The sequence below is a fragment of the Hemitrygon akajei genome, unplaced genomic scaffold (genome assembly GCF_048418815.1).
Source record: "Hemitrygon akajei unplaced genomic scaffold, sHemAka1.3 Scf000122, whole genome shotgun sequence".
Classification (NCBI taxonomy): domain Eukaryota; kingdom Metazoa; phylum Chordata; class Chondrichthyes; order Myliobatiformes; family Dasyatidae; genus Hemitrygon; species Hemitrygon akajei.
This window is the reverse complement of record NW_027332008.1, coordinates 619,499-691,361: the sequence shown is the minus strand read 5'-3', so window position 1 is coordinate 691,361 and position 71,863 is coordinate 619,499. Positions and strand designations below refer to the sequence as shown.

Genomic DNA, 71,863 nt, shown 5'->3' with positions numbered 1-71,863 from the left:
TCCCAATCCCCCTTGTTCCTGTAGGATTTCACCCCACATCCCCCTTCCTCCAGTGGTATCTCTCACTCCCATCCCGCTTCTTCCTTTGGGATCTAAGTCATGCATCACACTACCTCCTGTGGGATCTCTCTTCCCCATCCCCCTTCCTCCTGAGGGTTCTCTGTTCCCAATCCCCCTTCCTCCTGAGGGATCTACCTTCCCCATCCCCCCTCCTCCAGTGGGATCGTTCTCCCCCATCCGCCTACTCCATTGGGATCTCTCTTTCCCATCCCCCCTTCCACCTGTGGGATCTCTCTTCCCCATCCCTCTTCCTCCTGTGCGATCTCTGTTCCCCAACCCCCTTCTTCCTGTGGGATCTCTCTTTCCCATCCCGCTTCCTACTTTGGGATCTCTCTTTCCCAACCCCCTTCTTCCTGTGGGATCTCTGTTCCCAAACCCCCTTCCGCCTGTAGGATCTCATCCCCATCCCCCTTTCTCATGTGGGATCTCTGTTCCCCAACCCCCTTCCTCCATTGGGATCTCTCTTCCCCATCCCCTTCCCTCCTGTGGGATCTCTCTTCCCCATCCCCCTTCCTCCTGAGGGTTCTCTGTTCCCAATCCCCCTTCCTCCTGAGGGATCTACCTTCCCCACCCCCCCTCCTCCAGTGGGATCGTTCTCCCCCATCCCCCTACTCCATTGGGATCTCTCTTCCCCATCCCTCTTCCTCCTGTGAGATCTCTGTTCCCCATCCCCCCTCCTCAAGTGGGATCGTTCTCCCCCATCCCCCTTACTCCATCGGGATCTCTCTTTCCCATCCCCCTTTCTCCTGTGGGATCTCTCTTCCCCATCCCCCTTCCTCCTGTGGGATCTGTCTTCCCCATCCCCCTTCCTCCTGTGGGATCTGTATTCCCCTTCTCCCTTCCTCCTGTGGGATTACTCTTCCCCATCCCCCTTCCTCCTGTGAGATCTCTCCCCCCCCCCCCATCCCCCTACCTCCTGTGGGATCTCTCTTCCACATCTCCCGTCCTCATGTGGGATCCCTCTTCTCCATACCCTTTCCTCCTGTGGGATCTCTCTTCCCCATCCCCCTTCCTCCGGTGGGAGCTCTCTTTCCCATCCCCCTTCCTCCTTTGGGATCTCTCTTTCCCAACCCCCTTCTTCCTGTGGGATCTCTGTTCCCAATCCCCCTTCCTCCTGTAGGATCTCTTCCCCATCCCCCTTGCTCCTGTGGTATCGCACTTCTGCATCCCCCATCCTCCAGTGGTATCTCTCTCTCCCATCCCCCTTCTTCCTTTGGGATCTTTGTCACGCATCACCCTTCCTCCTGTGGGATCTATCTTCCCCATCCCCCTTCTTCCTGTGCCTTCTCTTTTCCCAATCCCCATTCCTACTGTGGGATCGCTCTTCCCCATCCCCCTTCCTCCTGTGGTATCTCTATCTCCCATCCTCCTTCTTCCATTGGGATCTCTCTTCCCTATCCCCTTTCCTTCTGTGGCATCTCTCTTCCGCATCCCCCTTCCTCCTGTGGGATCCCTCTTTCCCATCCTCCTTCGTCCTGTGGTATCTCTCTGCCCCATCCCCCTTCGTCCTGTGGGATCCCTCTTCCCCATTCCTCCTCCTCCTGTGGTATCTCTCTTCCCCATTCCCCCTCCTCCTGTGGTATCTCTCTTCCCCATCCCCCCCTCCTGTGGTATCTCTCTGCCCCATCCCCCATCCTCGTGTGGGATCTCTTTTCCCCATCCCCCTTCCTCCTGCGGGATCCCTCTTCCCCATCCCCCTTCCTCCTGTCGGATCCCTCTTCCCCATTCCCCTTCCTCCTGTGGGATCTCCCTTCCCCATCCCAATACCTCCAGTGGGATCTCTGTTCCCCATCCCCCTTCCTTCGTTGGTATATCTCTTTCCCATCCTCCTTACTCCATTGCGATCTCTCTTTCCCAACGCCCTTCCTCCTGTGGTACCTCGCTTTCCCATCCCGCTTCCTCCTGTGGGATCTCAGTTTCGCATCCCCCTTCCTCCTTTGGAATCTCTCTATCCCATCCCCCTTTTTCCTGTGGGATCTCTGTTCCCCATCCCCCTTGTTCCTGTGGGATCTCTGTTCCCAATCCCCCTTGTTCCTGTAGGAACTCTCCCCCATCCCCTTTCCTCCTGTGGTATCTCTCTCTCCCATCCCCCTTCTTACTTTGGCATCTAAGTCACGCATCACCCTTCCTCCTGTCGGATCTCTCTTCCCCATCCCTCTTCCTCCTGTGAGATCTCTGTTCCCAAACCTCCTTCTTCCTGTGGGATCTCTGTTCCCAATCCCCCTTCCTCCTGTAGGATCTCTTCCCCATCCCCCTTCCTCCTGTGGGATCTCACTTTCCCATCCCCCTTCCTCGTGTGGGATCTCTCTTCCCTATCCCCCTCTCCTGTGGGCTCGTTTTTTTCATATCCCCCTTCCTCCTGTGGGATCTCTTTTCCCCATCCCTCTTCCTCCTGTGATATCTCTGTTCCCCAACCCCCATCTTCATGTGGGATCTCTGTTCCCAATCCGCCTTTTTCCTGTGGGATGTCTGTACCGATTCCCCCTTCCTCCTATAGGATCTCTTCCTCATCCCTCTTCCTCCTGTGGGATCTCTCTTCCCCATCCCGCTTGCTCCTGTGGTATCGCTCTTCTGCATCCCCCATCCTCCAGTGGCATCTCTCTCTCCCATCCCCCTTCTTCCTTTGGGATCTCTGTCACGCATCACCCTTCCTCCTGTAGGATCTATCTTCCCCATCCCTATTTCTTCCTGTGCCTTCTCTTTTCCCAATCCCCATTCCTCCTGTGGGATCGCTCTTCCCCGTCCCCCTTCCTCCTGTGGTATCTCTATCTCCCATCTTCCTTCTTCCATTGGGATCTCTCTTCCCTATCCCCCTTCCTTCTTTGGAATCTCTCTATCCCATCCCCCTTCTTCCTTTGGGATCTAAGTCACGCATCACCTTTCCTACTGTGGGATCTCTCTTCCACATCCCTCTTCCTCATGTGAGATCTCTGTTCCCCATCCCCCTTCCTCCAGTGGGATCTCTCTTCCCCATCCCCCTTCCTCCAGTGGGATCTCCCTTCCCCATCCCCCTTCCTCCTGTGGGATCTCTCTTCCCCATCCCCCTTCCTCCTGTGGGATCTCCCTTCCCCATCCCCCTTACTCCTGTGGGATCTCTCTTCCCCATTCCCTTTCCTCCTGTGGGATCTCTTCCACATCCCCCTACCTCCTGTGGGATCTCACTTTCCCATCCCCCTTCCTCCTTTGGGATCTCTCTTTCCCATCCCGCTTCCTCCAGTGGGATCTCTCTTCCCCATCCCCCTTCCTCCTGTGGGATCACTCTTCCCCTTCCCCCTTGCTCCTGTGGCATGTCTCTTCCCCATCCCCCTTCCTCCTTTGGGATCTCTCTTTCCCATCCCGCTTCCTCCAGTGGGATCTCTCTTCCCCATCCCACTTCCTCCTGTGGGATCACTCTTCCCCTTCCCCCTTGCTCCTGTGGCATGTCTCTTCCCCATCCCCCTTCCTCCTGTGGGATCTCTCTTCCCCATCTCCCTTCACACCTTTGGGATCTCTCTAGCCCATCCCACATCTTCCTGTGGGATCACTGTTCCCCATCCCACTTGTTCCACTGGGATCTCTGTTCCCAATACCCCTTGTTCCTGTTGGATCTCTCCCCCATCCCCCTTCCTCCTGTGGGTTCTCTCTCCCATCCCCCTTCTTCCTTTGGGATCTAAGACACGCATCACCCTTCCTCCTGTGGGATCTCTCTTCCCGATCCCTCTTACTCCTGTGGGATCCCTCTTCGCCTTCCAGCCTCTTCCTCATGTGGGATCACTCTTCCCCATACCACTTCCTTCTGTGGGGTCTCTTTTCCCGATCCCTCTTACTCCTGTGGGATCCCTCTTAGCCTTCCAGCCTCATCCTGCAGGATCTCTCTTCCCTATCCCTCCTCCACCTGTGGGATCTCTCTTTCCCATCCCACTTCCTCCTGTGGGATCTCTCTTCCCCATCCCACTTCCACCTGTGGGATCACTCATCCTCATCCCCCTTCCTCCTGTGGTATTTCTCTCTCCCATCCCCCTTCTTCCTTTGGGATCTAAGTCACGCATCACCCTTACTCCTGTGGGATCTCTCTTCCACATCTCCCTTCCTCCTGTGTGTTCTCTGTTCCCAATCCCCCTTCCTACTGTGGGATCTCTCTTCCGCATCCCCCCTCCTAAGGTGGGATCGCTCTCCCCCATCCCCCTTCCTCCTGTGATATCTCTGTTCCCCAACCCCCTTCTTCCTGTGGGATCTGTGTTCCCAATCCCCCTTGTTCCTGTAGGATCTCTCCCCCATCCCTTTCCTCCTGTAGTATCTCTCTCACCCATCCCCCTTACTCCATTGGGATCTCTCTTCCCCATCCCCCTGCCTCCTGTGGGATCTCTCTTCCCCATCCCCCTGCCTCCTGTGGGATCTCTCTTCCCCATCCCCCTTCCTCCTGTGGGATCTCTCTTCCCAATCCCCCATCCTCCTGTGGGATCTCTCTTCCCCATCCCCCTTCCTCCAGTGGGATCTCTCTCCCCCATCCCCTTCCTCCTGTGGTATCTCTCTCACCAATCCCACTTACTCCATTGGGATCTCTCTTCCCCATCTCCCTGCCTCCTGTGGGATCTCTATTCCCCATCCCCCTTCCTCCAGTGGGATCTCTCTTCCCATTCCCCACTCCTCCAGTGGGATCTCTCTCCCCCATCCCCTTCCTCCTGTGGTATCTCTCTCACCAATCCCCCTTACTCCATTGGGATCTCTCTTCCCCATCTCCCTGCCTCCTGTGGGATCTCTATTCCCCATCCCCCTTCCTCCAGTGGGATCTCTCTTCCCATTCCCCACTCCTCCAGTGGGATCTCCCTTCCCCATCCCCTTTCCTCCTGTGGGACCTCCCTTCCCAATCCCCTATCCTCCTGTGGGATCTCTCTTCCCCATCCCCCTTCCTCCAGTGGGATCTCCCTTACCCATCCCCCTTCCTCCAGTGGGATCTCCCTTACCCATCCCCCTTCCTCCTGTGGGATCTCCCTTCCCCATCCCCCTTCCTCCTGTCGGATCTCCTTTCCCCATCCCCCTTCCTCCAGTGGGATCTCCCTTACCCATCCCCCTTCCTCCTGTGGGATCTCTCTTCCCCATCCCCCTTACTCCTGTGTGATCTCTTCCACATCCCCCTACCTCCTGTGGGATCTCACTTTCCCATCCCCCTTCCTCCTTTGGGATCTCTCTTTCCCATCCCCCTTCCTCCTGTGGGATCTCTCTTCCCCATCCCCCTTCCTCCTGTGGGATCACTCTTCCCCTTCCCCCTTCCTCCTGTGGCATGTCTCTTCCCCATCCCCCTTCCTCCTGTGGCATGTCTCTTCCCCATCCCCCTACCTCCTGTGGGATCTCTCTTCCCCATCTCCCTTCACACCATTGGGATCTCTCTATCCCATCCCACATCTTCCTGTGGGATCACTGTTCCCCATCCCACTTGTTCCACTGGGACCTCTGTTCCCAATACACCTTGTTCCTGTTGGATCTCTCCCCCATCCGCCTTCCTCCTGTGGGTTCTCTCTCAATCCCCCTTCTTCCTTTGGGATCTAAGACACGCATCACCCTTCCTCCTGTGGGATCTCTCTTCCCGATCCCTCTTACTCCTGTGGGATCCCTCTTCGCCTTCCAGGGTCTTCCTGCGGGATCTCTCTTCCCCATCCCCCCTCCTCCTGTGGGATCTCTCTTCCCCATCCCCCTTCCTCATGTGGGAGCTATCTCTCCCATCCCCATTCCTCCTGTGGGATCTCTCATCCACATCCACCTTCCTCTAGTGGGATCTCTCTTCCACATCCCCCTTCCTCCTGCGGGATCTCTCTTCCCCATCCCCCCTCCTTCTGTGGGGACTCTTTTCCCTATCCCCCTTCCTCCTGTAGGATCTATCTCTCCCATCCCCATTCCTCCTGTGGGATCTCTCATCCACATCCACCTTCCTCTAGTGGGATCTCTCTTCCACATCCCCCTTCCTCCTGTGGGGTCTCTCTTCCACATCCCCCTTCCTCCTGTGGGATCCCTCTTCGCCTTCCAGCCTCTTCCTGCGGGATCTCTCTTCCCCATCCCCCCTCCACCTGTGGGATCACTCATCCTCATCCCCCTTCCTCCTGTGGTATTTCTCTCTCCCATCCCCCTTCTTCCTTTGGGATCTAAGTCATGCATCACCCTTACTCCTGTGGGATCTCTCTTCCACATCTCCCTTCCTCCTGTGTGTTCTCTGTTCGCAATCCCCCTTCCTCCTGTGGGATCTCTCTTCCGCATCCCCCCTCCTAAGGTGGGATCGCTCTCCCCCATCCCCTTCCTCCTGTGGTATCTCTCTCACCCATCCCCCTTACTCCATTGGGATCTATCTTCCCCATCCCCTTTCCTCCTGTGGGATCTCTCTTCCCCATCCCCCTTCCTCCTGTGGGATCTCTCTTCCCCATCCTCCTTCCTCCAGTGGGATCTCTCTTCCCCATCCCCCTTCCTCCAGTGGGATCTCCCTTCCCCATCCCCCTTCCTCCTGTGGGATCTCCCTTCCCAATCCCCCATCCTCCTGTGGGATCTCTCTTCCCCATCCCCCTTCCTCCAGTGGGATCTCTCTCCCCCATCCCCTTCCTCCTGTGGTATCTCTCTCACCCATCCCCCTTACTCTATTGGGATCTCTCTTCCCCATCCCCCTGCCTCCTGTGGGATCTCTCTTCCCCATCCCCCTTCCTCCAGTGGGATCTCTCTTCCCCATCCCACTTCCTCCAGTGGGATCTCCCTTCCCCATCCCCCTTCCTCCTGTGGGATCTCCCTTCCCAATCCCCTATTCTCCTGTGGGATCTCTCTTCCCCATCCCCCTTCCTCCTGTGGGATCTCTCTTCCCCATCCCCCTTCCTCCTGTCGGATCTCCCTTCCCCATCCCCCTTACTCCTGTGGGATCTCTCTTCCCCATCCCCCTTCCTCCTGTGTGATCTCTTCCACATCCCCCTACCTCCTGTGGGATCTCACTTTCCCATCCCCCTTCCTCCTTTGGGATCTCTCTTTCCCATCCCCCTTCCTCCTGTGGGATCTCTCTTCCCCATCCCCCTTCCTCCTGTGGGATCACTCTTCCCCTTCCCCCTTCCTCCTGTGGCATGTCTCTTCCCCATCCCCCTACCTCCTGTGGGATCTCTCTTCCCCATCTCCCTTCACACCTTTGGGATCTCTCTATCCCATCCCACATCTTCCTGTGGGATCACTGTTCCCCATCCCACTTGTTCCACTGGGACCTCTGTTCCCAATACACCTTGTTCCTGTTGGATCTCTCCCCTATCCGCCTTCCTCCTGTGGGTTCTCTCTCAATCCCCCTTCTTCCTTTGGGATCTAAGACACGCATCACCCTTCCTCCTGTGGGATCTCTCTTCTCGATCCCTCTTACTCCTGTGGGATCCCTCTTCGCCTTCCAGGGTCTTCCTGCGGGATCTCTCTTCCCCATCCCCCTTCCTCATGTGGGAGCTATCTCTCCCATCCCCATTCCTCCTGTGGGATCTCTCATCCACATCCACCTTCCTCTAGTGGGATCTCTCTTCCACATCCCCCTTCCTCCTACGGGATCTCTCTTCCCCATCCCCCCTCCTTCTGTGGGGTCTCTTTTCCCTATCCCCCTTCCTCCTGTAGGATCTATCTCTCCCATCCCCATTCCTCCTGTGGGATCTCTCATCCACATCCACCTTCCTCTAGTGGGATCTCTCTTCCACATCCCCCTTCCTCCTGTGGGGTCTCTCTTCCCCATCCCCCTTCCTCCTGTGGGATCTCTCTTCCCCATCCCCCTGCCTCCTGTGGGATCTCTCTTCCCCATCCCCCTTCCTCCTGTGGGATCTCTCTTCCCCATCCTCCTTCCTCCAGTGGGATCTCTCTCCCCCATCCCCTTCCTCCTGTGGTATCTCTCTCACCCATCCCCCTTACTCCATTGGGATCTCTCTTCCCCATCCCCCTGCCTCCTGTGCGATCTCTCTTCCCCAACCCCCTTCCTCCAGTGGGATCTCTCTTCCCCATCCCACTTCCTCCAGTGGGATCTCCCTTCCCCATCCCCCTTCCTCCTGTGGGATCTCCCTTCCCAATCCCCTATTCTCCTGTGGGATCTCTCTTCCCCATCCCCCTTCCTCCTGTCGGATCTCCCTTCCCCATCCCCCTTCCTCCTGTCGGATCTCCCTTCCCCATCCCCCTTACTCCTGTGGGATCTCTCTTCCCCATCCCCCTTCCTCCAGTGTGATCTCTTCCACATCCCCCTACCTCCTGTGGGATCTCACTTTCCCATCCCCCTTCCTCCTTTGGGATCTCTCTTTCCCATCCCCCTTCCTCCTGTGGGATCTCTCTTCCCCATCCCCCTTCCTCCTGTGGGATCACTCTTCCCCTTCCCCCTTCCTCCTGTGGCATGTCTCTTCCCCATCCCCCTTCCTCCTGTGGGATCTCTCTTCCCCATCTCCCTTCACACCTTTGGGATCTCTCTATCCCATCCCACATCTTCCTGTGGGATCACTGTTCCCCATCCCACTTGTTCCACTGGGACCTCTGTTCCCAATACACCTTGTTCCTGTTGGATCTCTCCCCCATCCGCCTTCCTCCTGTGGGTTCTCTCTCAATCCGCCTTCTTCCTTTGGGATCTAAGACACGCATCACCCTTCCTCCTGTGGGATCTCTCTTCTCGATCCCTCTTACTCCTGTGGGATCCCTCTTCGCCTTCCAGGGTCTTCCTGCGGGATCTCTCTTCCCCATCCCCCCTCCTCCTGTGGGATCTCTCTTCCCCATCCCCCTTCCTCATGTGGCAGCTATCTCTCCCATCCCCATTCCTCCTGTGGGATCTCTCATCCATATCCACCTTCCTCTAGTGGGATCTCTCTTCCACATCCCCCTTCCTCCTACGGGATCTCTCTTCCCCATCCCCCCTCCTTCTGTGGGGTCTCTTTTCCCTATCCCCCTTCCTCCTGTAGGATCTATCTCTCCCATCCCCATTCCTCCTGTGGGATCTCTCATCCACATCCACCTTCCTCTAGTGGGATCTCTCTTCCACATCCCCCTTCCTCCTGTGGGGTCTCTCTTCCCCATCCCCCTTCCTCCTGTGGGATCCCTCTTCGCCTTCCAGCCTCTTCCTGCGGGATCTCTCTTCCCCATCCCCCCTCCACCTGTGGGATCACTCATCCTCATCCCCCTTCCTCCTGTGGTATTTCTCTCTCCCATCCCCCTTCTTCCTTTGGGATCTAAGTCACGCATCACCCTTACTCCTGTGGGATCTCTCTTCCACATCTCCCTTCCTCCTGTGTGTTCTCTGTTCGCAATCCCCCTTCCTCCTGTGGGAACTCTCTTCCGCATCCCCCCTCCTCCAGTGGGATCGCTCTCCCCCAACCCACTTCCTCCTGTGATATCTCTGTTCCCCAACCACCTTCTTCCTGTGGGATCTGTGTTCCCAATCCCCCTTGTTCCTGTAGGATCTCGCCCCATCCCCTTCCTCCTGTGGTATCTCTCTCACCCATCCCCCTTACTCCATTGGGATCTCTCTTTCCCTTCCCCTTCCTACTGTGGGATCTCTCTTCCCCATCCCTCTTCCTCCTGTGATATCTCTGTTCCACAACCCCCTTCTTCCTGTGGGATCTCTGTTCCCAATCCCCCTTCTTCCTGTGGGATGTCTGTTCCCAATCCCCCTTCTTCCTGTGGGATGTCTGTTCCGATTCCCCCTTCCTCCTGTAGGATCTCTTCCCCATCCCTCTTCCTCCTGTGGGATCTCTCTTCCCCATCCCCCTTCCTCCTGTGGTATCTCTCTCACCCATCCCCCTTACTCCATTGGGATCTATCTTCCCCATCCCCCTTCCTCCTGTGGGATCTCTCTTCCCCATCCCCCTTCCTCCTGTGGGATCTCTCTTCCCCATCCTCCTTCCTCCAGTGGGATCTCTCTTCCCCATCCCCCTTCCTCCAGTGGGATCTCCCTTCCCCATCCCCCTTCCTCCTGTGGGATCTCCCTTCCCAATCCCCTATTCTCCTGTGGGATCTCTCTTCCCCATCCCCCTTCCTCCTTTGGGATCTCTCTTTCCCATCCCCCTTCCTCCTGTGGGATCTCTCTTCCCCATCCCCCTTCCTCCTGTGGGATCACTCTTCCCCTTCCCCCTTCCTCCTGTGGCATGTCTCTTCCCCATCCCCCTACCTCCTGTGGGATCTCTCTTCCCCATCTCCCTTCACACCTTTGGGATCTCTCTATCCCATCCCACATCTTCCTGTGGGATCACTGTTCCCCATCCCACTTGTTCCACTGGGACCTCTGTTCCCAATACACCTTGTTCCTGTTGGATCTCTCCCCCATCCGCCTTCCTCCTGTGGGTTCTCTCTCAATCCCCCTTCTTCCTTTGGGATCTAAGACACGCATCACCCTTCCTCCTGTGGGATCTCTCTTCTCGATCCCTCTTACTCCTGTGGGATCCCTCTTCGCCTTCCAGGGTCTTCCTGCGGGATCTCTCTTCCCCATCCCCCTTCCTCATGTGGGAGCTATCTCTCCCATCCCCATTCCTCCTGTGGGATCTCTCATCCACATCCACCTTCCTCTAGTGGGATCTCTCTTCCACATCCCCCTTCCTCCTACGGGATCTCTCTTCCCCATCCCCCCTCCTTCTGTGGGGTCTCTTTTCACTATCCCCCTTCCTCCTGTAGGATCTATCTCTCCCATCCCCATTCCTCCTGTGGGATCTCTCATCCACATCCACCTTCCTCTAGTGGGATCTCTCTTCCACATCCCCCTTCCTCCTGTGGGGTCTCTCTTCCCCATCCCCCTTCCTCCTGTGGGATCTCTCTTCCCCATCCCCCTGCCTCCTGTGGGATCTCTCTTCCCCATCCCCCTTCCTCCTGTGGGATCTCTCTTCCCCATCCTCCTTCCTCCAGTGGGATCTCTCTTCCCCATCCCCCTTCCTCCAGTGGGATCTCCCTTCCCCATCCCCCTTCCTCCTGTGGGATCTCCCTTCCCAATCCCCCATCCTCCTGTGGGATCTCTCTTCCCCATCCCCCTTCCTCCTGTGGGATCTCTCTCCCCCATCCCCTTCCTCCTGTGGTATCTCTCTCACCCATCCCCCTTACTCCATTGGGATCTCTCTTCCCCATCCCCCTGCCTCCTGTGCAATCTCTCTTCCCCATCCCCCTTCCTCCAGTGGGATCTCTCTTCCCCATCCCACTTCCTCCAGTGGGATCTCCCTTCCCCATCCCCCTTCCTCCTGTGGGATCTCCCTTCCCAATCCCCTATTCTCCTGTGGGATCTCTCTTCCCCATCCCCCTTCCTCCTGTGGGAGCTCCCTTCCCCATCCTCCTTCCTCCTGTGGGATCTCTCTTCCCCATCCCCCTTCCTCCTGTCGGATCTCCCTTCCCCATCCCCCTTACTCCTGTGGGATCTCTCTTCCCCATCCCCCTTCCTCCTGTGTGATCTCTTCCACATCCCCCTACCTCCTGTGGGATCTCACCTTCCCATCCCCCTTCCTCCTTTGGGATCTCTCTTTCCCATCCCCCTTCCTCCTGTGGGATCTCTCTTCCCCATCCCCCTTCCTCCTGTGGGATCACTCTTCCCCTTCCCCCTTCCTCCTGTGGCATGTCTCTTCCCCATCCCCCTACCTCCTGTGGGATCTCTCTTCCCCATCTCCCTTCACACCTTTGGGATCTCTCTATCCCATCCCACATCTTCCTGTGGGATCACTGTTCCCCATCCCACTTGTTCCACTGGGACCTCTGTTCCCAATACACCTTGTTCCTGTTGGATCTCTCCCCCATCCGCCTTCCTCCTGTGGGTTCTCTCTCAATCCCCCTTCTTCCTTTGGGATCTAAGACACGCATCACCCTTCCTCCTGTGGGATCTCTCTTCTCGATCCCTCTTACTCCTGTGGGATCCCTCTTCGCCTTCCAGGGTCTTCCTGCGGGATCTCTCTTCCCCATCCCCCCTCCTCCTGTGGGATCTCTCTTCCCCATCACCCTTCCTCATGTGGCAGCTATCTCTCCCATCCCCATTCCTCCTGTGGGATCTCTCATCCACATCCACCTTCCTCTAGTGGGATCTCTCTTCCACATCCCCCTTCCTCCTACGGGATCTCTCTTCCCCATCCCCCCTCCTTCTGTGGGGTCTCTTTTCCCTATCCCCCTTCCTCCTGTAGGATCTATCTCTCCCATCCCCATTCCTCCTGTGGGATCTCTCATCCACATCCACCTTCCTCTAGTGGGATCTCTCTTCCACGTCCCCCTTCCTCCTGTGGGGTCTCTCTTCCCCATCCCCCTTCCTCCTGTGGGATCCCTCTTCGCCTTCCAGCCTCTTCCTGCGGGATCTCTCTTCCCCATCCCCCCTCCACCTGTGGGATCACTCATCCTCATCCCCCTTCCTCCTGTGGTATTTCTCTCTCCCATCCCCCTTCTTCCTTTGGGATCTAAGTCACGCTTCACCCTTACTCCTGTGGGATCTCTCTTCCACATCTCCCTTCCTCCTGTGTGTTTTCTGTTCGCAATCCCCCTTCCTCCTGTGGGAACTCTCTTCCGCATCCCCCCTCCTCCAGTGGGATCGCTCTCCCCCAACCCCCTTCCTCCTGTGATATCTCTGTTCCCCAACCACCTTCTTCCTGTGGGATCTGTGTTCCCAATCCCCCTTGTTCCTGTAGGATCTCGCCCCATCCCCTTCCTCCTGTGGTATCTCTCTCACCCATCCCCCTTACTCCATTGGGATCTCTCTTTCCCTTCCCCTTCCTCCTGTGGGATCTCTCTTCCCCATCCCTCTTCCTCCTGTGATATCTCTGTTCCACAACCCCCTTCTTCCTGTGGGATCTCTGTTCCCAATCCCCCTTCTTCCTGTGGGATGTCTGTTCCCAATCCCCCTTCTTCCTGTGGGATGTCTGTTCCGATTCCCCCTTCCTCCTGTAGGATCTCTTCCCCATCCCTCTTCCTCCTGTGGGATCTCTCTTCCCGATCCCCCTTGCTCCTGTGGTATCGCTCTTCTGCATCCCCCATCCTCCAGTGGTATCTCTCTCTCCCATCCCCCTTCTTCCTTTGGGATCTCTGTCACGCATCACCCTTCCTCCTGTGGGATCTATCTTCCCCATCCCCTTTCTTCCTGTGCCTTCTCTTTTCCCAATCCCCATTCCTCCTGTGGGATCGCTCTTCCCCGTCCCCCTTCCTCCTGTGGTATCTCTATCTCCCATCCTCCTTCTTCCTTTGGGATCTCTCTTCCCTATCCCCCTTCCCTCTGTGGTATCTCTCTGCCCCATCCCCCATCCTCCTGTGGGATCTCTTTTCCCCTTCCCCCTTCCTCCTGCGGGATCCCTCTTCCCCATCCCCCTTCCTCCTGTCGGATCCCTCTTCCCCATCCCCCTCCCTCCTGTGGGATCCCTCTTCCCCATCCCCCTTCCTCCTGCGGGATCCCTCTTCCCCATCCCCCTTCCTCCTGTCGGATCCCTCTTCCCCATCCCAATTCCTCCTGTGGGATCTCCCTTCCCCATCCCAATACCTCCAGTGGGATCTCTGTTCCCCATCCCCCTTCCTTCGTTGGTATATCTCTTTCCCATCCTCCTTACTCCATTGCGATCTCTCTTTCCCAACGCCCTTCCTCCTGTGGTACCTCGCTTTCCCATCCCCCTTCCTCCTGTGGGATCTCTCTTTCGCATCCCACTTCCTCCTTTGGAATCTCTCTATCCCATCCCCCTTTTTCCTGTGGGATCTCTGTTCCCCATCCCCCTTGTTCCTGTGGGATCTCTGTTCCCAATCCCCATGTTCCTGTAGGAACTCTCCCCCATCCCCTTTCCTCCAGTGGTATCTCTCTCTCCCATCCCCCTTCTTCATCTGGCATCTAAGTCACGCATCACCCTTCCTCCTGTCGGATCTCTCTTCCCCATCCCTCTTCCTCCTGTGAGATCTCTGTTCCCCATCCCCCTTCCTCCTGTGGGATCTCTTCCCCATCCCCCTACCTCCTGTGGGATCATACTTTCCCATCCCCCTTCCTCGTGTGGGATCTCTCTTCCCTATCCCCCTCTCCTGTGGGCTCGTTTTTTTTCCTATCCCCCTTCCTCCTGTGGGATCACTCTTCCCCATCCCCCTTCCTCCGGTGGTATGTCTCTTCCCCAACCACCTTCCTCCTATGGGATCTAACTTCACTATCCCCTTCCTCCTGTGGGATCTCTGTTCCCCATCCCGCTTCCTACTGTGGGATCTCACTTCCCCATCCCCCTGCCTCCTGTGGGATCTCTCTTCCCCGTAGCCCTTCCTCCAATGGGATCTCTCTTCCCCATCCCTCTTCCTCCTCTGAGATCTCTGTTCCCCAACCCCCTTCCTCCTGTAGGATATCTTCCCCATCCCCCTACCTCGTGTGGGATCTCACTTTCCCATCCCCCTTCCTCCTGTGGGATCTCTCTTCCCTATCCTCCTTCCTCCTGTTGTGTCGTTTTTTCCCTGTCGCCCTTCCTCCTGTGGGATCTCTCTTCCCCATCGCCCTTCCTCCTGTGGTATGTCGCTTCAACAACCCCGTTCCTCCTGTGGGATCTCTCTTCCCCATCCCCCTTCCTCCTGTGGGATCACTCTTCCCCATCCCCCTTCCACCTGTGGGATCTCTTCCCCATCCCCCTACCGCCTGTGGGATCTCACTTTCCCATCCGCCCTCCTGCTGTGGGATCTCTCATCCCTATCCCCCTTCTACTGTGGGCTCGTTTTTTCCTATACCCCTTCCTCCTGTGGGATGACTCTAACCCATCCCCCTTCCTCCTGTGGTATGTCTCTTCCCCAACCCCCTTCCTCCTGTGGGATCTCTCTTCCCTATCCCCCTTCTCCTGTGGGCTCATTTTTTCCTATCCCCCTTCCTCCTGCGGGATCACTTTTCCCCATCCCCCTTCCTCCTGTGGGATCTCTCTTCCCGATCCCCCTGCCTCCTGTGGGATCTCTTCCCCATCCCCCTACCTCCTGTGGGATCTCACATTCCCATCCCCCGCCTCCATTGGCATCTCTCTTTCCCATCCCCTTTCCTCCTGTGGGATCTCTCTTCCCTATCCCCCTTCCTCCTGTGGGATCTCTCTTCCCCATCCCCCTTCCTCCTGTGGGATCTCTCTTCCCCATCCCAATTCCTCCTTTGGGATCTCTTCCCCATCCCTCTTCCTCCTGTGGGATCTCTCTTCCCCATCCCCCTTCCTCCAGTGGGATCTCTCTTCCCCGTCCCTCTTCCTCCTGTGAGATCTCTTGTCCCCAACCCCCTTCTTCCTGTAGGATCTCTTCCCCATCCTCCTACCTCCTGTGGGATCTCACTTTCCCATCCCCCTTCCTCCTGTGGGATCTCTCTTCCCCATCCCCCCTCCTTCTGTGGGGTCTCTTTTCCCTATCCCCCTTCCTCCTGTAGGATCTATCTCTCCCATCCCCATTCCTCCTGTGGGATCTCTCATCCACATCCACCTTCCTCTAGTGGGATCTCTCTTCCACGTCCCCCTTCCTCCTGTGGGGTCTCTTCCCCATCCCCCTACCGCCTGTGGAATCTCACTTTCCCATCCGCCTTCCTCCTGTGGGATCTCTCTTCCCTATCCCTCTTCTCCTGTGGGCTCGTTTTTTCCTATCCCCCTTCCTCCTGTGGGATCACTCTTCCCTATCCCCCTTCTCCTGTGGGCTCGTTTTTTCCTATCCCCCTTCATCCTGTGGGATCACACTTCCCCATCCCCCTTCCTCCTGTGGTATGTCTCTTCCCCAACCCCCTTCCTCCTGTGGGATCTCTTTCCCCATCCCACTTCCTCCTGTGGGATCTCTCTTCCCCATCCCGCTTCCTCTTGTGGGAACTCTCTTCCCCATCCCAATTCATCCTGTGGGATCTCTGTTCCCAATCCCCCTTCCTCCTGTAGGATCTCTTCCCCATTCCCCCTACCTCCTGTGGGATCTCACTTTCCCATCCCCCTTCCTCCTGTGGGATCACTCTTCCCCATCCCCATTCCTCCTGTGGTATGTCTCTTCCCCATCCCCCTTCCTCCTGTGGGATCTGTCTTCCCCATCCCCCTTCCTCCTTTGGGATCTCTCTTCCCCATCCCCCTTCCTCCTGTGGGATCTCTTTTCCCCATCCCAATTCCTACTTTGGGATAACTTCCCCATCCCTCTTCCTCCTGTGGGTTCTCTCTTCCCCATCCCCCTTCCTCCTGTGGGATCACTCTTCCCCATCCCCCTTCCTCCTGTGGGATCTCTCTTCCCCATCCCCCTTCCTCCTGTGGGATCTCTCTTCCCCATCTCCCTACCTCCTGTGGGATCTCACTTTCCCATCCCCCTTCCTCCTTTGGGATCTCTCTTCCCTATCACCTTCCTCCTGTGGGCTCGTTTTTCCCTATCCCGCTTCCTCCTGTGGGTTCTCTCTTCCCCATCCCCCTTCATACTGTGGGATCTCTCTTCCCCATCCCAATTCCTCCTTTGGGATCTCTTCCCCATCCCCCTTCCTCCTGTGGGATCTCTCTTCCCCATCCCTCTTCCTCCTGTGGGATCTCTCTTCCCTATCCCCTTTCCTCCTGTGGGATCTATCTTCCATATCCCAATTCTTCCTTTGGGATCTCTTCCCCATCCCCCTTCCTCCTGTGGGAGCTCCCTTCCCCATCCCCCTTCCTCCTGTGGGAACTCTCTTCCCCATCCCCCTTCCTCCTGTGGGATCTCCCTTCCCCATCCCCCTTACTCATCTGGGATCTCTCTTCCCCATCCCCCTTCCTCCTGTGGGATCTCTTCCACATCCCCCTACCTCCTGTGGGATCTCACTTTCCCATCCCCCTTCCTCCTTTGGGATCTCTCTTTCCCATCCCCCTTCCTCCTGTGGGATCACTCTTCCCCTTCCCCCTTCCTCCTGTGGCATGTCTCTTCCCCATCCCCCTTCCTCCTGTGGGATCTCTCTTCCCCATCTCCCTTCACACCTTTGGGATCTCTCTATCCCATCCCACATCTTCCTGTGGGATCACTGTTCCCCATCCCACTTGTTCCACTGGGATCTCTGTTCCCAATACCCCTTGTTCCTGTTGGATCTCTCCCCCATCCCCCTTCCTCCTGTAGGTTCTCTCTCCCATCCCCCTTCTTCCTTTGGGATCTAAGACACGCATCCCCCTTCCTCATGTGGGATCTCTCTTCCCCATCCCACTTCCTTCTGTGGGGTCTCTTTTCCCTATCCCCCTTCCTCCTGTAGGATCTATCTCTCCCATCCCCATTCCGCCTGTGGGATCTCTCATCCACATCCACCTTCCTCTTGTGGGATCTCTTCCACATCCCCCTTCCTCCTGTGGGGTCTCTCTTCCCCATCCCCCTTCCTCCTGTGGGATCCCTCTTCGCCTTCCAGCCGCTTCCTGCGGGATCTCTCTTACCCATCCCCCCTCCACCTGTGGGATCACTCATCCTCATCCCCCTTCCTCCTGTGGTATTTCTCTCTCCCATCCCCCTTCTTCCTTTGGGATCTAAGTCACGCATCACCCTTACTCCTGTGGGATCTCTCTTCCACATCTCCCTTCCTCCTGTGTGTTCTCTGTTCCCAATCCCCCTTCCTCCTGTGGGAACTCTCTTCAGCATCCCCCCTCCTCCGGTGGGATCGCTCTCCCCCATCCCCCTTCCTCCTGTGATATCTCTGTTCCCCAACCCCCTTCTTCCTGTGGGATCTGTGTTCCCAATCCCCCTTGTTCCTGTAGGATCTCGCCCCATCCCCTTCCTCCTGTGGTATCTCTCTCACCCATCCCCCTTACTCCATTGGGATCTCTCTTTCCCTTCCCCTTCCTCCTGTGGGATCTCCCTTCCCCATCCCTCTTCCTCCTGTGATATCTCTGTTCCCCAACCCCCTTCTTCCTGTGGGATCTCTGTTCCCAATCCCCCTTCTTCCTGTGGGATGTCTGTTCCGATTCCCCCCTTCCTCCTGTAGGATCTCTTCCCCATCCCTCTTCCTCCTGTGTGATCTCTTCCCCATCCCCCCTCCTCCGGTGGTATCTCTCTCTCCCATCCCCCTTCTTCCTTTGGGATCTCTGTCACGCATCACCCTTCTTCCTGTGGGATCTATCTTCCCCATCCCCCTTCTTCCTGTGCCTTCTCTTTTCCCAATCCCCATTCCTCCTGTGGGATCGCTCTTCCCCGTCCCCCTTCCTTCTGTGGTATCTCGCTTCCCCATCCCCCCTACTGTGGGATCTCTCTGCCCCATCCCCCATCCTCCTGCGGGATCCCTCTTCCCCATTCCCCTTCCTCCTGTGGTATGTCTCTTTCCCAACCCCCTTCCTCCTATGGGATCTCTCTTCCCTGTCCCCTTCCTCCTGTGGGATCTCTATTCCCCATCCCGCTTCCTACTGTGGGATCTCACTTCCCCATCCCCCTGCCTCCTGTGGGATCTCTCTTCCCCGTCGCCCTTCCTCCAATGGGATCTCTCTTCCCCATCCCTCTTCCTCCTCTGAGATCTCTCTTCCCTATCCCCCTTCCTCCTGTTGTGTCGTTTTTTCCCCATCCCCCTTCCTCCTGTGGTATGTCTCTTCAACAACCCCGTTCCTCCTGTGGGATCTCTCTTCCCTATCCCCCTTCCTCCTGTGGGATCTCTCTTCCCCATCCCCCTTCCTCCTGTGGGATCTCTCTTCCCCATCCCCCTTCCTCCTGTGGGATCACCCTTCCCCATCCCACTACCGCCTGTGGGATCTCACTTTCCCATCCGCCCTCCTGCTGTGGGATCTCTATTCCCCATCCCGCTTCCTACTGTGGGATCTCACTTCCCCATCCCCCTGCCTCCTGTGGGATCTCTCTTCCCCGTCGCCCTTCCTCCAATGGGATCTCTCTTCCCCATCCCTCTTCCTCCTCTGAGATCTCTGTTCCCCAACCCCCTTCCTCCTGTAGGATATCTTCCCCATCCCCCTACCTCGTGTGGGATCTCACTTTCCCATCCCCCTTCCTCCTTTGGGATCTCTCTTTCCCATCCCCCTTCCTCCTGTGGGATCTCTCTTCCCTATCCCCCTTCCTCCTGTTGTGTCGTTTTTTCCCCATCCCCCTTCCTCCTGTGGTATGTCTCTTCAACAACCCCGTTCCTCCTGTGGGATCTCTCTTCCCTATCCCCCTTCCTCCTGTGGGATCTCTCTTCCCCATCCCCCTTCCTCCTGTGGGATCTCTCTTCCCCATCCCCCTTCCTCCTGTGGGATCACCCTTCCCCATCCCACTACCGCCTGTGGGATCTCACTTTCCCATCCGCCCTCCTGCTGTGGGATCTCTCTTCCCTATCCCCCTTCTACTGTGGGCTCGTTTTTTCTTATACCCCTTCCTCCTGTGGGATCACTCTACCCCATCCCCCTTCCTCCTGTGGTATGTCTCTTCCCCAACCCCCTTCCTCCAGTGGGATCTCTCTTCCCTATCCCCCTTCTCCTGTGGGCTCGTTTTTTCCTATCCCCCTTCCTCCTGTGGGATCACTTTTCCCCATCCCCCTTCCTCCTGTGATATGTCTCTTCCCCAACCCCCTTCCTCTATTGAGATCTCTCTTCCCTATCCCCTTCCTCCTGTGGGATCTCTTTCCCCATCCCACTTCCTCCTGTGGGATCTCTCTTCCCGATCCCGCTTCCTCCTGTGGGAACTCTCTTCCCCATCCCAATTCCTCCTTTGGGATTTCTTCACCATCCCCCTTCCTCCTGTGGGATCTCTCTTTCCCATCCCCCTGCCTCATGTGGGATCTCTCTTCCCCATCCCTCTTCCTCCTGTGAGATCTCTGTTCCCCAACCCCCTTCTTCCTGTGCGATCTCTGTTCCCAATCCCCCGTCCTCCTGTAGGATCTCTTCCCCATCCCCCTACCTCCTGTGGGATCTCACATTCCCATCCCCCTGCCTCCTTTGGGATCTCTCTTTCCCATCCCCCTTCCTCCTGTTGGATCTCTCTTCCCTATCCCCCTTCCTCCTGTTGTGTCGTTTTTCCCCATCCCCCTTCCTCCTGTGGGATCTCTCTTCCCCATCCCCCTTCCTCCTGTGGGATCTCTCTTCCCCATCCCCCTTCCTCCTGTGGGATCACTCTTCCCCATCCCCCTTCCTCCTGTGGTATGTCTCTTCCCCATCCCCCTTCCACCTGTGGGATCTCTTCCCCATCCCCCTACCGCATGTGGGATCTCACTTTCCCATTCGCCTTCCTCCTGTGGGATCTCTCTTCCCTATCCCCCTTCTCCTGTGGGCTCGTTTTCTCCTATCCCCCTTCCTCCTGTGGGATCACTCTTCCCCATCCCCCTTCCTCCTGTGGTATGTCTCTTCCACAACCCCCTTCCTCCTGTGGGATTTCTTTCCCCATCCCACTTCCTCCTGTGGGATCTCTCTTCCCCATCCCGCTTCCTCCTGTGGGAACTCTCTTCCCCATCCCAATTTCTCCTTTGGGATTTCTTCACCATCCCCCTTCCTCCTTTGGGATCTCTCTTCCCCATCCCCCTGCCTCAAGTGGGATCTCTCTTCCCCATCCCTCTTCCTCCTGTGAGATCTCTGTTCCCCAACCCCCTTCTTCCTGTGGGATCTCTGTTCCCAATCCCCCGTCCTCCTGTAGGATCTCTTCCCCATCCCCCTACCTCCAGTGGGATCTCACATTCCCATCCCCCTGCCTCCTTTGGGATCTCTCTTTCCCATCCCACTTCCTCCTGTGGGATCTCTCTTCCCTATCCCCCTTCCTCCTGTTGTGTCGTTTTTCCCCATCCCCCTTCCTCCTGTGGGATCTCTCTTCCCTATCCCCCTTCCTCCTGTGGGATCTCTCTTCCCCATCCCCCTTCCTCCTGTGGGATCTCTCTTCCCCATCCCCCTTCCTCCTGTGGGATCACTCTTCCCCATCCCCCTTCCTCCTGTGGTATGTCTCTTCCCCATCCCCCTTCCACCTGTGGGATCTCTTCCCCATCCCCCTACCGCCTGTGGGATCTCACTTTCCCATCCGCCTTCCTCCTGTGGGATCTCTCTTCCCTATCCCCCTTCTCCTGTGGGCTCGTTTTTTCCTATCCCCCTTCCTCCTGTGGGATCACTCTTCCCATCCCCCTTTCTCCTGTGGTATGTCTCTTCCCCAACCCCCTTCCTCCTGTGGGATCTCTCTTCCCTATCCCCCTTCTCCTGTGGGCTCGTTTTTTCCTATCCCCCTTCCTCCTGTGGGATCACTCTTCCCCATCCCCCTTCCTCCTGTGGTATGTCTCTTCCACAACCCCCTTCCTCCTGTGGGATTTCTTTCCCCATCCCACTTCCTCCTTTGGGAACTCTCTTCCCCATCCCAATTCCTCCTTTGGGATCTCTGTTCCCAATCCCCCTTCCTCCTGTATGATCTCTTCCCCATTCCCCCTACCTCCTGTGGGATCTCACTTTCCCATCCCCCTTCCTCCTGTGGGATCTCTCTTCCCCATCCCCCTTCCTCCTGTTGTGTCGTTTTTCCCTATCCCCCTTCCTCCTGTGTGATCACTCTTCCCCATCCCCATTCCTCCTGTGGTATGTCTCTTCCCCATCCCCGTTCCTACTGTGGGATCTGTCTTCCCTATCCCCCTTCCTCCTGTGGGTTCTCTCTTCCCCATCCCCCTTCCTCCTTTGGGATCTCTCTTCCCCATCCCCCTTCCTCCTGTGGGATCTCTCTTCCCCATCCTAATTCCTCCTTTGGGATAACTTCCCCATCCCTCTTCCTCCTGTGGGACCTCTCTTCCCCATCCCCCTTCCTCCTTTGGGATCTCTCTTCCCTATCCCCTTCCTCCTGTGGGCTCGTTTTTCCCTATCCCGCTTCCTCCTGTGGGTTCTCTCTTCCCCATCCCCCTTCCTCCTGTGGGATCTCTCTTCCCCATCCCAATTCCTCCTTTGGGATCTCTTCCCCATCCCCCTTCCTCCTGTGGGATCTCTCTTACCCATCCCCCTTCCTCCTGTGGGATTTCTCTTCCCTATCCCCTTTCCTCCTGTGGGATCTCTCTTCCGTATCCCAATTCTTCCTTTGGGATCTCTTCCCCATCCCCCTTCCTCCTGTTGGATCTCTCTTCCCCATCCCCCTGCCTCCTGTCGGATCTGTCTTCCCCATCCCCCTTCCTCCTGTGGGTTCTCTTCCGCATCCTCCCTCCTCCTGTGGGATCTCTGTTCCTCATCGCTTTAACTCGGGTGGATCTATTTCACTGTGTCCCATTGACATTTCTGCATTTCGGTCAGGAACATTTTTCTCTCCATCGGGAATGGTACAGAATATGTGTAGTTTACAGGGTCACATTGACAGACGAAATTATTGACATTCGGCGAATACCCTGGAGCTGGTCAGTGAGGAACATTGACAGTGATGGGAACTCTGATCAGTGATTTACTGAAGAGTTTAATGTTTCCTGAACCTGGAGCTGGACGTGAGTGATAATAAACTGGGAGATTCAGAAGTGAAACTGGTGTCTGCGGCTCTGAGGAACCGGGAGTGTAAAATACAGAAACTGGAGTAAGTACCAGACTGTGTGAGATTGTGTTTACAGTCACTGGGTGTCTGACACTGAACATTAGTGTGATCAGTAATTTTGTTACTGATAAACACTGGGGATCTGTACCGTCTCCTGTCTCTCTTTCTCCTTCACCCTCACTCTCTCTCATCTCCAGGCTGGACAATGTCGGTCTCACAGATTCTGATGCCGAGGATCTCGTCTCCGTTCTCATTACCAACCCATCACTGACTTGGCTGTACCTGAGTGAAAACTCGCTGACAGACCGATCTGTCCCCGCTCTCCGCCGCCTCATACTGACCCTCCCGAGTCTGAAGCTGATCGAGTGAGTGTCTGTGTTAATGTTCAATGTGATAAAATATCAGCGGATCCGCGGGTTTTCTGGTGATATTTGTCTGTGAGTGTTGTTGAAACGTTAACCCCGGTCCCCTGTTACTGACACTGTTGTGTAATCTGTCTATTTCATCTTTATTCTCCCATCTGTTTCAGGCTGTTCGTGAATCGGTTCAGTGAGACCGGGAGGAAGGAACTGATATCTCTGCGGGAACTCAGACCCGGACTGAGAGTGTATCTGTGAACATCTGAATGTGTGAACATCCCCGCCCGCGGGATGGGGACATCTTGGCCGATTCCCCGCCCTCCCCTTTAACTCCCGCCCTTACCTTTAACGGCCGCGGGCCGGGGCTGATTCCCAACGGTTTTAACGGAACCGGCTCGGACCCGCGCTGTGTGCGTCGCTCGGAGCGGTCCCGCAGTGACGTGTTTCCGCCTTTTGTCCGGCGGGGCAGCTTCCGCTGGATGTGCGTGTTCGAGACTCCCACGTGACACCCCGAAGAATTACCCAGACAGGAAGAGCCCGGGGGTCAGGGCTCAGTCTGGGACACCGGTGTCCCGGGGTAGGGGGGATGATCCCGGGAGAGAATCCTTTTGCTCCCTTTGCTGAGGACGGTGCATTCGGCAGTCTGGCCGATATAATGATGTTATTGTAAGATTCAAAATTAAGATGTGCGTTTCTGACAGGTCCGGGTTAAAGTCAAAGGACAAATGTGATTTAATTATGTCTAGGGACAACTGTGATTTAATTATGTCTGGGTTAAAGTCTGTAAACAAGTGTGATCTAATTATGAATGCAGAAGCCTTGACAAAATTAACTGTTTGTGGAATCATTGAAGTCCTGAGATATGGACTATTGTTTTACAGAAACGTGTAAAAAAACAACTCCAAATATGGAATGGAGTCAGGGAGGGGGGTGGTAAGGAAGAAGGATAAAACCTGCTGCCCTGTAAGGTTCAGGGTTCCCTTCTCTGAAGGGGCCCAGCTCTGCAGAACTGTTAATAAACTTTGTTTCCTTGAATTTGTCTTGAAGCCATTATTCGGGAGCGTGGCTCGTTTCTGACAACTTGGGGCGCTCGTCCGGGATCCACACTCCAGCCGTGAGGGGGGCAAGGAAGGACATCGGAGAAGGTGCACCCTGCCGAGTTCGGCAGTCCCTGATTCCTTGCTCGTCGCCCCGCGCGGCTTGAGCGAGTGATATCCGGCGGACTCAAGGAAACAAAGAGGGGTTGTCGAGGCAGACGAGACAGTGAGCGATCGAGTAATTTCTGTGCACAGGACCCAGGTAAGAAATTGAATTCCTGTAGAGACGTAGTACACAAGAATCGTGGAACTGCGGGGTTCCTGCAGGTGATTTCTCCTGTAGAGACGTAGTACACGAGAATTGTGGAACTGCGGGGTTCCTGCAGGTGATTTCTCCTGTAGAGACGTAGTACACGAGAATTGTGGAACTGCGGGGTTCCTGCAGGTGATTCTTCCTGTAGAGACGTAGTACACGAGAATTGTGGAACTGCGGGGTGCCTGCAGGTGAATTCCTGGGCGATCGCGGGAATACAGATTCCGGAATTGGACAGGAGTAACCGAGCTAGGTGGGTCACATTCAAATTAAATTCCTGCAGAGACGTAGTGCACGAGAATTGTGGAATTACGGGGTGCCTGCGGGTGGATTGGAACCGAGCAAGTCCTCGAGATGGGGAATAAGGGGTCTAAGAGACAAGGGTAAAGGAAATCCAGGCGCCAATGATGAAAAATACCCCGGGGTACCCCCTGATAGTCCGTTGGGACGGATGTTAGAAAATTGGGATTATGGGAGGCGAAAAGGGAAGTCAAAGAAAAAATGATACAGTACTGTGAATTCTGGTCCCGCCAGCCGATCCAAGGGTCGGCTGTGTGATGGCCTAAGTTCGGGTCTAGCGAGGATTGGGTACAACAGGCCCTTAATCTGTACGTGAATTCAAAACCTAACGTTAAACCCGAAGAAAGTGATTATGCCCTATGCTGGTTACCAACGACAAATAGTTATAAATTGAAAACGATAAATGAAGGGGGACAGAAAAAGAATACATGGGAGGTGCTCGACCACCTGCCGCCCCATATGTGCCCCCTACCGCTCCGCAAATCGAAGACCCTGAGACGGAGGTTGGCCAACAGCTGATTCGTGTTGAATTTGTATCGAAAGCATGGCCAGAAAAAAAAAACTGGAAAAACTAGAAGATTGGAATACTAAACCCTTAAGTGAACTACTTAGGGAGGCACAGACAGTGTTTGTAAGAAGGGATGAAGAGAAGCAGAAGACGGCAAGGATAATGGTCCAGACAGTGCGACAAGTAACCGCAGATAGTAGAGAGAGAGACGGGGACCATGGTTGGATCGAGGTAGTAGCCAGGAGCAAGGATGAGGGCTAAGGAAGGCTTTAAGATGTTTTCACTGCAACGAAGAAGGACACTTCAGGCGCGAGTGCCCCAGATACCGACGGGAAGTGCGCTCGTACGCTATGATGGAAGATGAAGACTAGGGAGGTCGGGGGTTCCACCCCTTGGGGATGAATTATCGGCAGGAACCCCTGGTAAATTTAAAAGTAGGTCCCCAAGGGTCAGATACAACCTTTATGGTAGATTCGGGTGCCGAAAGATCTAGCGTAATCCAGATACCTCCCGGCGCCCGAACCGGAACAAAGGTAATGGGAGTATCCGGTATTGGAGGCAAAATAATACAAGTACCTGTTATAGAAAACGTGAAAATTGAACATGAGGATAGGGTAACGGGACAGGACCTACTTTTGTTACCCTCTGCAAGATTCAACCTGCTCGGGCGGGATCTGCAAGTCAGGCTAGGCATCGGGACTGTGCCCAGGAACGGGAAGATAATGGTACAGCTGTTTGCCCTCAGGGAAGAAGACGATAGAAAAATAAGCCCGGAGGTATGGTACCAGGAAGGGAACCGGGGGGGTTTGAACGTCCCCCCTTGCAAATCTCACTATTACCTAACAGTTCGCCAGTATGGAGAAAACAGTACCCTATTTCAATGGAAGGAAGAAAAGGGCTGCAGCCGGTGATTGAAGGACTGATCGCTGACGGACTACTGGAGGAATGTATGTCACCGTATAATACCCCAATACTCCCGGTGCGAAAGCCAGATGGGACTTATCTGATGGTACAAGACCTGCGGGGCCTAAATGCAGTAGTCCAAACCCGATACCCGGTAGTGCCCAACCCTTACACACTGATGAGTAAGATCTCCCCTGACCATGAATGGTTCAGTGTAATAGATCTAAAAGACGCCTTCTGGAGTTGCCCACTAGAAGAGAGCAGTCGTGACATGTTTGCGTTCGAATGGGAAAATCCTACGACGGGGCGGAAAAGACAACTCCGGTGGACGGTCCTGCCACAGGGGTTCACCGAATCACCTAACCTATTTGGGCAGGTCTTGGAGCAAGTACTAGCAGAATTCCAATGTGCTCCAGAGAGCCAACTGCTACAGTATGTGGACGATCTATTACTATCCGGGCCAACACAGGAAGGGGTGCAGGAAGACACCATCAGACTACTGAACTTCCTGGGGAAGCAGGGGCTACGGGTCTCAAAGAAAAAGTTACAATTTGTAGAAAAGGAAGTAAGGTATCTGGGACACCGGGTCAGTAAAGGACAGCGATGCATTACCCCAGAAAGGATAGCTGGAATTACGGGAATGTCACTACCATGTACCAAGAAGGAGATACGCACCAGTTAATTTGCGATGCACTTGATATCGAATGGAAGTACCATACCCCGTGGCATCCCCAGAGTTCGGGAAGAGTAGAACGAATGAACAGCACCCTAAAGGCACAACTGACCAAGTTGATGTTAGAAACCAAACTACCATGGACTAAGTGTCTCCCTATTGCCCTTTTAAGAATACGAACAGCGCCCCGCAAGGACATAGGAATATCCCCATATGAGATGTTGTTCGGACTCCCGTATTGGAATAAGGTGGAAGGGTACCCCACGCTACAAGGGGGTGATATCTTTGTAAGGGACTATTTACTGGCACTGTCCCGTTCCTTTGCAGAACTGCGGAAAAAGGGTCTCTTGGCCCAGACTCCGCTGCTCGATTTTGCTTTACATCAGATCGTGCCTGGAGATTGGGTTCTGGTAAGGACCTGGAAGCCGGAGAAGTTACAGCCACAGGTCCTGCTAACAACAGAGGCGGCTGTACGGACAAAAGAAAAAGGGTGGACACACGCATCCAGGGTAAAAGGACCGGTGAAGCCCGAAAGCCGCACTGAGTGGACCTGTGTTCCCGGTGAAGAACCGATGGTGGTGAGGCTAAAAAGGCAGCAAAAATGAACTCTATGTGGACTGTAACATTATTGACTGTAATATATTTGATTCTATATGTCGGGGAAATTGAAGGGAAATGTGACAAGTGCAGAACCGTGGTACGAGTGGGGCAGAGGCTGTTCCCAGGATCATTTGTATCCCACTCACATGTGAATGATCGATGCTATGATCTAAGCAAGAGAGAAACACGTGGGGAGAATAGTAAACCTTATTACAAAGTCTATAATAAAGGATACATGGGACAGGGGGGGACCATGAGAAGTCTCAGCTGTCCCAGGAAAGACCGGAGTTCTTCCTCCTGCATCAGGAGGGTGACCGGAAGCTGGGAATTAAGCTGTTTGATTCATTAAGGAGAGAAACACGGGAGATAAAGGTGGGCGAGTGGGGTGATGAGTGGCCACCGGCTCGCATCATTGAATACTATGGGCCAGCGGCCTGGGCCCAGGATGGGTCGTGGGGGTATCGCACTCCTGTCTACATGTTAAACCGAATTATTAGACTGCAGGCGGTGGTGGAAGTGATAACCAATCAAACGGCACTGGCATTGGAGCTGTTGGCAAAACAGCAGAGTCAGATGCGAACAGCAATATACCAGAACAGGCTGGCTGTGGATTACCTATTGGCCTCTGAAGGCGGGGTATGTGGGAAGTTCAATCTTACAAACTGTTGCCTTAAGATAGACGACAGTGGAAAGGCCGTGTTAAAAATATCCGACAAAATTCGGAAACTGGCCCACGTGCCAGTACAAACCTGGAGATCCCTGGGGAACATGAGTTGGCTAGACGGGCTACAGGGAGGTAGTTGGTGGCGCACCGCTCTCCTAGTAGCAGGCGGGGGTCTAATGATTCTCTTACTTTTGCCGTGTTTGATTCCTTGTATACGAACACTGATCAGGCGCAGTATATTCCAGCTCCAGGCAGTAGCGATACCCCATCATGGGACAAATGAGCTAAAACTTATGCTATTAAAGAAGAACGTGGTCCCCCTGGGAGTGAGAGAAATGCTAGCTGAAACGCACATCTTAAAAAGAAAAAGGGTGGTAATGTAAGATTCAAAATTAAGATGTGCGTTTCTGACAGGTCCGGGTTAAAGTCAAAGGACAAATGTGATTTAATTATGTCTAGGGACAACTGTGATTTAATTATGTCTGGGTTAAAGTCTGTAAACAAGTGTGATCTAATTATGAATGCAGAAGCCTTGACAAAATTAACTGTTTGTGGAATCATTGAAGTCCTGAGATATGGACTATTGTTTTACAGAAACGTGTAAAAAAACAACTCCAAATATGGAATGGAGTCAGGGAGGGGGGTGGAAAGGAAGAAGGATAAAACCTGCTGCCCTGTAAGGTTCAGGGTTCCCTTCTCTGAAGGGGCCCAGCTCTGCAGAACTGTTAATAAACTTTGTTTCCTTGAATTTGTCTTGAAGCCATTATTCGGGAGCGTGGCTCGTTTCTGACAATTCAGAAGGTGAGAGAGAGGAAGAAAATGTAGGATACGGGAGCCAGAATGGAGAGTGTTTGTGAGTGCGAGGGGGAGAGGGTGGGACAAAGGGAGAGAGGGAGAGGGAGAGAGGAGGAGATGGGGAGGGAAAGGCAGAGGGTTACTGAGATTGAGAGTGAGGTGGCTGGTGATAGGGGTAGGGACAGGGATTGTGGGATGGGAGAGAGAAGGGAAGAGTACGAGAAACAGATGGATAGAGGGGAGAGAGTGTGAGAGAAATGAAGAGAGGCATGAGAGAGTGAGGAGATGAAGAGATTCAGGAGAGAGGAGTACGATTTGTTGATAGACTAGTAGAGAGAGGAGTGAAGGAGAAGGAGAGTGCAAGGAAAGGGACGAAAGAGAGTGGGAGACTGGTCGAGTAGCAGTGTAACTGAGAGGGTCAGAGAAGAGGGAAGGGGAGGGAGAGAGGTGGGGAGGAAACAAGGATGATTGAGAGGGGCGATGCTAAGGAAGGGATGAGGGAGAGGAGAGACGATGAAGGAGTCAGGGAGCAAGAAGGGAAGCCTGGGGTAGAGGGCCAGATAAGGAAGAGGGACTGTGAGGAGGGTGTGGTGAGGGATACGGGTTAAGTAGCCAGGAGTGAGGGAGAAACGCGAGGAGATGGTGTGTCTGATTAGAATTGTTATACTAACTATTAATTTTGTCCCCAGTTTCAGGGTCGTTAATCATATATGTTCACAATCACCGAACAAATCCACCGTGGGAATACGACGGGAGTTTTACCGCGTAGGCCGCTGGTCTCCGTATCCGACAGCGGGCAGTTTTACCGTACACAATTCTCAGTCTCCGTATTTCACCCCGTCTCGGTGCCAAATTATTATTCTGCTGATTCCCACTGACCTGCTCTTCATAGCCCTCCCATCCACGTACTTATTCAAGTTTCTTAAACAGATGCTAAGCCCTCAGGCAAAGTCAGGAATCAAAAGGTAAAGCATGTTGAGACTAATGTCCTGCTCTGCGTATATTTCAATGCAAGAAGCATTGAAGAAAGGGCAGATGAGATCAGGGGCATGTATCGACGCGATTTACAATATTGTAGTCATCCGTGAGGCTTGGCTATGACAGGGGCGTGAATGGCAGATATATATTCCAGGGTTCCGTTGCTTTAGACGCCACGGAGCGAGAGGGATTAAAGGAGAAGTGGTCACGTTACCAGTCAGGGAAAATGTCGTGGTAGTGCTCCGTCAGAACTGACTGGAGAATTCCTCTAGTGAGGCGTTATGGGTACAACTGAGTAATAAGAACTGTAAGATCACGTTACTGGGGCTATATCACAGACCACCTAACAGCCTGAGGCAGTTCGAGGAACACATTTGTAGAGAGATCACAGAATGTTCAAGAAAACACAAGTTTGTGAAAGTAGGTGATTTTAACTTTCCACACATTGTCTGGGTCGCCCATGCTCAAAATACAATAATCAGTTAATGCTGGTGTCAATAAATGAATAATCATAAACATCCATGAATCGTTCATATTAAATATTTCACCTTCACGTCACACTTAACCCATGACCTCTAGGTCCAGTAACACCCAACCTAAGTGGATAAAGCCTGCTTGCATTAACCCGATCTATACCCTTCAGAATTGTGTGTACCTCTGCACTGTTCCATACGCCACAACGGGGGTTTCCTGCGCTCAGTACAGGTCTCCGTATCCTACGCTGCGAACTCTTTCCTTGAAGCTAACTGTTTTCCAATCTCTCGCCCTCTCTCTCCCCAGCGTTCTCTTCCTCTCTCCCTTCCTGTTTCATCTACTCTCTCTCTCGCTTTCTGTCACCAATTCCGGGTGTTCCTCACTCTCCATCCATATCTGTGTGTCTCTATCTCTTTCTCTCTCTCTCTCGCTCTCTCTCTCCTCCCTTTCTCTCTCCCTCCCCCACTCTCTCCACTCACCACAGTCTCTGTCTTCTCCATTCACTCTCTCTGCCGTAGACCATAGCCTATCAATAGAAAAAGCCTGCTTGCATTTATCCCATCTATGCCCCTCGTAATTGTGTATACCTCTATCAAATCCCCTCTCAATTTTCCACTTTCTAAGGAATCCAGTCTTACCCTGCTCAATCTTTCCTTATAAATGAGGTCCCCCAGACCCAGCAACATCCTTGTATTTTTTCTGTACTCCTTCAACCTTGTTTACACCTTTCCTGTAGGTAGATGACCAAAACTGCACACAATTCTCCAATTTAGACTTCAACAACATATCATACAACTTCAGTATCCCGTCTCCTGTGCTCAGTACGCGGATGTATGAATGACAACGTGGCAGAAGCTTTGTTTACGACCCTATCTACCTGTGGCACAACTTTTAAGGGATTATGGACCTGTGTTCCCAGGTCTCTTTGTTTAATCACAGTCCTCTGTGCCCTACCATTGACTGTGTAAGATATATCCTGGTTGGTCCGACGGAAGTACGAAACCTTGCACTTTTCTGCATTGATTTCCATCAGCCATTTTCAGCCCATCTTTACAATTGATGCAGACCCTCTGCAAGCCATGATGCCGTCCTCACTGTCCACTACAGCCCCAAACTTGGTGCTATCCGCAAACCTGCTCATCAGTAAACCACATTAGCCTCCGGATCATCGATATAGATGACAAAGAACGAACGCCAAAGCACCGATCCCTGTGGCACGCCACTATAAAGCCGAATCCTGAATGCATCCCGAATGCCGAGCGACTGAACCTTCTTGACCAGCCTCCCATGCGGGGTCTTGTAGGCAACATCCAGTATATCACCGTCATCCACTTTCCTGGTAACTTCCTCGAAAAAGTCTATAAGAAGGCATACTGACAATCCTTTTATTTTTCCTACTCAACCCCATTTCACGGCCGTCACCCGGTAACATTTGATGCCATGTCCAATCAAGAACCTATCAGTCTCTGGCTTAAATACACCCAACGAATTGACCTCCACAGCTGCATGTAGCAGCTACATATTCACCACGTTTGGCAAAAGAAATGTCTCCGCGTATCTGTGTTGAAAGGCTGACCCTCTATCCTGAGGGAGCATCCTCTTGTCCTGGACTTTCCCATCTTTCCACATCTACTCCGTCTAGGCCTTTCAACATTCGAAAGGATTCAATGAGATCACCCCACCCCCCCACCCCCACCACATCCTTCTGAATTCCAGCGAGTGCTGACCCAGAGTCAGCAAACCTTCCTCGTGTGATAACCCTTTCATTCCTGGAATAGTCCATGTGAACTTCCTCTGGCTCCACTCCAATACCAACACATCTTTTTTAAGCTGAGGGACCCAACTGTTCACCATTCTCAAGGTGAGGCCTCATCAGTGCTTTGTCAAGCTTCAGCATCACATCGTTGCTCTTGTATTTCAGACCTCTTGAAATGAATGCAAGAGGTGTCTTCATCACCACCGACTCAACCTGCAAGTTAACGTTCCAGGTGATCTGCACAAGGACTCCCAAGTCCACCCGCATTTCAGATTCCTGGATTTTCTACTCATTATACAAAAATAGTATGCACTTGTATTTCTGCTACTAAAGTGCATGACCATGCATTTTCGAACATTTGCCACTTTCTTGCCCATTCTCCTAATCTGCCTAAGTCCTTCTGCATCTAACCTGTTTACTGAACTCTACCTGCCTCTCCACCAGTCTTCGTATCATCTGCAAACTTGGCGACAAATCATTTATTCTAACATCTAAATCATTAATGCACAGCAGAGAAAGAAGTGCTCCCAACACCAACGCCTGCGGAACACCACTGGTAACTGGCAGCCAACCAGAAAAGGACCCTTTTATTCCCACTCTCTGCCTCCTACCCCATTGACCAATCAGTCAATGCTCTAACTGTGTCAGTAACTTTCCTGTCATATTTTTTCACTTCTACAGATTTTATTCGTTGCTCTCTGTAAGATTTTAAAAACCACACAATCCTCTATCTTGCTGGTATTTTTTGCTTTGTTGTATGCCCTTTCTTTTGCTTTTACAATAGCTTTGACTTCCCTTGTCAGCCCGGGTTGTACTATTTTGCCATATGTGTATTTCTTCATGTTTGGAATACACGTGTCCTGCAGCTTCGTCGTTTCTTCCAGAAACTCACACCATTGCTACTCTGCTGACATCCCTGCCAGCAGCTCTTTCAAATTTACATTGGACAGCTCCTTTCTCATAACACTGAAATATCCCTTACTCCGTTGAAATACGTTACATCAGACTACGTCAGATTATCATTCTGATCTTCCAGTGATCCAGCTTTATCCCTTGCAATCCTTTTGCTCGGATCATGTTTGTGGAATTCTCAATAACTCTCTTCACCTTGTCTATCAGAGGAACTTCATGCCTTCTTTTAGCCGCCCGGATTTCTTTCTCTTACACTTACTATACTCCATAAGAATCTCATTTGATCCAACTTGCCATTCTCTGTCTGCACCTCCTTTCTTCTTTTAACCGGCGCCTCAATAATTCTTGCATATCAAGGTTCCTACGCTTGTTATCCTTACCTTTCATTCTGCCAGGCACTTGCAAGCTGGTAGTGGCAAAATTTCGTTTTTGAAGGCATCACACCTTCCAAGTACACTTTCGCCACAAAGCAGCAGCCTGTCTCAATCCACACTTGCCAGATCCATTCTGACACCATCAAAATTGTGCTTTCTCCAATTCAGAATCCCAACCCACGGGTCAGGCCGAACCTTTTGTATATTTAGGTGCATATTACTGGCATCGTGGTCACCGGATGCAAAGTGTTGCTTTGCACAAATTTCTGTCCTCTGCCCTGCCTCATTCCATAGCAGATTCAGTATTGCACGCTTACTGTTGGGACTTCTGCGTACTGATGAAGGAAAAGTTGTTCGACACACTTGACAAACTCTATCCCACCTGGTCCATTTACAGTATGAGATTCCCAGTCATTATGTGGAAAGTTAAAATCACCAAGTGTATCAACCTTAAGTTTCTTGCAACAATATACGATCTCACAAATGTGTTCCTCTAAATTCCCAGGACTGTCGGGTTGTCTTTAATTTTGCCCCATTACCGTGGCCATAGCTTACTTATTTCTCATTTCCACACGGAATGCCTCATTAGTCGGGTTCGACAATTTGTCCTGACGGAGCACTGCCGTGACATTTTCTCTGACTGGTAACGCCACCCCTCCTTCATTAATCCTCCCCCCTCTGAAACGCCTTAAATAATTTGATCTCGAAATAACTGTCCTGGGTGTGGAGTGTTTGACCTGAAATTCGCCCTGCAGCGAACAGCCGCATTGACAAAGAGGGTGGAGCCTGAACCTGGCTGGATCAAATCACAGCCTGGGATTGGCTGGCTAAACCGGAGAAGCTCCGCCCAGCGAGTTGGAAAAGTGCGATCGACACGGAAATCCAGACAGAAACTTCTTGCGACCGTGAGGGAACGTTCACACAGCGTCTGTAATTCTGTCTGTTTTTGCTGCATTTGTCCTAGTCCCCTCTCCTCCCGCAGACCGACCTGTACTAGGCTGGTGAGGAGGTGAGGGATCAGAACTGCGGACGGCTTCATTTACCCCGGATCATCCGGACCTGCCTATCTGTAACGAGCGACTAACGCATTCTAACCGAATCACCCCGGGAGCAGCAGCACCGACTGAATTCTCGGTGCATGATCGGCTATCCAGGACCGCGCTGAACTCCGTCCGGTATCAACATCAGAGGTAAATGTTGTCTCCGATTTTGCAGATCAGTGAGCGTTTACAGCGGGGCTCGGCTACTGTCGGGACTGTGAGGGAAAACAAGGGAGTTCTGACAAGTTCAATGAACTAGTTATTGACCAAATGCATGAAAAGAAACGACGTCGTCACCTTCAGTCATACACATTTTCTAGGGCGGTTTGCACTGAGTCAGTGCGGATGAACCTTACTCACGGATAATGACATGCAAAATGTCCCACAGGGCAGGGCCGGGTCCCTTCTCCGATTTCTTTCACTCTCTCCTCACCCCCCCCCTCTCTCACACACATGCCACAGAGCAATTTATTTAATTAACTCGCAAAATATGATATTAAAATTACAAATGATGTGAGTTTGGGGTAAAATTAAATGCTGGAATCTCGCAACGTCTGGTAGCAATTGTAACGAGTAGCCATTCAGATTGCAGACACTGTGGGACTTCTTTTTTTCTCTACCATCTGGTGTTTGTTGCTTTATATTCTGTAACTTAACTAAGTACAATATTAAGCCAGCTTGGTGCAGATTAAGTGGAGTGTCGAACTGGTCTGTTTGCTTTCAGCAGAGAATCCGCCCTGCGGACAGGCAGCAGCTTGACACAGAAAACCGCGCTGTGAGTCTCACAGAACAGCAACACCAGCCCCTCCCCCGCAGCTACTAACTGAAGTTCGTCTGATTGTCTGATATGAAATTGGAAGAAAACGTCTTGAAAATATATCCTCACGGAGACTGAACATTCTTGGTGAATTAAGGTGAGAATAATTCAGCTTCCGATATTTATTTCGATCTTTATTTCAAATCATTCTGTGTTTTGGATTAGTGATCAATAGTTCATTCGCTCCATTTTAACCCCCTTCTGTCGGCGATTGTATTGCGATCCTGCAGTTTCCTGTCAGCGTCGTTGAGATTTTCCACAGTTTATGTCAAGATTAAAAACAGATCTCTAACCAGGGTTTACGTTTTCAAAGTAAGCATGTGAAAAACCTATTCGGACAACACGATTTCCATTTCCAATACTTGTCATTTCAGATGTTTGAGACTGTGTTTGTTGTGGCTGTTTCGAAATGATCACGCTGACATCCTGTAGCAGCAAAGATTTTGATGTGGGAATCTGCCGAATGCCCTGTTTTTTTTTAAATTATTCAAATTATTTTTCATTCGGTGAATTACCTCTTCCTTTTCCCCGGAGCAGGAAGTGTCACGTTGTTCCAGTCTGATAATTTATGAACAACATTTTTGATTATTCGCTCACAGTTGCACTCAGACCCCACCCTCTGCCTTACAGTGTGTTTACAGTATTCACCCTACTACTGCACCCCTTTCGCCAGGAGAATTATCATGATCTGGCTCTGTTTTCCCCGCCCTCCCTCCATTCACACAGTTCTCTGCAATTCCCAATTAGCGTCCTCTCCGTGTTTCTCAAAATCAAAACCCTACTTTTTATTTTGTTCTTCTTAGTGTCAGCTGTATGTTTTGCAAAACTGTATCCGAGATCTTCTGAGTATCGATATGGAGGCCTCGATGGAATTTTTTTTACTATTTCTAAATCATCATATTTGAGTTGGGCCTGTTTGCGATTGGGGAGATACGGCTGTAAGATGCCCGGGTCTGGGTGCTCATTGTTGCAGATCACACGAATGCTGTGAAGGAACAGCAGCTCAAAAGCAAAGATGCGACGTCGACATTAAGTGAGGGTTCCGAGCGTTTTCAATTTTGATATAAATTTGATGCAAAGTGGGTGTGATTGTAAATCAATGTCAGCAGGGAAATGATGCTACGAAAGGAGTGAACACCAGAGAGTCTGCAAGAGATGTTTGAGGTTTGGAACAGTTCTCTAACCGGGTGTTACAATTGCAAAGCAAAGCTGTTCAGGCAACATGAGTTCCCTTTTATCAGAACTTGCCGTTTGCGATAAATGTTCGTTGTTCTCTCTTTGAGAGTGTGTTTATTGTGGGTGTTTCGAGCTGATCTCCTGAAAGTCCTGTAGAAGCAAAGACTTTGTTTCTGTTCAAAGGCTCGATACACAGCAAACAGTTGGGGGTGGGGGGGGGATGGGGGAGTGTGACCAGTTACAGAAAGCAGCCGGCGGCATTGCGGAACAAAAGCCATGAGTTCACTGCTTGGGTCAAGAAGGCTCGGTGGGGTAGTGGCCAATTTACTCCTGCTATGTTTACAAGAAATTTTCTGACTACAGACTGGTTGTAAACCAATTTAATGAGGTCGACCAAGCCTCAATAGTTTTCTTCACTATTCAAAAAGGGAAAAATAACTGTTTCGAGGATGATTCTACTGGCGTGGATGTTATGTAGCCTCTTCCCTGATGGACTGATGTGAGTGGGACAAACAGTCCCTGACCAGGGTGTGTGGGACCTTTTCCACCATCTTTCTGTGAATATGTGCTTGATGGCAGGTCGGTCTTGTTCGGGAGTCTGGATTTGCAATCGTGTGAGCAGAGTGGACAGCAATGGTCTGAGCACAAGGCTGAGGGTCACAGAGTTGACGATGATGGGAAGGGAGGACCAGTTGTGCACTCTGACTGTCTGTCGTCTGTTGGTTAGGGAGTACACAACCCAGTTGCACAGTGGCGTCTTTAGACGGAGGCGTGGGAATTTGTTCACCAAGGTTTGTGGGACAAAAGCGTTGAATGCCGAAATGAAATCCAGAACCAACACTTTGACCTAATTGTCTTTTTTTAAGCCCTATCAGGCCAAGGAGAATGAGAGATGCAATGCCATCTGCCACTTCGCGATTCAGTCGGTAAGCATACTGGTGAGTGACCAGTGAACAAGGATTGGAGTTTTTGATTTGTGCCACTATCAGCCGATCAAAGCACTTAATGCTGATTGGAGACATCTTCACTGGGCAGTAGGTCACTTTGTTCCGAATATGTAGGGTTCCTTGTTACAGGGATAATGGTGGTTGATTTAAAGCACGTGGGAACAGCAGCCTGGATGAGTGAAGTGTTGATGATAGCTGTGAAGACATCAGTGTGCATATGTACACTCTTTCTGTGAGCTCAGCCTGGATGCTTTCTGGCCAGAGTCCTCATTACCTTTGCTGTTACCGTTATTGGATGCTCAGCTCTGAGGAAAGTAGCTTTCCTGGCTGGCTTGTGTTGCATGCTTCGAGGCATTGTTTGGAGTGCCAGGGAGGGGGGCATCATTGGTACAGTCAAGCCTTACGTAGTCTATAAACCCTTGATGCCCAGCCACATACACCACTGTTCGTTTCTCAGGGTTAGCGAGTCCGAACCGAAGGGCACAGATACAATAGAGCAGGCAGATTGAATAGACCTGCGAGTTAATCTCAATACACAGAGGCAGTGAGTACCTGGAGTGAGCTGTTCAGTGTTTGCATCGTTGGTTATCTACCTCGGGTTCAGTATCCTCACCGTGTTTGGAAATTAACACTCACTGTCGCCTGTCTGTGAGCAGCTGTTTATTAAAAATAACACTCAAGATGCTGGAGACCTGAAATCAAATCAAAAAATGTTCAAAGCCATTTCGATACAGGGTGTTGGACCTGAAAAATCATCTTTCCACATCTTTATCTGTTGAATGTTCATTTTGTTTTCAGCTTTTTAGTACATTGCTTTGGAATGGGTTAAGTCTCTTGGGAAGCGCAGTTGTATGGAACTGAGAAATTTGGTTGAAAACTATCAGGTTGAATCTGTGTTGATGCCACCCAATGTGGAAAATGGGAAAGATGTGCTAAACTCTCGGTGTGGGCAGTGACCCAGTGAGGTTGGGTCCCAGAATAGATGCCACTAATTTTTTAACCAAATAAAATTAATTCGGGGATCAAGTTTCCAGGGTTTATGAAATGATCAGTTAGTATTTCTGTTCTGTGCTCAGAAATTTGATTCTATTGTTCCTTTGGAAGAAAAGCAGGGAATTGAATTTCCAATTCTGTCCCTCATAGTGTGAGCCTGTGATTAAACATGTTGTTTTGTGATTGCACCAGTAGAAATAGACCGGGGTTTCAGAATTCAATTCACATTTGGAAATTCCCCCTCACTCTCACCTGTCTATCTGCCAGTGGGATTCAAAGAGAAACTCAAGATGCTGGAGATAGAACAGAACATGGAACAGTGCATCACAGAAACAGGCCCTTCGGCCACAATGGTGTGCCAAACCAGCTAAAAAAGAAATCAAGCCTCCCCCCAAAAAATAACTAATCCGTCCGACTTACACAATATCCATATCCTCTTCACACCCATGTGCCTATCTAAACGTGTCTTCAAAGACTCCGATGTATTGTCTTCCACCACCATAACAGGCAGCTCATTCCAGGCATTCATCACTCCCTCCCTGAGTAAAACATCTTACCCTCACATTCCCTTTGCATCTACTCCCTCACACCTTCAATGCATGTCCTCTGGTATTGGACATGTCTAACCAGCGAAGAGATACTCCCTGACTACTCTATCAATGTCTTTCATCATCTTACAAACCTCTAACAGATTTCTCCTCAGTCTCTGCCGCTCCAAGGTAAACAACACAGGATTTCCAGTAAAAACTGGGTAATATTTGCATCCATTCTGATGAAAGGTTAGGAAACCGAATTGTTAACTTGGTCCTCTCCCCACGGCAGTTCCTTACTTGCTGAGCGTTTCTAGTGATTCCAGTTTCTCTTTATTACATTCACTCTGGAACATGTTCAATTTCCTGCGAATGGAGCAGTGCAGCTGCACTCATTTTGTGATTGTAGAACAGTAAAGAAATCAGAGCTTTTCCCTGTGAATTATCCTGGTACCAGTTGTCTGTCCTTTTAATCCTGGACATGAGTTCGGTACAATTGTTGATAACAAGGTTCACAAAATAAGTCGGGGAATGATGAGTATGCGTGTGGAGCATGTGATAGCCCTCGGCCTGAGTTCAGTAGAGTTCAGAGGGATGGTTGTTGTGGGGGGGGGGGGGGGGGTGGGAGTGATTATTTACACCAACTAAATAACAACAAGCCTGGATACAGTGGGAATGGAGAGGATGTCTTGATTAGACGGAGTGTCTGGGATCTGAGTGCAGCCTCAGAATGAAGAAGCTTCACTTTAAAACTGAGTTGAGAGAAATTACTTTAGCCAAATGTCGGTTGATATGTGGAATTCGATGCCACAGAGGGTGGTGGAGGCTATCGTTGGGTACATTCATGTTTTGAATTGCTAAATAGGTTGAGTGTTATAGCAGGGAAGCAAGAATACGGTGTTGGAAAAATAATCCTCCATGATTGATTATTGAGCAGACTAGAATGACCGAATCACCGAATTCTACTCCTATGTATTATGACTTGTATCTTATACCATGACTGAGCCCCGGTATGTGTATCCCATCACAAACAAGAGAAAATCGTCAGAAGCTGCGAAGCAACACACACAAAATGCTGGAGGAACTCAGCAGGCCAGGCAGCATCTATGGAAGAGAGTCGAGTTGACGTACAGATGCTGCGTGGCCTGATGAGTTCCACCAGCATTTTGTGTGTGTTCCTTTGTATCCCTTGTTAGGTTTTGTAAAGTGTGGGGGACAGTTCCAGATTTCTTCACTCGGATCATTATTTATGAGTTCAAGATTTACATTTCAGTTTAATGCTTGGTTCTCCTTTGTCTTGTTAACGTGCTTCATCGTCTCTCTGGTTAAAGTTAGATCTGCAGTGAGAGATTTACTGGAAGAAAAGCCTACAACTGGAAGCAAACCACGACTGAAGACGAGGGAACATCAACAAGTGAACCAGCCCGAGTGCTGAGAGCATCAGCTGCAGAGAACCCATCTGACTCAGAGTTTCCATTGATTCAGTCAGGAGAAAGTTTGGTGAGTTTCATTTACTCTAACACTGGTCCTTTGGACATTACATTTCTGTACCAAGGAAGGTAGGAAATAGCTGGAGTGGGACTGAATAAATGTAGAAGTGCCAGTTATGTCAGTTGCAATCACTCCAGATTTGCTCATTGCTGTCAGCATCAGCTGTGTGAAGCCAGACACATTCCTTCACATTGCTTGCTCATTTCAAACTCTTATCGGTTCTGCTGTTTCGTTGCTTGGCTGTGTTAGGTGGCAATCATCTCAAAATGCGTTGAGAATTTCCTCCCTTTATGAGACCCGCAGCGCTTCCTACTGTAGTGATTGCAGAAATGTGGAATCACCATGAACTACAGCAGCATGTCATTGACTCCTCTGTCTATTGCAAGCTGCAATGATATACTTGCCCTCAAGTATATCGTCGAGCAAGCCTCTGCTAAGAGCAAACCCTCTTGAAGCCAAATGTCCCAGCACCACATTTCATTCAGTCCTAACTAGCAAATGCCAACCAATAATTTACATTTACATAGCCTGGCGACATCAAGTAGTCTTCTTCCAATAAATTGTCAGAACCTATGAACCTGCGATTAAACAGAACTAGGTTTTGCAATGTTCCCTTTTGACCCGGTACCAAAGTCACGGGTAATACCTGTACTCGACATGAACGAATGCCCTTGCAGCCAGGACTGCTGGAGCTGCCGGAATCGGTTTAAATTCAGTCATTTTTGGATGGGAAGCAGCGTGTTGGGTCAGATGATGAAGGAGATGATATTAAGGTAGATGCAATGGTCAGAAAGACTGTGGAAGGATTGACTGTGGAAAGGGCATCGTGCAGTGAAAAGTAGCAACAGATTCCCCTCTCCACTCCCTCTCTCACCCTCCCATTTTTTTTTGCTGGAGTTAATCGGGGGAGTTAGGAACTCGTTCTACTCACTGACCAGTGAAAGTAAAGCCTTTGTTTCCATTCGAAGCCCAGTTTCTTCATAAAGAGTGGGTTTGATGTGTTATTGAGATGAACATGGGGCAATGTGTAACGAAAGTTTAAATCAGATCAGCAGCAGTTTCAGACAGCCGAGTGGTCCACTTATGCATTTTGTGTGTTGATTAGAAAAGATCTGACAGTTTAATTAGTGTAACACAATATATCATCAGCAAATTAATTTTATTGTGGAACTGACAAGAAACATTACATTGATTAAGTATATACAATGTTCCTATTTGACCCTGTATCAAAGGCACGGCTAATACCTGTACCACAATCTTACTATATGAACAAATGTCCTTGCTGCCGGAATCGGTTTAAACTCAATCATTCGGGATGGGAAGCAACGTGTTGGGTCAGATGATGAAGCAGCTGATATTAAAGTAGAGACTGTGGAAGGATTGGCTGTGCAGAGGGCATCCTGTAGGGAAAAGCAACAGCATCCTCCCCATCACTCCCCTTCCCTCACTTCCCCTCTCACCCTCCGATATTTTTGCCGGTGTTAATCGCAGCAGTTAGGAATTCTTTGTAGTCATTGACCAGTGTTTCGATTCAAAGCCCAATTTCTTTACAAAGAGTGGTGTTGAAGTGGTATCAAGATGAACATGGGAGAATGCGTAACAAAAGTTTAAATCAGATCAGAAGCAGTTTCTGAGGGCCGACTGTTCCACTTCTGCATTTGTTGTGTTGATTAGAAAAGTTCTGACAGTTCAATTAGTGAAAGACGATATAACTTCTGCATATTAATTATACTGTGGAACTGAAAAGAAAAACTACATTGATTGACAATATACATCGAGATTTGTGTGTTAATGTTGTACCCCAGCGGGTTGCGAATCGACCATGAACCATTCGGTGAGCTGGCCAGCGCGGTACGGGACTGAGGGACGCGCTCCCCGTTCCCTGTTACCGACTCTACAGTCTCCCCATCTACCGCACGCCCTCTCACGGAGCTTCGTCACCCTCACGCTCCCGGGCTGACGTTGAGACGATTTGGGCATACTGCATGCGCCCGGTATGTCTCGTGCAGTGACGTGAGATTTACTTGTTTCTCATTGGTGATTGCAAATGCCAATTTAGCATGCCAACTAATGGGGATATGAGTTCCGTCATTAAGGAGTTCCCTCCGTAGACCACACCACGTGTTTCTTAACCTGACTCCCGGGAAAGATCCAACAAGCTCGTTTTGTTAATGCCACTCTTCCTCGCCAAGGAGTTGGCGAAGCTGGAAAGGTGACATATTTAAGTGGGGGAACAGGGAGTGTGTCTTCTCTGAACTAGCGAGGATGAAGAAGGCTTCAGTTTACTTGTAGCGGACACTGGTAAGGTGTTGCCCTGCAAGTGCGGTGTGGGGAGGGGAGTGATTTTGAGAGCAAGTCACGATCTCACTCTTTGACACAATGGGCTGGAGGGAACCGGTGGCTGGCTTTTGTTTGAGGTGTCTGGGTTTAAACAACGGAGTAAACAGACCCACCTTGGGCCTGCAGTCTGTCCCAGTGGGTGTTGTAGGGACAGATGCTTGGAGCATGGTTGCTCCGTGCCTGATTAGCAATTTATCTGAGGGACAAAATGCAATATTTACAAGTCTGATATTGACTGAAAACATCTAAATTCATGTATTTTGTTTATGATACAATCATTGTCCAATTTATGTTCAAGTTTAATAACCTCGCCACATGCCTGATGTCACGTGTGGGTTCCCCCACACCGGGATCTGAAGTCACGTGTGCAGTTCCTTAAGTCACACTGACGCTGAGACGGTCGAACTTGACCTGCTAAGGTGACAATTACCTCACCCACCCACCTCACATCACAATCAACAGAGGAGTTACACTTTTCACATAGGTGTGAAGCCATGTTAATCACTGATTACACCCAATAGCGGAGGCAGAGCAGCTGAGAGGACGTTACCTCCGCTGCCTCCAATTCTCGCTGCCGGGTCAAACTCTCCGTCAAAGCGGAACCAATCCCAAAGTAAATGTCCTGCTTTTGATTTATTTCCACTTCCCTCCGAGGGAAGTCGGGGGCGTTTGTGAGGAGTCCCCTGCGGCCGGAGTCTGATCTACTGCTAACAGGTAGGAGGAGACCCCTGGGTTCATCGGCTTGATGCCAGCCCCATGGGGAGGGAACTCGGCAGAAGTGCAAGGGTGAGGGATTTTACTGAGAGGATAAAGATGGTGTGAGAGGGGATGGACAAGATGGAGTCTGAGAGGATGTTTGTTCCATTGCGGAATCAAGGAGCAGGATGGGGAAGGAGCCCTTTAATAGTGGAGGAAGGGACATGAGGGGTTTGTCTATCGAAACGTCTGAGACCATGATGGTGGCGAGCAGAGTTATTCACCACTTTGGGAGGCAAACACTGGCAGACTGTTGAGCTGCAAGTGGGGCCAATGGTCTGGGCAAAGTGGATTGGAGTGACGTTGTGGGGCAAGGATGGACTGATGTTGGGTCTCATAGAATGACAGGATGGACCGGATGGGCTGAGTGGCCTGCTCCTGTTCCTGATGTCTGTGTGTTTAAGGAGAAGAATAACCAGACCCTAACTGGTCCTGCAGGATTTCCCATTGGGTGTTGGAGAGACCGGTGCTTGGAGCCCCGTTGTTCCCAAACCATCAGCAAGCTTGCTGAGGAAACAACTTCAACATTTCCAAGTCAGCTCTTGAAAAAAAAGTATTGTTAATGAGACAAAATGTATATTTATGAGTTATTGACACAACATATATATTTGTATATTGGTAATGACATTAAACTTGTATTTCTATACGGATAATGATCCAGAATTGTATAATTTATGTTCCGTGTGTTATCTAAATGTACTTGCCTGTGATGCTTCTACAAGTCAATGTTTCTCTGTACCTGTATCTTCCCGTGCATGCGCACCTGGCAATAAATTCACCAATGCGTGAGAAAACTCAGTGAGATTTGATTAGTGATGATTATCTTGGCATCTCGGTAGGTCAATTATAAAGATTTAATATACCTAAATGCAAGACCCTTAACAGTGTCGATGAGCAAAGGGATCTTGGAGTCCCAAGCTCATCGCTCCTTCAAAGTGGTTACACATATTGACAGGGTGGTTAAGAAGGCAAATGACTTGCTTGCCTTTATTAGTCAAGACATACATTCAAAATTCTGAAAGTTATGTTTCAGCTTCATAAAACGTGAGTTAGATCACATCTGAAGTATTTCATAGAGTTCTGTTTGCCTCATTCCAGGAGGATGTCAGTGGCCCTGGAGGAGATGCAGAGGAGGTTTACCAGGATACTGCCTGGATTAGAGGGCATGAGCTGTAATGAGAGGTTGGACAAACTTGTGTTGTTTTCTCCAGAGCGGCGCAGGCTGGGGTGAGACGATGGAGGTTCATAAGGTTACGAGACGCATAGATAGAGTAGACAGAGAATAACTTTTTACCCGGGGTAGAAATGTCCAAATCATAATGCATGCATTTAAAGTGAGAGGGGTAGTTTGAAAGGAGGTGTGAGGGGCAAGTGTTTTTTTCACACAGAGAGGTGGGTTGCTGGAATGTGCTGCCTGGGGTGATGGTAGCAGCAGATACATTGGGGACAATTCAGAGATGTTTAGATAGACACATGAATGTGAGGGAAAATTGTGTAGGCAGAAGGGATTAGTTTAGCTGGCAATTTGATTAATTGAGTAGTTTCAGCTCAACATTTTGGGCCTTAGGGCCTGTTCCTGTGCTGTACTGTTCTATGTTGTGTCTCTTGTCGAAAGGTTTCGGGGTTACGGAGGCAAAATAAATGAGTGGGAATAACAGGTCAACTCGAGCCCAATGTGGGAATTGTGAGATCACCCACTTCTGTAGGACAAACCGAAATCCTCAGTGTGATTAAATGGAGATGGACTGATGTGTAGTGGGTAAGGAGGGAGGTCAACAGTACTTTGTATTTATTGCAAGTGTTATTGGGTATAAGAATGAAACTGACTTTAACAATTATTTGGGTTTTGTTGAGATTGTACCTGGAATATGGTGTAAAATCCTGCTCCCCATATTAACACGGGTTACATAGACCAAAGAACAAACTGCCGGAGGAAATCAGTGGGTCGGGCAGCATCTGTGGATCCAAACTTCACCTGGATCGATACCTGGGTTCGATCATTTTTTTCCTTGTATCTGGGTTCCTAAAAGAATTTCTACACTTCACTTAACTCTCCCTGCAGAAGATCCAACCTGGAAGCCCAGACTATCTAAAAATTTCCAAACATTAAAATGGGAAATCTGTTTATTACTGTCATGTATAGAGGTTCACTGAAAATGTTGCCTTGCGTACCAACCACACACATCAATTCATTAAACAGTACACTGAGGTGATACAAGGTAAAACAATAAGTATTACGAAGTATTATGGTTCCAGAGAAAGTGCAGTGCAGATAGTGTAAGGTTACTTCAAGTAACACACACTGTGGTCAGCTGTCCATCTTATCACACTGGGGACATTCAGTTTGCTTAGAACAGCAGAATGGAAACCATCCCTGAGCCTGGTGGTACATGGTTGCAGGGTTTTGTAGCTCATCCCCGATGGGGAATGGGTGAGAAGTGAGAATGTCCCAGGTTGTGGGGATCTTTGAGTACATGGCCAGCTATTCTGAGGCAGTGGCAAGTGAAGACAGAGTCCATGGAGGGGAGGTTGGTTTCTGTGATGTGCTGCTCTGTGTCCACAGCTCTCCACAGTTCCTTGCAGTCATGGGCAGAGCTGTAGCGAGAAGAAGGTGTCAAATATCTGGGTGGAATACTCTCTATGGTGCGTTGATGACATTTGGTTAGGAGGAAGGGTATATGCCAAATTTCCTGTTATTCTATCTCGGTCATTCTAGAATCTTTGTACAGTAATATGTATTTTTAATTCAGTATCTGTATTGCTGGAGGATCATCGGTGACTGTCCTTTGTCCTTTCTCCCATCTAGTTCAATCTCCTCATCCCCACCCACCTCATTCAACCTCTTTTCAGTCTGTATCTCACCACCTCAGTGATATATATCAACCATCTTGTTCAACCTCCGTCCAGTCTATATCCCACCACCTCAATGAGATATATCAACCATCTTATTCAACCTCTATTCAGTCTGTATCTCACCACCTCAATGAGATATATCAACCATCTTGTTCAACCTCTATCCAGCCTGTATCCCACCACCTCAATGATATATATCAACCATCTTGTTCAACCTCTGTCCAGTCTGTATCCCATCACCTCAATGATATATATCAACCATCTTGTTCAACCTCTGTCCAGCCTGTATCCCTCCACCTCAATGATATATATCAACCATCTTGTTCAACCTCTGTCCAGTCTGTATCCCACTGCCTCAATGATATATATCAACCATCTTGTTCAACCTGTCCAGGATGTACCTCACCACCTCAGTGTTATATATCAACCATCTTGTTCAGACTCTGTCCAGCCTGTATCACACCAATGATTATACCAACAATCTCTCTTCTGTCGCTGTCTTCATTGTCAAGTATTTTGCCTCACTGAGTTATTTCTGAAATCGGTGTTTGTTACGTGGATTACCAGAGGATTTATTCAATACAGAACGTGGTAGGGTAATGACAGCCATTCCGATTTTAGTTTCAATGTTACCAAATGTCCACTGTGTTATTCTTTGTCAGGAAACTTGGAAGTAGATGTAACAGACTGATAGTGGGGTGAGGAGGGTGCTGTGAGCATTGACTGTATCGACTGTATTAACCCTGTGTTGGAATGCAGACAAAACTAATGAATGTGGGCATTACATTTGTACAACTTTGTTCAGGCCGTCACAAACATCTTGTAATCAGTCAATAGTTGTGCATCATTTAAAGTAAAAAGAGAAAATGCTGGAAACGTTCAGCAGATTGGGCAGCAACTTGGACAGTGCCAGTTCTGATACTGGGTCTTCCATAGTTTCTCTTTCCACAGATCCAATCGATGTACCAAGTTTCCAGCACTTCTATTTCAACTTTATATTAAAATCATTTTATTCCTGTTAGCTGGTAAGACATGTGATGATTGTGTCAGGCAATATCCCATTTTCTTAACTCCAGATATGCCACCAGTCTGATCCCAGTGTGAGAACATTTATATCTCACAGGAGGCTGTACGAACCCATGTCCTTCTCTTATGCAGAGGTCACTGACACCCCCTCTCCATTCCCAATCTGTACTCGCAGCCCATGACGGTGATAGCTGTCCAGGTTCTGGGACTCTGTAACAAACACAATGTTAACTGCAAGATTAGACAGTAATTAATATGCATGAAGAGAAAATTGTTGCTTCCTGACATATCCTGTCAGATCCAATGGACCAGATCCTCCCTAGTTTACTACTTAATTTGCCCTATGTCCGTCCTCCATGAGTCACGCTGCATTCCGATAACGCTCAATATCCCACCCTCCCTCTACTGTGCCAATCGCCCCAAATCTTTCCCAGCATTCAGCCCACATCCGCACATATAGACAGAACCTCTTCACGCAGGTCCACCCTCCCAGCAAGGGGACCCGCATCTAACTGATCCCACAATCCCGGCTCAGGCGCAAAACCGGGACTGAAAGACCGGAGAGCCCGGAGCCTCTGGCTGTCCGGCGGAGCTCGAAACCGGACATTTCCCACTTCAACTCACCCTCTATTTACTCAAAGCCGAGATCAGCCCCTTCCTCACCGCCGCTCGTACAAGAATACCACCGGCGACGGCTGGGGTGGGCACCGCGCCTGCACTTTGCAGGAGGTTCACCGCGGCACCATCCGTGGCTGGAGGTCACTAGGTCAGAGCGTTTGGCTGTCCGGTTCCTTCACTGTGACCCCCCAACTCCACATCAACTCCATCCAGACCACCCAGGGCGAACTTTAATGACCAGTAAACCATAATTGCTCTCAGTGATCAGCGAACTGAATGATTCACTCACTTTTAGAGGAAGGGATACCTAAGGTCGACATTGTGAAAGTGTTTAGTTTCCCAGGAGACAAGACTGTGTACGGGACGTGTTCTGTTACCTGATGCAATATGTGTTTTCCCTCTTGGCAATTCCAGTTAACATCAATAAAACTGCTGTTTATGAAGCTTCTAAACAACGAGACTCTGCACTGACTGCAGCCACTCCATCCCAAAGCAGATCACCCTGGACAGTCCTCCCCTCTGATGACGCATTGATCATAATGCGCATGCTCGCATTCCCGGATGGGCGGTGTTTTCCTTTCCATTCCTTGTTGAATAGGTTTCGGGGTCGGAAAAAGTCCCTTGGGCGGGGAGCAGGGGGATGGATCACTGACTGCGGGGTGAAGACATAACTTTCCCATCGGTGAGTATTGAGACCAGTCCCGAGTGAGGAGATCTGATGCAGGGCAGTGAGACCCGTTATCTCAATCGAACTGGCGGCCTTCGCCCCGCTTCCTGGACGGAACCTGCCGGGGTCAGTCCGGGTTGTGGGACCTTCATACCAAACCGCATGGGATGAGCTAACGCTCAGCCCCTGTTATTCTGCTCCTCGGGAGGGGTGGGGATGAGGCGGTGGTGCTGGGACCACACCCATCTTTCGCCCGTTTGGACAAGGCAGTGAGATCTACATCTGTCACATCCTTTCGTTGCAGGTGGGGAATATGTTTCTCTTGACTCCATTCCACTCTTCCAACCTGCCAAAATGCAGCCTGTGTTTCTGGGTATATTACCCATTTGTGGGAGAATTTAGTCTTTTCACTTTTCTGAGCTACTCAAAAATGTGTACACTTCAATTAAACCTCCCTCCAGAATTTCCAGTCTATCTGATAATTCCACACATATAAAATAAGGATCCGGTTTATTGGCATGGGAGACACTCCACCTGTCACAGAATCCTGTGTCCCACTCTCATTTTACCGCAGATCTGCAGCATCTGCGGGTTTCATTTCAGCCCCGCACTGATATGAACAATATCTTTGCGCATGCTCACTGGTGGCTTCCTTTCCATTCTGTGTTGGGATAGTCTGCGGGGTCGTGATTTAGAGATGACCCTCGGGGAGCTCGAAGACCCTGGGGCGGGGAGCTGGGGAATGCATCACCAGCACAGGATGAATTACATGCAGAATGAGGCAGGGTTAAAGGAGCCATTACAACTTTAATTTCATTGTTACAGGATGTTGCTGTGTTACTCTTGGTCATAATTAAACTCACAATATATGATGTAGAGCTTTGTTATTTGCTTTTTCAGTTATTGTTGGTGAGCCATTACTCAGTAACAGCCCAAGAAGGAATGTTGCGTGTTTTTTTCATTCTCTGATCACTGCCCCTCAGTGAAGAGGCAAGTGACCTCAGGAGCAGATGTAACAGATTGACAGTGAGGTGGGGAGGTGGGGGAGGATGTTGTGAACATTGTCTGTAGGGACTGTATTGGAATGAAGAGAAAACTTATAAATAGGGGCATTAGATTTGTGTAAAATCTGTTCAGGACGCCACAAGCATAGTGAAATCAGTCAATTTTTGTGCATTGTTTAAAATAAAAAAAGATAAATTACTGGAAATACTGGGAGAGCTTCAGCCTCCCAGATGACCACATCTGCACCAGGTGCACCAAGCTGCAACTCCTCAGAGAATGAGTTAAGCATCTGGAGCTACAGCTCGATGTCGTTTGCCTCATACGGGATGTTGAGGAAGTTCAAAGTAAAAATTATCAGATTATTAGAGTATCAGAGGAATCAAAAGTACCTTTAAAACCACCATCCCCGCAAAACTAATCATTAAACTCCAAGCCCTGACTTCAATACATCCTTCTGCAATTGGATCCTGCATTTCCTCACTTGTAGACCCCACTCAGTTCAGATTGGCAAAAACATCTCTTCCACAATCTCCATCAGCACAGGAGCACCACAGGGGTGTGTATTTAGCCACCTGCTCTCTTCGCTTTCCTCACACCTGTGACTGTGTGGCTAAGTACAGCTCCACCACCATATATAAGCTTGCTGATGATACCTCTGTTGTGGACTCTATCAAAAAGGGTGGTGAATCAGCATACAGGAGGGAGAATGAAAACTTGGCTGAGTAGTGTAATAACAACAACCTCTCACTCAATATCAATAAGACCAAGAAACTGATTGTAGAATTCAGGAGAGGGAAGACAGAGGTGCCTGAGCCAGTAATCATCGGAGGATCAGAGTTGGAGGGGGGCAGTAACATTGCATTCTTGGGTATAACTCTCTCAGTGGTCCAGTCCTGAACGCATCATATAAATATAATTGTGAAGAAAGTACGACAGTGCCTCTACAACCTCAGGAGTCTGTGGAGATTTTCTATGTCATCAAAAACCTCAGCGAACCTCTGTAGATGTGTGGTGGAAAGTCTGATGACTAGCTGCATTATGGACTGGTCGGGGAACACCAATGCCTCTGAGCAGAAAATCCTACAAAAGGCGGTGGATTTGGCCCAGTATGTCACAGGTAAAGCTCTCTCAACCATTGAGTACATCTACATGAAATGTGCTGTAGAAAGGCAGCATCCATCATCAACAATCTTCACCGCCCAGGCCATGCAGTTTTCTCGCTGCTGCCATCAGGTAGAAGGTACAGTTGCCTCCGGACACACACCACCAGGTTCCAGAACAGTTACTGTCCTACAAACATTTAGATGTGACTGTACAAGGCTTGACTAATAAGATCGCAGATGACACAAAATTATTAGATGGTGTTCACGGTGAAGATTATCGAAGCTTATTGGGGATCTTAATGGGCAGAGGAGATTGCAAAACCAACACCAGCAGCAACGTTTCCATGCAGAGATTGGTGATTATGTGGAGGGACCAGCCAGAGGAAGTGGATGAGGCAGCACAATTGTATAATTCCAGAAGCAGTTGGGATGTGCAGATGGAGTGAACAGGCCGGGGGGCGGGGGGGGGGGGGGTGGGGAATGGGCCCATCACAGGAAATTGTGACTGTCTCGGTTAACATTGTGGTCAGCATTGTCTTGTTGGGCTGAACGGTCTGTATCTGTGCTCTGTTGCTCTGTAACTCTATCAGCAGATGCACTGGACAGACATACAGACATGGTTTGCGAGTTGACATTAGCAGGGAATGTTTTGTCCCTAAGTCAGCTGCTGCTCTGATTCAGGGGATGGAGATACTGTCATATTTACAATGTAATCGTTCTCTCTCTGACTCACTGTCTGCTTATGTGTAATTCAGGGCATCACCAGCAGGTGGCGCTTTCCTGCACCGGGACCAAAGTGTAAACAAGACGACGACAATCAACAATCATCGGTCAGATACAGAATGGACAGAGGTATGATCACTGGGATCATTCTAACTAAACTTCTGTCCTATTGGCACACACTAGTACAAACTTATACAGATGTTAACAGGGCATAGAAAAGTTTCATCAAGCAGGGTCATTGATCCCACTGGCAAAGCAGCCTTGAGTAATTGATCAATCCTACAGTTCCAGCGCAGCGACCTGACACCAGTAATGGTCGAATCACTCCACCCACCATGGAAAGCTTCACCTGAGTGAAAGGAGCAGGGACTCCTAAATCAGGTGGCTGTGAGTGAAACACAGGAGTGCAACAACGGGCTTGAGGGTTATGTAAACATCCAGGGTCAGTTTCTGCTTCACCTCTAGACAGGCCCTGATGTGTAAGATATATCTAACTTTCATTTACAAAATTCAGAACCAGATGGAAGGAGCATTTCCAGGAATTCAGAGATTGTGTGATAACCTAGCATTTCAGGTTTTGGAAGGGCAGCTATCAACACCTTCCTGGTTTTCTTGGCTGCTGCAGAAAGGAGATGAGGGGAGTTTCCCAAATCCATTTTCTGTAGCCGAGCTGAGAACATTGCTGCAGTTTGCTTCAGTGTTTTAATACCCAAATCCATGTCTGGGCTATGTACAAATGGTGAATGTGAGTTCTCAATATTTCCCTATTAAGATCATTTGTTACCTGGATTTAAAATTCCCAGGATCTCTGATGGAAAACCCGGTATAGCCAATGACCAAATGTCTCAGTCCCCAGTAGACATGGTGATTGTGTTCAACTCTGATTCCGGGGGGAATAAAACAGAAATAACAGCCTGGATACAGGTCCTTCGGCCCAGCTAATTCACGCTGATGCAAATGTCTTTTGTGCTTGCTCCATTTTCCCACATCTTTTCCCAAATTTCCCTTATAGACTTCTTTATCCTTTTCTCCGCCCACACCCTCTCAACTTTGTAAATTTATTTGTGTTTACTGCCTCCTCTGGCTGCATTTAATTTATACCCATCACCCGCCACGTGAACGAATGCCCCTTCGGTCCATTTTCAATTTCTGCCCTCAAGTCTTAGACTCCTCTACCCTGGGAAAAATACTATGACCATCGACCCTATCTATGCCCCTGATTATTTTTATGTACGTGTGTAAGGTCACCCTTTAAGCTCCAATTATCCAGGGCAAATGGTCCCAGACGAACCATATAACAGAAAACCCAACATCCTAGTCCAGTGACATACGGGTCATTCTCCACTAAACTCTTTCCAGTTTAATCAAGTCCATTCTATAGACCCAGAGCTCCAGAGCAGATAGTGGAGCGGGGGTGAAAATAAATAATGTTAAAAGTTCATGCAATGTCAGAAAGCGTCTTTGGTGGTGGTAATAATTTTCTGAGGTGTGTCTATTTCAATGCAAGGAGTATTGTGGCGAACGCTGACGAGCTGAGGCCTGGATTGACACGTGGAATTACGACATTATAGCCATTCGTGAAACTTGGCTACAGGAGGGGCAGGGCCGGCAGCTTAATGTTCCAGAGTTCCGATATTTCAAACATGGTAGGGGCAGAAGAATGATGGGTGGTGAGGTAGCATTGCTAGTCAGGGAAAATGTTACAGCAGTGCTCAGGCAGGACAGATTAGAGGGTTTGTCTACCGAGGCCATATGGGTGGAGCTGAGAAACAGGAAAGGAATGATCACATTATTAGGGTTGTATTATAGACTGCCCAATATTCAGCGAGATTTGGAGGAGCAAATCTGCACAGAGATAACAGACAACTGCAGGAGGCAGAAAGTTGTGATTGTAGGGGATTTTAATTTTCCACACATTGATTGGGACTCCCATACTGTTAAAGGTCTAGATGGGTTAGAGTTTGTAAAATGTGTTCAGGAAAGTTTTCTAAATCAATATCTAGATGTACCAACTAGAGAGGATGCAATATTAGATCTCCAATTAGGAAATGAGTTAGGACAGGTGACGGAAGTGTGTGTAGGGGAACACTTTCGTTCCAGTGATAATAATGTCATTAGTTTCAACTTGATCATGGATAAAGATAGATCTGGTCCTCAGGTTGAGGTTCTAAACTGGAATAAGGCCAAATTTGAAGAAATGAGAATGGGTCTAAAAAGCGTGGATTGGGACAGGTTGTTCTCTAGAAAGGGTGTGACTGGTAAGTGGGAGGCCTTCAAAGGAGAAATTTTGACAATGCAGAGTTTGTTTATGTTCCTGTCAGGATTAAAGGCAAAGTGAATAAGAATAAGGAACCTTGGTTCTCAAGGGTCTCAAGGGATATTGGAACTCTGCTAAAGAAGAAGAGAGAGATGTATGACATGTATAGGCAACAAGGAGCAAATAAGGTGCTTGAGGAGTATAAAAAGTGCACAAAAATACTTAAGAAAGAAATCGGGAGGGCTAAAAGAAGACAAGAGGTTGCTTTCGCAGTCAAGGTGAAGGATAATCCAAAGAGCTTCTACAGGTATGTTAAGAGCAAAAGCATAGTAAGGGATAAAACAGGTCCTCTTGAAGATCAGAGTGGTCGGCTATGTATGGATCCAAAAGAAATGGGGGAGATCTTAAACATGTTTTTTTGCATCTCTATTTACTAAGGAAACTGGCATGGAGTGAATGGAAATAAGGCAAACAAGTAGTGAGGTCATGGAACCTATACAGATTGAAGAGGAGGAGGTGCTTTCTATCTTGAGGAAAATCAGAGTAGATAAGTCCCCAGGACCTGACAGGGTGTTCCCTCGGAGCTTGAACGAGACCAGTGTTGAAATTGCAGGGGCCCTGGCAGATAAATTTAAAATGTCGGTATCTCCGGGTGAGGATTGAAGGATAGCTCATGTTGTTCCATTGTTTAAAAAAGTATCTAAAAGTAATACGAGAAATTACAGGCCGGTAAGTTTGACATCATATCTTTATTTCATTTCCCAGTATCACCGGACACCATTGCATTATGATCCCATGGTCATCATTCAACTGCTGTGAATTAAGTGTTTAGCATTACTGTGTCTATCCTGTTATTTTACTGGGAGTGAATGTGTCCAGTCACCGGGTTATCCGGATGGTCACCAAGCAGGATGTACGGTTCACAGTAACCAGCACGGTTCCACTCCAAATCTGGTCAGCCAGAGTCACGGCTCCATTGCAGTCTGAATCAGTTTTGCTCAGATCTAAATCATACTCGTATTACCTGCAATTCATCATTTATTTCAGGTAGGAAATCGAAACGAGTAGGAAAAGTACTGAAGAGGATTTTACCAGGCGGATCATCGAGGGAAGATGACTGGGACAAGGGAAGCAATGTACCAAAACAGGGTCAGATTGAGAGCAATATCCCAGAATGCAGTACGGCCGCAGAGGAAGTGGAGAAAATTCAGCCCAGAGACACCGATCAGGAGCCTGGAACCGACACAGGTGAGGCGACTGCCTGTCAGCCCAGAGACAGTGACGTCAGAGACACTGATCAGGACCCTGCAACCAGCACAAGTGAGGCGACTGCCTGTCAGCCCAGAGACAGTGACGTCAGAGACACCGATCAGGACCCTGGAACCAGCACAAGTGAGGCGACTGCCTGTCAGCCCAGAGACAGTGACATCAGAGACACTGAGCAGGGCCCTGGAACCAGCACAACTGAGGTGACTGCCTTTCAGCCCAGAGACAGTGACGTCAGAGACACTGATCAGGACTCTGGAAACAGCACAAGTGAGGCGACTGCCTGTCTGCTCGGAAGCTCATTGGAAACTGAATTTTCAAGTCCCCAACAAGGAGCAGGTGAGTGAAATATGAGAGTGATGTGTTTGCAGAATGTGGCAGGGAGGAGGGTAAATGCGATTCCTTGTTGGAGGGTTGGTCAGAGGAGAGGGGGAATGTGTGGGTGTGGTACATGTGGTGTAGTGGGGCAGCCGTTACCCCACTACAGGAAATGTACTACCTGCTCTGAGGATTTCCAGGATGTGCATTGGAGGACATGCAGTTGTCCAGATAATAGACTATTTCCAGGATGTGCATTAAGGGAAATGTATTCGCCAGGATGGAGAGAGTATCTCTGGGAAGTGAATATTACCGACAGTCCCAGCATTTATTGCCAATCCAAAATTGAAATAGGTGAGTGGGCCGCATGGGGGATGGACTGGTTTGCATTAAATATGGTCCTTTATTAAAGTAATGGCTAGGACATTGTTGGTTCGATTTTAAGGTCAGTGTTGGAGATGGAGAATTAATCCATTTTTGTGTCTGCGAGCAGGTTCAAGTCATGTTTTTTTTTGTTGAGTTGTGTGAGACAGTGGAGACGAGCGATATCTGAGTTCAATCCTGTATTTTCCTTTTTATATTCACAGATCCAGAGTTTACAATCTCTGACCTCCTGGCAGAGGGGGAGGAATATCGACTCTACCAACTGACAAAGTTCTACAGGGACAGACTCAAACAAGCAATTGAAGAAAAGGTTGAAAGACTTGGCTGGATGTTGACAAAGGAGGGACATTTCAGTAGAGAAGAGAATGAGGTGAGTGTAGTGTGTGTATTGTCACAGAACTGTATAGTGTATGGTGACCAAAATTAATCTTCACGTTCTTGGCGTTCTACATGGCAATGGAGACTTTGATCTCTGACTTGTCTCCAGCAGATCTGGTTTCAGCTGTTAAATTGGGGAGCACTGGGAACTGCAGGGTCAGCCTCAACTTTTTTTCTCTCACACCTGCTGCATTTATCAGTGTGATATCAGAGCAGTGGCTGCGTAACTGGACCTTGAACAGGCATTGAGTCTGAAACTAATTTCAAATCTTGTCTGAACCGTCGGGCAGATTCATCTCATCTCATTAATCCACGATGAATATTAAACTGTCAGATTGTAAACTGAGACAACCGGCTTCACTGCCGTACTTGACAGAGGGAAACATGCTAACCATATCTGGTCTTGGCTCCGTGAGTTCTCAAACAATGTGTGGCTGATCTGTCATAGTCCTAGAAAATTACAGCACAGAATCAGGCCTGTTGGCCCATTTATTTCCATGCTGGAATATTTAACTATGTATTCCCATTGACCTTCACCAGGCCCTGGTGCTCTATACCCTTTTCATTCATGGATCTATCCAGACTTTTCTTAACCGCTTGTACTGCCTGCGCTGCTAGTTAGTTTTGCACTCATAGCACCCTCTGAGTCAACATGTTTCACCTTTTTACCCCCTGAACTTTTCACCTTTCACACTTTACTGATAACCTCTTGTTGCAGTACCTCTTTACCTCAGTACAAAATGCCTGCTTGCATTTATCCTGTCTGTACCCTATGTATCGACAATAGACAATAGGTGCAGGAGTAGGCTATTCGGCCCTTCTAGCCAGCACCGCCATTCACTGTGATCATGGCTGATTATACACAATCAGTACCCCGTTCCTGCCCTCTCCCCATATCCCTTGACCCCGCTATCTATCAGAGCTCTATCTAACTCTCTCTTGAATGCATCCAGATACCTGGCCTCCACTGCCTACTGGGACAGAGAATTCTACATATCCACCACTCTCTGGGTGAAAAAGGTTTTCCGCATCTCAGTTCTAAATGCCCTACCACTTATTCTAAAACTGTGGCCTCTAGTTCTGGACTCACCCATCAGCGGGAACAAGCTTCCTGCCTCCAGCGTGTCCAATCCCTTAATAATCTTATATGTTTCAATCAGATCCCCTCTCAGCCTTCTAAATTCCAGTGTATACAAGCTCAGTCGCTCCAATCTTTCAACATATGACAGTCCCACCATTCCGGGAATTAACCTTGTGAACCTACGCTGCACTCCCTCAATAGCAAGAATGTCCTTCATCAAATTTGGAGACCAAAACTGCACACAATACTCCAGATGATGTCTCACCAGGACCCTGTACAGCTGCAGAAGGACCTCTTTACTCCTATACTCAATTCCCCTTGTTATAAAGGCCAGTATGCCATTAGCTTTCTTCACTGCCTGCTGTACCTGCATGCTTGCTTTCATTGACTGATGTCCAAGAGGACCTAGATCTAGATCTCGTTGTACTTCTCGTTGTAATTGTGTAAACTTCTCTGAAATCTCCCCTCAATCTTCCACGTTCCAATGAATAAAGTCCTAACCTGGTCACTCTTCTTCTAATCCTGACAATATCCTTGTTTTTTTTGTGTGTGTACTCTTTCAAACTTATTTCCATCTGTCCTGTAGGTAGGTGAGCAGAACTGCACATAATATCCAAATTAGGCCTCTGCAACCTCTTATACAACATCATATCCCATCTACTGTACACAATATTTTCATTTACAAAGGTTAATATGCTAAGAAACGTTCTTTCAAATCTGCAACTTGAGTACATTTGCCGTCACTTTCAATGACTTATGGACCTGTATTCCCAGATCACTCTGTTCTACCACACATTTCAGTGCCGTACCGGTCGCTGTATAATATCTACCCTGATATCTCATGATCTCAGAAATCAACCGGTTGTCCTAAAAAGGAAGAAGATCAATAGGTTGTCCTGAAAGGGAAGGGGAAAAAAACGAAAAAGAAATCTGATAACTTGCTGAATATCTAACTAATGAGAGACAGGGACACACCATTTCAGGTCCCTCTCCTTGGAGCTCACAAACAGTGATTGTATTGGCCTATAACTAACCTACTCATCCATGAGTTGTATCAGAAAATCAATTGCGTTACACCTGTGAGTGACTCTGTTCTCGTTGGGATTCATAGGCGCTGTCTGTAATGAATCAGACAGGCATTACCCAAAGGTAAGAGGAGTAATCTGTAAATATGATGCTCATCTATAAATTCATCATCTGAAGACATCTGCTTCACTGGAAAACCATTAAGTCAAGTCAAGTCAAGCCACGTTTTATTGTCATTTTGACCATAACTGCTGGAACAGTACACTGTAAAAACGAGACATCATTTTTCAGGACCATGGTGCTACATAAAACAATACAAAAACTACACTGAACTACGTAATAAAAACACCGTAAAAAAAACGACACTAGACTACAGACCTACCCAGGACAGCATAAAGTGCACAAAACAGTGCAGGCATTACAATAAATAATAAGCAGACAATAGGCACAGTAGAGGGCAGTAACTTGGTATCAGTCCAGGATCTGAGTATTGAGGAGTCTGATGGAAAGAAACAGTTACATAGTCTGGTTGTGAGAGCCCGAATGCTTCGGTGCCTTTTCCCAGATGGCAGGAGAGAGAAGAGTTTGTATGAGGGGTGCGTGGGGTCCTTCATAACGCTGTTTGCTTTGCTAATGCAGCTTGTAGTGTAAATGTCCGTAATGGCTGCAGGGTCTTGCGATTCGAGATGGTGCAGTTTCCGAAACATGCAGTGATGCAGCTGCTCTGGATGCTCTCAATGCAACCCCTTCAGAATGTGATGAGGATGGGGGGGGGGGGTGGGAGATGGACTTTCCTCAGCCTTCGCAGAAAGTAGGTTCACTACGGGGCTTTCTTTGCTATGGAGCTGGAGGGACAGGTGAGATTCTCTGCCAGGTGAACCCCAAGAAATTTGGTGCTCTTAACGATCTCTACCGAGGAGCCGTCAATGTTCAGCGGGGAATGGTCGCTCCATGCCCTCCTGAAGTCAACAACCATCTCTTTTGTTTTGTTCACATTCAGAGACAGGTTGTTGGCTGCGCACCAGTCCATTAGCCACTGCACCTCCTCTCTATTAGCTGACTCATCGTTCTCTTAAATCTCTTGTTAAATCTCTTTCACAACTGTAACTCCTCAGACCTGGTAGCAGTGAAACTGAGGGATTATTTTACAGTGCAGTGGACCATCAGGGAATTATGCTGACTTATTCCATAATTATTGTCCATTACTTGTGTTATGGAAAACCTTTCCAATTCCCTACTGGTAACTGTTCTGGGAGATCCATCATTCAAACCGGGACATCATTCCTCTTGTTTCTCAGAGCAATGTCCTAAGCCCATCCATGTTCAGTTGCATCCTCGACTACCTTAATTCCATCATCGGTGTATGTTCTGGTCAGGTCACTCGTCTGAGTGCTGCCGGTACCATGTAACCCAGTACTGCCTTTTGCATGGTCGAATGGTCGGTGACTAAACCAGCTCCCCCACCAGGCTGGCCTGGTGAGGAAGGTGGCTAGAAAGGGCATCCCTTGCATCGAGCTTAGTCTGGCCATTCACTGCAACAGAACTTCCCCCAGCCGTCTTGGACCCAACCAGGCTGCTGGATCCGGGAGGGGATCTGGACCGGTACAACGCCCTACTCACCTAAAATCCACTCACGCACACGGTTCCTTTCTGAGGAGTGGGGTACCACCCCACTAACTGACGGAAAGGAACCATCATCATCCTATGGGATGGATAGCGAGAGTGAGAGAGTGAGAGAGTGAGAGAGACAGAGAGAGAGAGAGAGAGAGAGAGAGAGAGAGAGAGAGAGAGAGAGAGAGTGAGAGAGTGAGAGAGTGAGAGAGTGAGAGAGTGAGAGAGTGAGAGAGTGAGAGAGAGAGAGAGAGAGAGAGAGAGAGAGTGAGAGAGTGAGAGAGTGAGAGAGTGAGAGAGTGAGAGAGAGAGTGAGAGAGAGTGAGTGAGAGAGAGAGAGAGAGAGAGAGAGAGAGAGAGAGAGAGAGAGAGAGAGAGAGAGAGAGAGAGAGAGAGAGAGAGTGAGAGTGAGAGAGAGGTTGCTTGAAGAAGGTTCAATGTTTAATTCATAATTCCTCAGTAAATGAGGAAGCTCATGCCTGCATTCAAAAATTGATCACCATTTTACAGCATCAGTGCCAGGCAGTTACAATCTCCATCATAAGACAGCCGCACTGACATTCCGTAATGTTCTGTTGTCTTTACACATCATAATACCATAAGGCATCGGAACACAAATAGGCCATTAGGCCCATAGATCCTATTCCGCCATTATATCATGGGTGATTTACTATCCCTCTCAACTCCATTCTCCTGCTTTCTCCCAGTGAAACTTGCTGACCTGACTAGTCAAGAAGGTACCAACCTCTGTTTTAAATATACCCAATGACTTGGTCACCGCAGCTGTCAGAGACAATGGATTCTACAGATTCACTACGCCTCGGCTAAAGAATCTCCTCATCTCTGTTCTAAATGGACGTCCCTCTATTTCAAGGCTGTTCCGTCTGGTTGTAGACTCCCCCACTTTGAAGCATCATCTCCACGTCTTCTCAATGCCTTTCGATATTCCACAGGCTACAATAGATTCCCCCTCATCCTTCCACACTCCAGCCAGTACAGGCGCATCCAGGAATCATTCTCATTAAAATCAGTTTTAATATCACTGGTTCTGTTAGTTTAGATTCCTCTCTGGACTTTCCACAATGCCATCACATAATTTCTCTGATCAGGGGACTAAAAGCGTTCACATTATGCAAGTGTGGTCTAGCCAGTGCTTGTTCTTATATTCTAATCCTCTCGAAATGAACGCTAACATTGTTTTTGCCTTTCCTAACACCGACTCAACCTGCAAGGAATCCTGCACTCGGTCTCCAGAGACTCTTTACAACTCTGATTTCTGAATTTTCCCCCAGATTCAAAAACAGTCCATTCCTTCATTATTTCTGTCAAAGTGTATGGCCATGTACCTCCCTATACTACATGCCAGATGGCAATGATTTGTCCTTTTATTCATCGGTCTATGTCCTCCCGTGAAATCCCTGCTTCCTCAACGCTTCCTCTTCCTCACTATATCTTCATAACGCACACAATCTTGGCTATAAAGCCTTCAAATCATTGACATAACGGAAAAAGAAACTGTCCCAAAACCAACCACTGCAGAACCCCTCTGGTCACCAACATCCAACGATAAAAAGCCCTATTTGTTCCCGTTCTGTGCTTCCTGACAGTCAGCAAAATCTGTCTGGGAAAAAACATGGATCCTCCTCTATCCATGCTAGTATCTTTCTTGTCCTACTGTTGGCCCTGGTCTTGTGAAATGGCGTCATGTGGGACACCTGGTCAAAGGTCCTCGGGATGTCCAAGTAAACAACTTGCTCTGATTCTCCGTTGTCGACCCAGCATGCTGTTCTATCAAAAAATTCTATCAGGCAAGATCCCTTCCATGGACTTTGGCCTTTTTTTTATCATGTGCGTCCAAATACCCCGAAACCTTATCCTCAGTTATCGACTGCTGACATCTTCCCAAACGCTGATCAGACTAAATGGCCTATATTTTAAAATGGTGGGTCCTCCGGAACCATTCCAAAATCTATTGATTCTTGAGAGATCATTACTAACGTCTCCACAATCTCTTCAGCCTCCTCCTTCAGAAGCAATCGGGTGCAGTTGATCTGTACTCTTCTATCTTCAGAACTTTCAGCTTCCCGAGCATCTTATCCTCAGTAATTGCAAAAACACTCTTTCCTGCCACCAGATGTATGGACGGGCCAAGGACATAGGGTAACAGAGGAAATGAAACAGATTGACATTCGGAAGGAAACGGTGATGAGAAGACTGATGGGATTGAAGGCTGACAAATCCCCAGGTCCAGATGGTCTGCACCCTAGGGTACTAAAGGAGGTGGCTCTGGAAATTGCGGATGCATTGGTAATCATTTTCCAATGTTCCTTAGATTCAGGATCAGTTCCTGAAGATCGGAGAATGGCTAATGTTATCCCACTTTTTAAGAAAGGAGGGAGGGAGAAAACAGAGAACTATCGACCTGACAGCCTGACATCGGTGGTGGGAAAGATGCTAGAGTCCATTATTAAGGATGAAATAGTGGCATATCTAGATAGCAGTGATAGGATTGGGCCGAGCCAGCATGGATTTACCAAGGGTAAATCATGCTTGACTAATCTGTTGGAGTTTTTCGAGGATGTAACCAGGAAGTTAGACGGGGGAGATCCAGTGGATGTAGTGTACCTCGATTTTCAGAAGGCATTTGATAAGGTCCCACATAGAAGATTTGTGGGTAAAATCAAAGCTCAGGGCATCGGGGGGAAGGCATTGACATGGATAGAAAACTGGTTGGCAGATAGAAAGCAAAGGGTAGCGGTGAATGGGTGTTTCTCGGAATGGCAGGTGGTGACTAGTGGAGTGCCACAGGGCTCGGTATTGGGACCACAGCTGTTTACCATTTACGTAACGATTTGGATGAAGGCATAGAAATTAACATCAGCAAATTTGCTGATGATACTAAGCTGGGTGGCAGTGTGACATATGATGAGGATGTTAGGAGAATTCAGGGTGACTTGGATAGGCTGGGTGAGTGGGCAGATACTTGGCAGATGGCGTTTAATGTGAATAAGTGTGAGGTTATCCACTTTGGGAGTAAGAACAGGAAGGCAGATTATTATCTGAACGGTATAGAGTTGGGTAAGGGAGTAATACAAAGAGATCTCGGAGTCCTTGTTCCTCAGTCACTGAAGGTGAATGAGCAAGTGCAGCAGGCAGTGAAGAAGGCTAATGGAATATTGGCCTTTATTACAAAGGGAATTGAGTACAAGAGCAAGGAAATCCTCTTGCATTTGTACAGAGCCCTGGTGAGACCACACCTGGAGTATTGTGTACAGTTTTGGTCTCCAGGGTTATGGAAGGACATCCTGGCTGTAGAGGAAGTGCAGCGTAGATTCACGAGCTTAATTCCTGGGATGTCTGGACTGTCTTACGCAGAGAGGTTAGAGAGACTGGGCTTGTACACGCTGGAATTAAGGAGATTGAGAGGGGATCTGATTGAAACATATAAGATTATTAAGGGATTGGACAAGACAGAGGCAGGAAATATGTTCCAGATGCTGGGAGAGTCCAGTACCAGAGGGCATGGTTTGAGAATAAGGGGTAGGTCATTTAGGACAGAGTTAAGGAAAAACTTCTTCTCCCAGAGAGTTGTGGGGGTCTGGAATGCACTGCCTCGGAAGATAGTGGAGGCCAATTCTCTGGATGCTTTCAAGAAGGAGCTAGATAGGTATCTTATGGATAGGGGAATCAAGGGATATCGGGACAAGGCAGGAACTGGGTATTGATAAGGAATTGATCAGCCATGATCTCAAAATGGCGGTGCAGGCTCGAAGGGATGAATGGTCTACTTCTGCACCTATTGTCTATTGTCTATTGTGGAAAATACTTACTAATACCTTCCGCCATTTCCTTTTCCCCTGAGAGTAACACTCCACTGTTATTTTCCGGCAGCCCACAATCCACTTTCCTCTCTTTCACTCTTCATGTATCGGACAGACCTTTGTTTTGTTAAGCTATTTTACAATATTTGCTAGCCTACCTTCATATTTCATATTTTTTCTACTTATGGCTTTTTATTTGCCTTCTGTTGGTTTGTATAAACATCCCAGTCCTCCAGCTTTCTACTACATTTTGTAATATTCTGTGCCCTAGGCTTTGCTTTTGTGCTGCTTTGGCTACCTCGTCAGCCACGGCTGATCATCCTCCCTTTAGAATAATTCTTCATCTTTGTGATCATTTGTCCTGTGCCTTCTGAATTGCTCCGAGAAGCTTCAGCCATTCCTGCTCTGCTATTGTCCCTGTTAGTCATTTTTGAATTTATTTTTGCCCAGCTCCTCTCTCGTGCCTCTGTAATTCCTTTATTCCGCTGTAATACAGGTACATCTAACTTTACCTTCTCCCTCTCAAACTGCAGTGTGAGTTCTGCTATTTGACGATCACTGCCTCTTAAGGGTTTATTTTCCTTAAACTCCCTGATCAAATCTGGTGCAATACGCAACACAGGATTAAGATCCACCTTTCTTGTAGTGGGACCAACTATAAGCATCTCTCAAAAAAACATCTCAAAGGCATTCTATAAATTCCCTCATATGGGATTCAGCACTGACCTGATTTTCCAAAGCTACCTGCATATTAAAATTCCCCATTGACTATTTTAACATTGACCTTATTACATGCCTCTTCTCTCTCCCACTGGAATTTGTAGCCCACAACCTGGTTATTTTTAAGGGACCTGTATATAATTTCCAGCAGGGTCATGTTTCCTATGCAGTTTCTTAACATCTACAGCGTTCAATCCGATATCACTTCTTTCTCAAGACCTTTCATTTTTAATGACAACAGAGTCAATCCAACCCTTTCACCCACCTGCTTATCCTTTCAATTAAATATTTATCCTTGGAAGTAAGCACCCAAATATGATCTTCTTTCAGCCACGATTCAGTGATGCCCACCATCCACTTTTTTTTGCTCTCTCGCTCTCCCCTCTCTTCCGTTCTTGTTGTCACATCTTTTTGATGTAATGTTGCACATTGACGGACAAGTAAATTCATCACGTTGCATCTACCGCAGGATGTCAGTAAATGCTTATTCTTTCACAATATTCTTTTAGAATTTCCTTCAGTTACTGTTTCTCTGTTAATGACTGAACCCAGGGAGGATGAGGCAGCAGCCCAGTGACTGCATCTGTTCTGAAGCTACCGAGACCATGAACAGATATTTTCCTGCACATTCTCCATGTCTGTCTGTCTGCTCCACAATAAATTCATTGTTTTCCTTTTGTAGAAAGTCACTGAGCTGACAGAGAAGGGAAAACGGGCAGAGAGTTCCAGACTCTTCCTCAGTTTGGTGATGGACAAAGGCTCCCGGGCCCGGAGGGTGATGTGGGAATCCTTTGTGATGTGGAGGACTGAGCTACCCAAGTTGGACAGAATTCTGAGGGAAATAAAGGAACTCGGTACGTTAAAAACATGCACTGAACACAAAGACATATTGAAATAAACATTTTAGTTATTTTTGCTATATTTTCATGGTCATTATTTTGACTTAAACAGGTCCTGATCCACTGGAATACATAGACATTGCCCAAGGGTTATCTGAGTTGCCCTCCCATCTGATAGGTGAGTGACGAAATGCACCGTTCAAACCACATCTCAAATGTTATACTGTGACTTGGCAGAATCTGGAAATGAGAATTCACCATTAATCTTTCGCTTGAGTCTAGTTTCAGGTTAAAATTCAGATCATCTCTTTTTGCAGCCTGAATATTCTAAAATGTATTTTTCCAGCTGTTCCAGCTGTTAATGTGTTAATCCATCTGTTGGGTGTGCTGAACCCTTGACTCCAGTTTCTAATACTCTGGGAATCCCCACACACTCCAGAAGGCTCCTGATACACTGTATGTCCCAGTCCAGGTGACTTTTCTATCTTCAGACCTTTCAGATACTGAAGCAACCTTCCCCTTCATAATTGCAGCTACTCTCAATTCTGTCCGCGGATGCCCTTTACATTTTGGAATTCTGCTAGTGTTAATGTATTTAAGTAAACTACTTAAGAACTTTTTAAAAGCTATTATTAATGCTTTTTGAGAGGGTGATTTTAGATGCATATCATATTTTTACTGAGTTAAGTATTGTATGTAATTAGTTTTTGCTACAATAAGTGTATGGGACATTGGAAAAAAAGTTGAATTTCCCCATGGGGATGAATAAAGTATCTATCTATCTATCTATCTATCTATCTATCTATCTATCTATCTATCTATCTATCTATCTAGTAACTTCCACAGAGTTTGTCTGGAATGTCCTTCTCACCCGTTACTAAATCTACAATATCATTTTCCAGCAGTCCGATATCAACCCTCTCCCTTTTTTCCCACTCTTTATATATCTGGGAAAGAAAAACAAATCTTTGATATCCTCTCTCGTGTTATTGACAATAACCTCGCATTTCCTGCACATTCAGGTATATCTTGGAGCATCTTTAACACAGTTGCCTCCAACACGACACAAGCTGTAAATTCCAGGCATCCACCACCCTGTGAAAAAGCGACCCAAACATGCTGTAAATTTACCCCATCTCACCTTAACCAAATGCCTTCTGGTATGAGTATGAGCTAAGTTGAAAGCAAAATGCAGGCTCTCTACCCAGACCTTATCTTATAAACTTCAGTCAGATCTCTATTCTAACTCCAGAGTAAACAAACCAAGTTTATTAAACCTCTGCTTGTCTCACATGCCACCGAATCCAGGCAACATCCTGATGAACCTGTTCTGTACCCTCTCTAATCCTTCCCAGAGCTGGACCATTGGAAATGAATACAAATCTCCAGATGCTCCCTAAAACCATCAGAATTAGGAAGAGAATTAAGCTATTCGGCTCTGCGAATTTACTCCGCAATTCCTTTCAACCCTATTATCCTGCCTTCTATAAATGTTGACGCTCTTCCGAATCAGGAACATAGACCTGCATTTTAGTATACCCATTGACTTGTCTTCCTCAGCTGCCTATGACAATAATTTCAGATTCACCACACACCAGCGAAAGCAATTTCTTGCAATGTGGGTCCCCGCCAGCCGGGACAATTCCCCACAGTTCCAAAGCATGTTAATATCCTGTATGAGCCTCCCATGAGGGATCTTGTCAAACACCCGACTAATATCCAAGTAGACAATATCCATGTGTAACTTCATCCATCACCTTTGTCACCTCCTGGAGGAACTCAATCAAGTTAGCCAGATGCTAACCCCACCCAAAGCCTTGCTGATGAACCCTCAAACATTCTCCCTTTCATACTCCCATGCAGCAGAAAATATAAAAAAACTGAAGGTATGTACCGCCAGCTTTAATTCTGCATTGATAAGACTATTGAATGGTCGCCTATTATATTATTGCTGGCTGTTAATAATAAGGCAATTTTATATATAAAATTGTAACATCGTGTATCTCATAAATGATAACCACAATACTTACAGAAGAGCAGAAAGAATACCGTTAGGGCATGAACGGATTTAAGGAACAACTGATAGTAGATTATGTAATTCTATATCAAACCTTCAGGAAAGTAGAAATCTTTCAATGTTATATTGTATCAAAAACCATTTGATTCCCTCCCTCGCAGGGTTAAGAGAAGTTCCAAATATATATAAGATTCATCCAATACTTGTGAAATTTCTACAACATCTAATAAAACATTGGCGCCCAATAATCACCCTATAAACAACCACAAAGGAACAACCACCGTTATAAAAATAAATGTAGGGATTTTTCAGTGTAACTCACGAAGCCCACAATGGTTTCGCCTGGCTTTCAACCCGCTCATAATTTACAGAAATGGACAAACCTCTAGTATCAAATCAGATTTTTAAAAATGAATTATACCTTGACGCAGCTGTACATTGATGATTTGAAATTATTTACTCTTGCATCAGTAAATCTAAAACAAATAATTAAAACAATGGATCTAATTTCCAAAGATATAAGCATGAACTTGAGACTAGAAAAGTACAGAACATGAAACATAAAGAAAGGTGCAATAGAGCCGGTAGAATATCAAACAGAGCATCAGGATACAAGGCAACTGATGAATGAATGTGAAACATATAGTTAGAATATCAATAAGCAAAGAAAATAGGTCATCGTGTGATAAAGCAAAATCTTCCAAAAAAATTTACTTCAAGGCCGAGGAAACATTGAATTTACTGCGAGCCTGAAGAAAAGGTGAATTTATATCAAGGCTGAAGGAAATCTGCCAAACAGAGCTGAACAGTAAAAATATAACAAAGGTACTAAACTCTCCCTATGCCCATATTGACGAATTCTTCTGGTATGAAATGGATCTGGAAAATTTGCAAAAAAAAACTAAGAACTTAAATAACAATTTCTAGAAAACACCATGTGCACTGGTGCGCACTTAGATTGATATGAACGAGGACAGTATGAATATAATGAATAACAGATCTAAAACAAATGGCACAATAGTAAGAAAAAAGTTCTCAGGATCAGGGTTAATATCACGGAGATAAGTTGTGAAAAGTGTTTTTCTGCGCCAACAGCACAAATGTAGTATATGTATACAATTGTAGAAGTAGAATTGTATCAGCTTGAATTAATGAGTCTGATGGCCTGGTGGAAGAAGCTGTCCCCGGAGCCTGCTGATCCTGGCTTTTATGCTGCGGTACAGTTTCCCAGATGGTAGCAGATCGAACAGTTTGTGTTTTGTGAGACTTGGGTCCAGAATGATCCTTTGGGCCCTTTTTACCCCGTGTCTGTAACGTCCTGAATAGTAGGAAATTCACATCTAGAGACGCACTGGGCTGTCCGCAGCACTCTCTGCAGAGTCCTGCAATTAAGGGAGGTACAGTTTCCATACCAGGGCATGATGCAGCTAGTCAGGATGCTCCCAATTGTGTCCCTGTAGTAAATCTTTAGCATTTGGGGGCCTATACTAAATGTCCTCAACCATCTGAGGTGAAAGAGGAGCTGTTGTGCCTTTTTTCACCACACAGCTGGTGTGTACAGACCACGTGAGGTCCTCAGTGATGTGGATGCCGAGGAACTTAAAGCTGTTCACCCTCTCAGTCCCGGATCCATTGCTGTCAATGGGGGTTATCCTCTCTCCATTCCTCTTGTCTTTGCGACATTGCAACCAGCTCCTTTGTTTTTGCGACATTGAGGGAGAAGTTGTTTTCTTGACACCACTGTGTCAGGGTGATGACTTCTTCTATGCAGGCTACCTCGTTTTTAATTGAGATTTGGCCAATCAATGTAGTATCATCAACAAACTTAATTAGCAGATTGGAGCTGTGGGTGGTAACACAGTCATTGGTATATAGAGAGTAAAGGAGGGAACAGGACATAGCCCTGATGGGCACCTGTGTTGAGTGTCAGAGGGGCAGAGGTGAGGGAGCCCCCTCTTACGACCTGCCGGCGATCTGACAGGAACTCCACGATCCAGCTACACAAAGCAGGGTCAAGGCCGATGTCTCTGAGTTTCTTGTCGAGGTTGGAGGGAAATGATGGTGTTGAATGCTCAACTCTAGTCCAAGAACAGCATTCTGACATAAGCATCCCTCTTCTCCAGATGTTTAAAGACGGTGTGCAGAGCAGTAACTATTGTGTCATCTGTCGATCGGTTGTGTCGGTAGCTGAATTGTAGGGGTCCAGTGTGGGTGGTAACAAGCTGCAGATGTAGTCCAGGAGCAACCTCTCAAAGCATTTGCTTATTACTGAGGTGAGTGTGACAGAACACCAGGCGTTCAGACATGTTGCCTTAGTCATTTTAAGTACCGGAACAATGGTGGATGATTTGAAGCAGGAGGGCACTCTACACTTGGAGAGGGTGAGATTAAAAGTATCCGTAAGCACACCTGCCAGTTGTGCCGCGCAAATCCCAAGCACACGGCCTGGGATGTCGTCCGGTCCCGCAGCCTTGCAACTGTCCACTCATTTCAAACCCCTGCGTACTCCAGACTCAGAGATGACCATCTTGAGCTCCTGCTGATCACCAGCAATGTAAGCTGTCGGTCACGCGGAAGGTGCTGTTCACACCGAACTGTTGATACAAATTTTGTGGTTTGGGCAGTCCTGACCGATTTCAGGTGGAAAACATCCCCCCTCTGTTATAATAACACACAGCTGGGGAAGTTGTGATTACACAACTGTGATAATAACAGCCGTGAACTCCCTTGGTAGGCAGAAAGGTTTACACAGCAGCACCAGGTACTCCAGATCTGGGGAACAAAAGGATTTGAGGGCATGGACATTCCGGAGTTCCACCAAGCATTAACGACCAGGAAGCAAAGCATACCCTAAATCCTCTTCTCTTCACGTGTGTGTGTGTGTGTGTGTGTGTGTGTGTGTGTGTGTGTGTGTGTGTGTGTGTGTGTGTGTGTGTGTGTGTGTGTGTGTGTGTGTGTGTGTGTGTGTGTGTGTGTGTGTGTGTGTGTGTGTGTGTGTGTGTGTGTGTGTGTGTGTGTGTGTGTGGATGGCAGCATGATCGTTGGTGACTGTCGGGGCCAATTCTGGATCTGCGGACCTGCGAGCAGTAGGAACACGGGCAGCTGGAATTCGGGCATTTGAGTAGTAGTTGAATCCTTCCTGCATCTCCTCTTCTCTTCAGCAGTCGCTCTTCTGGCTTCCTCAAAATTCTTCACTTTGCCATGGATCAGTGGCTGCCACTTGTTGACCTCCATATTTTCCTGAGAGAGCTGCTGTTTAATTTGGTCCTTGTACCTCCTGCGCGGGGCACCACGATCTCTCTTGCCCTGAGAGAGTTCTCCATAGAGTACTGCTTTCAGTAACCTGGAATTGTCCATGAGAGGCTCGTGGAGCTGGCTGAGCAGCAAAGTGGCTTCAGGGCCTGAAAATTGAGCATGTATAGCTATGCATGTCTGTCTGTTTCTATAAAATATTAAATAAGTTGTGTAGAAATAGAAATAAAATAAAGAGATTAGTGAGTCACTATCAATGGGTTCAATGTCCATTCGGAAACTGGATGGCAGAGGAGAAGTTGTTCTGAATCGTTGAGTGTGCGCCTTACTCCGTTCCTCGTGAACCAGACGGCGATGCAGCCAGTTACAATGCTCTGCAAGTTACACCTGTAGAAATATTCAAGTGATGTTGGAAACTCCTGATGAAATATAGCCACTGTTGTGCCTTCTCTGTAGTTGCATCGATATATTGGGTCCAGGTTAGATACTCGGAGATATTGACAGCCAGGAATTTGGAATCGCTCACTCTTTCCACATCAGATCCCTTTGTGAGGACTGGTGTGTCGTGTTCCCTCATCTTGTCTTTTCTGAAATCCACAATTAGTTCTAAGGATATATTTTCATCAACACAAGCGGGATACAGCACTCCATACAAGCATATGCAATTCTGATAAGTGGTACACATCACTGAAGGGAAATGAAAGCATATCTCATAAAAATGAAGAAACTAACATAATAGTGGAAAATGTTATCCAGTGGAAGAGTCTGACTCCCCATGGAATAATGGAAGACAACCAGACGATGTGAGCCAACTAAATGTCGAAAATGAAGCGTCGAGCCCCTGGCTCAGAGTTGGAGGCCTCTTCCCAGAAACAGAAGGAATCATTGTAGCAATACAGGACAAGGTCGTTGACACATGTAGTTATCAATATTACAGAATAAAAGACCAATAGCTTCAAGATGATAAATGCTGAAAATTACAAGAGAAACCAGAAACAATCCAACACTTTCCAGGATCCTGCAGTAGTTTAACTGAATCTCATTACTTGCACAAGCACAATCAAGTGGTGGACAACGTTCACAAAAATCTTGCTTAAACTACAACTGATGAAAAACAGCACAACTTACAATAAGTACAAGCCTGCTCCACTTTTAGAGTTAGAGTCCTTCATATCATACTGTGGCCGATCATCATTTCAGATAATCCATGATAAGCGTTCGGATATAATTTTACAAGATAAATGAGGAAAAACACCTTTTTTTTAACATATATATATATATATATAGCCTTTCCAAACACACATAACTTACAGAAATGAATTAGTAAAAACACCAGAAACATGCTGAATTAAAAGGGGAAAATTAAAGACTTTGGAACACGAACAGGGTATTCATTATCCCAGTCATAATATCGATAACTGGTATCATCCAAGTGGCTTTACACAATAGTATTAATAAATTAGGCCCACGCGGTAATACTTGTGTAAATCTTCATAAACCCACGATACTATACACCACGAGAATAGTCTGAAATCTCCTATCAATTGAGACATGAGTGTGCTTGGCTATGCCCGTACCTCAAATTTTACCAGTTTAGGCTAAGAAAATAATAATAATAATAATAATAATAATAATAATAATAATAATAATAATAATAATAATAATAATAATAATTATAATTATTATTATTATTATTATTATTATTATTATTATAATAATAATAATAAACAACTTATCTATAAAGCACCTTTCATCCAGACGATGCTGTTCGAATTGCATTACAGCGAGATAAAGTACAAACTAGAAAATAAAAGTTGTCATTCTTAATATACA

General features: G+C 48.6%; 1 protein-coding gene across 1 annotated transcript; it reads left to right on the top strand.

Moving 5' to 3' along the window:
- The first annotated feature begins 28,945 nt into the window (after positions 1–28,945).
- On the top strand, positions 28,946–65,046 carry LOC140723642 (uncharacterized). Its single transcript, XM_073038216.1, has 9 exons — positions 28,946–29,071; positions 33,731–33,880; positions 36,875–36,946; positions 39,814–39,978; positions 51,093–51,189; positions 54,365–54,922; positions 55,489–55,655; positions 64,605–64,776; positions 64,874–65,046. Exons 1-9 carry the CDS (start codon positions 28,946–28,948, stop codon positions 64,945–64,947), a joined length of 1,581 nt encoding a protein of 526 aa, XP_072894317.1. The 3' UTR covers positions 64,948–65,046.
- Positions 65,047–71,863: the final 6,817 nt, after the last annotated feature.

Bases quoted from the DNA above. Each gene is read 5' to 3' on its own strand.
- LOC140723642 (XM_073038216.1), top strand. From the start codon at position 28,946: ATGATTGAGAGGGGCGATGCTAAGGAAGGGATGAGGGAGAGGAGAGAC. The intron at 33,881-36,874 runs GTGAGGGAACGT...TCTTTTTTTAAG, and splicing joins GACAGAAACTTCTTGCGACC to CCCTATCAGGCCAAGGAGAA. The intron at 51,190-54,364 runs GTATGATCACTG...CATTTATTTCAG, and splicing joins CAGATACAGAATGGACAGAG to GTAGGAAATCGAAACGAGTA.